At 39.2% G+C, this 72089-nt stretch overlaps 1 protein-coding gene across 1 annotated transcript; it reads left to right on the forward strand.

Moving 5' to 3' along the window:
• The first annotated feature begins 807 nt into the window (after positions 1-807).
• Positions 808-30355, forward strand: PI15 (peptidase inhibitor 15). The gene is made up of 6 exons (XM_081117411.1): positions 808-971; positions 1539-1847; positions 20973-21091; positions 22078-22210; positions 22338-22453; positions 24452-30355. Exons 2-6 carry the CDS (start codon positions 1575-1577, stop codon positions 24585-24587), a joined length of 777 nt encoding a protein of 258 aa, XP_080973537.1. The 5' UTR covers positions 808-971; positions 1539-1574; the 3' UTR covers positions 24588-30355.
• The last annotated feature ends 41734 nt before the right edge of the window (positions 30356-72089 follow it).

A 72089-nucleotide genomic window follows, 5' to 3' on the forward strand; every position in this document is an offset into this window, starting at 1 on the left:
AGAAGGGGAGCCACTCTCGGCTTAAAATTTCAACTATATGCTCCCAAACCTGAAACAGATGTTATCTTGGCTGCGGTCATTTGCCAGGGGCTTGTCTATTTGCATTACATACAAGGCAGGTAAAAGGCAGGTAATTTGCTGCCTGTCTTTGTAGAGAAAGAAAAAGAGAGAGAGAGAGAGAGAGAGAGAGAGAGAGAGAGAGAGAGAGAGAGAGAGAGAGAGTGAGAGAGAGGGAGAGAATATAAATATAGAAATTAGAGGCATAAAGCCACGTGGAAACAGAGAACAACCGCTTGAGCATCTATTATCCTAATACCATATGCTGTCGTTTGGCTCCTACTGATTTGCCTGGCATCCCTCTTAAATCATATTTGTGGCCACCCAGATTAACTATGTGAGCTGATCTGATTTAATATCAGCTTGCTCTTTTCAGCTCCCCTGTTACTTACTGTCTTAAAAAAATGCACTCCTTGTTACTCAGTCATCTGTGTTTTTAAGAACTCACATTCTTTTTTTTTCTTTTCTTTCTTTCTTCTTTTTATATGGGAACCAGGAACTAGAAACTATTAAATGGGGGAAATTAACCACTCACAGTAAAGGTGGAAGCCCAGAGAAAAAGGGGTTTGTCTTTTATGGTTTGTACTTTGTAAGCTGTGGGTGTGACTCAATTTCCTCACCACCCACATAAAAAAGGTTGCCACCCAATCACTGTTTTTTCTGTCCCAAACCCCTCCCCTTTGATTTTGGCTAGGAGAGACCCTAAGAAAGACTGCCCTTTCTGGACGTTGCCGACTGTGACATATAAAAGCTGTTAGCTGCTCCTGTAGCCAGCAGCATTCAAACCTTGCAGACTTTTGCTCTCTCAGAGTTTGTAATAAGACACACTCCTCTTACAAGAGTTCATACTACAACCTAGCAAAGAACTTTAAATTTTTGGAAGAACAAAATATTCATTTTGGCATTGTGCAGAGGTAAGCTATTTAGCTCAACAAGTTTATTTTGCATGCATTGATTTTAAAGTAGCTCACATTTTTTTTTTTTCCTTTTAGAAATCAGATTGGATGGTTATGGTTCTTTCGTGTGTTTCTCTCACTTGGTGTCCATATGTGTCTGGGAGACATTATCAGCACATTCTCTGCTGTTACCTGTGATGCAATTTTTCCTTTTCACTCTCAAGACGAATTTTAATTCCTAAAAATTTCCCTCTGAAAATACATATGCAGCAATGCACCCTGTGGTTTAGGCATTTGGGACAAATGGTTCACATTCATTTTAGGTTAGTGGTCATGCTGTTAACTTTTCTCTAGCTGTAGGAAATGCCTCTTAGGAATCTGCCTCATAACACCAAGCAAAACGCAAAGAGAGTGCTATATACAGGTTGTCTCCTAGGCTTTAAGTTCAACATGTGTTTGGATTTTTTTGGAGAAAATCAAATCAAGCAATGCTCCGAAACAATAACTTGTAAATCCATACTCTCTGGCCCATGGCCCCCCCCCTCCCCGTTTCACAGACCCTAATTCTACCTTTCTGATTTAAAGCAGAGAGAACTCGGTGGCCTGTCCTCCACCCTCAAAATGACAGCAACCTCTGCCGTCAGCAGCGCGCTCCTGTTCTCCCTTCTCTGCGAAGCCAGTGCTGTTGTCTTACTCAATTCCACTGACTCATCCTCGCCAACCAATAATTTCACTGATATTGAAGCCGCTCTGAAAGCTCAGCTCGACTCTGCGGACATCCCCAAAGCCCGGCGGAAGCGCTACATTTCGCAAAATGACATGATCGCCATTCTTGACTATCACAACCAGGTTCGGGGCAAAGTGTTCCCACCGGCAGCAAACATGGAATATATGGTAAGAGGACTTCTTCTGAAAGTTCTGAGTGAGAATGCTTCATGTAAATTGTACTTTAGAGGAACCTAAAGAGTGTTTATACGTTATGAGATACGGGGCATTGTTTACACAGAAAAAGGTCTGTGTGCCTGGTAATCTGAAGCACTGTTCCCTTGTAGAACTAAAGGGCAGGGGGCCTACTTATCTTTTGTGAGTTCCATCACCATCGGTGAATCGGGTCTTATATAAGAAACATAGGTAAAAAAGCGAGGTATGTTGACTGGTCATATTCAGAAGGTCCATTATTTAAGGAAAAATTCACATGGAAGATTTGGGGGGGTCTTTGTTTAGCTAATAGTCATATTTATCAGTTAACACAGTTCTTGAAAATCATTTTTTCAAACTGTACGTTGCGTGTGCATGATTTATTCTCTGGGGAGGTGTCTTTTGCCTTTCTTGGACACAGCTCTTTCTGAGGCTCGTCTACTCGCATTCTCAGGGAACATGCTGACTCTTCCCTCCCAGTGATTTAGTGCTGTGCCGCTCAGATAGCAGGGAGGCCAGTGTGCCCTTACTTGCGTGCTGTTCCAGCTTGCTAGGGACACATTCTTTGGTCTCTTAAAATAGGCTCTCTGTGTTTAAATCGTTTTACTTAGAAAGTTTTTTTTTTAAAAAGATGGTATTCGTAGTATAGATGTCTTTTTAAAGTTTATTTTTGGTTTTGAATTTATGCAAGGTTATGGTTTAAATTCCAGTACCTTCCAAGAGCACAGCTTGGAGCCTATTTAAGGCAATGAAGACCACCAAGATGGTATTTCTAAGATGGGGTGGGGGATGGCGGCACCACTAACAGCTTTTCATAAGCACTGACCTACAATTTGGGGATTTCTATCAGATTATAAATTCATCTCTTTTATTCAAGTAAGCTTTTTAAGTTTGACTAATTGCAGCTATCAGTGTCACAGGGAAAACAAAGGCTGTGGAATGTAGGAGAGTCGTAGTCCATAGGAATGCAATTTAGACTCTATAAAAATGCATGTTCCTTGGATTTGTAAGGAAAGCAGAAGAGAAGATCTAATCAGTCTTAATGTATAAGGGGAAATATAGCTTCGTGATTAAGGATATGAGCTCTGGAATCTAAGCGTGTGGGTTGGAACCCCAGTCCTGGATATAAGCTCAGTGAATTCACTACCTCATTTACTTTCATCACCTCTAACATGAGGATAAAGGGAGTACCTGCCACCCAGCGTTGTTATGAGGAATGGAGGAGCTGAGCGGTGGGGCAGTTAGAACAGAGCCTATTGCAAAATAGATGTTTAATACACATTAGCTTTTATGGGTTTCCTTGAACTTCTTGTGAAAGGTGACCAGCAAAAACCTACTCAAGATCTAAATGTAGTAACAGTTATGCACATGGAAAGAAGAGAAACAAATATGTTTTCAAAATTACCCTAAGTTATGGAGTAATATGCATACGATTCTGTGTGAGCTCAAAAACGAGTCACGTCCTGACTGCGGGTTTAGGGAGGGGCCACGTCGCCATGCAGACTAAGGTGAGACTCAAGACAACTGAACTGGCTTTAGAGACAAGCTCGTCTGGGTTGAAATCCTAACTCTGCTGCTTACTTTATTGTCTTGTGAAAGTTCCTTAAGCGGCTGAGACTCAATTTCCTGATCTGTAAAATGGGAATGATAATTTACATAAGAACCCATTGGTATATAATGCAATTCACTGTTTTAATGATGTGGAGGGAAGAGGGACCATCATGAATAAAGGCATAGGTGGGGTACAACACAGTAGAAATAGATTGAAGAAAGTCACATTTCTCTAGTTATATCTTTCCCCACTGATTAAGAATTAATTCATTCCACATGTTATTTATTTAATTGCCTCTATGTGCCAAGGACTTGGTTAATTGTTTCCACAGATGACCTCATTTGATAGCTCACATTTTCCCAGTGAGGTTAAGATTGTGATCTTCATTTTACACTTGAAATCACTGAGACCCAGAGAAGTTCATGCATAGGCCAAGGTGGTAAGGATCATTATCTATATGGAACAGGATCACTGGGATTAGCATTTAGGTCAAAGCCCATGCTTGGACTGGGAGCATGTATTCACTTAGATCTAGCAAATGTTCCACTGGAGGAAACCCTGGAGATGCCAGGATATCTTTGTTTCCTTATTTAAATTGCCAGCAGAAATCCTATAGCATTCATATTCTATTTGTCATTCCCTTCTTATTTGTTTTTCAAATACAGGAGCTATTACATACAATTTATTTTTTAAGAACCAGGTACAGTGCTGGTTAGGTGGTAGATGTTGTATAAACCCTCCTTAACTCAGCAGAGTTAATGAGAAATAGTAGTTAGGACAGTTAAGTCTTATAAAGTAACATATGACTGTCTCAAATTATCCTGGAAACACTGCATATAGCCCTGGCCGATGTGGCTCAGTTGGTTGAGTGTCATCCTGTGCACCAAGAGGTTGTTGGTTTGATTCCCAGTCAGGGCACATGCCCAGGTTGCTGGCTTGATCCCCAGTAGGGGTGTGCAGGAGGCGGCCAATTGGAGTGGATCACTGTTCTGCTCTTGAATCTATGTTTCTCTCTCTCTCTTCCTCTCTCTCTATAAATCAATAAAATATACATTAAAAACAAGCACCATAGCCTATATGTCTATCATATTGCTCTCATCAAAATCAAATTGGATTTACAGTTATTTGTACATTTCTTGAAAACTTCCTCATTTGAAGCTTTCAGGGTGCTGAGTCTATATTTAGTCATCTTTGTATCTCTATTTTTAAGTAGCATTAATTTTGCTATGATAGTCAGCCTTCCATATCTATGGGTTCTCCAACTGTGGATTCAACCAACAGCACATCAAATATATTTGAAAAAATCTGTTATGTTGTTGACATGTACTATGTAGTCAGACCTACAATGTATAGACTTTTTTTCCTGTAATTATCCCTTAAACAATACAGTATAACTATCTACATAGAACTTACATTGTATGAGGTATAATATGCAGTCCAGAGATGATTTAAAATATAAGGGAAGGTGTGCCCAGCCCAGCCGGTGTGGCTCAGCAGTTGAGCATCGACCAGGATCCAGGAGATCACGGTTCGATTCCCGGTCAGGGCACATGCCCGGGTTTTGGGCTGGATCCCCAGTCGGGAGAGTGCAGGAGGCAGCCGATCAATGATTCTCTCATCATTGATGTTTCTCTCTCTCTCTCCCCCTCTTCCTACCTTTCTCTGAAATCAATAAAGATATATTTTTAAAAATAAAAAAATATATATATTTATAGGGGGTTGTGTAGGTTATATGCAAATACTAGACCATTTAACGTAAAGAACTTGAGCATCCATGGATTTTGGTATCTGCAAGGGTCTTGGAACCAATCCCATACAGATACCAAGAGACAACTGTATTATTTATGTTTTAATATAAATTTTATCATCATTTATAATAATATTTTACCCCATGCACCCAAAATAAAAGTTTTGCATACATTCAAAAAAAGTAATACTATAGATAGAGCTTAAGATATGCAAGTCAAACTTCTTTCCTCTTGGCTTCTGTTCTCCACTTAGTTTATTGAGAGATTTCCAGAGCTCCTTGGACACCAGCTGCTTTTCATTCTTCCTAAGGGCAGCTTAAACCATGACTCTAAACCACAAACCACGCTAGTTTCTTAGAGTAAGAATTATCCCCCAAAGAATGAAATTGCAAGACTCACACATGGAGTAAAATTTGTAGGATATTCTTTGAGTCCAAGTCAATTGAATAAATTAAATTTAGAAAATTTGAAGTCCCTCCTTGAAAATATGGGAGCCAAAGATAACAGAAATCTTTGTCTTTAAAATGTAAACAAAACAGTAGAAAAGAAAACAAAGAAAAAAAACACCTCGCTACATAATTCAGTATAATACACTGCTGCATAAGATGATGTAATAAAAGAGGTCCAGATAAATACCATGGAGAAGTTAAAGAAAGAAGTGATAATCTCTAGTTGGCAAAATCACAAAGGCTCCGTGTAGGAGTGGCATTGAGTCCATGGTCAGGAAGGGGCAGGCTTGGTTGCTAGGGTATGTAAAGCAAGGCTTGAACAAAACTGCCAGGAGAGAAAAAGCATAGTCCATCAACCAGATTTTGGGGGAGTTTGAGAGAAGTTTGAGGATCACTTAATACAAAAGTGTTCCAGAGACTGTGGAGGTTTGGAACAGAGTCAGAGGTGCATTTGAGGAAGATGATCCTGACAATTGATGGAGTTCGATGGGCAGTGGCAGGAGAGGTGGCAACCACTGAGTCAGTGATGCCATTTCTTTAGGCACAGATAGGGAGGAGCCCGGCACCTACAACATCTGCACACAGGGACAGGTGGGAGCAACCAACTGGAGTGTAGTGTGTGAAACAGCAGCCGTCACGTCTAGTATAGAAGGTGGAAAGGCAGGTGAGGGGCTGCATAAGATAAGGGTAGATATGAACTGAACAACTTAAAACTGAAAATAAAAGGTGTAATGTGTTTTCAAGAAGCCAAAATAGCTATATTGACAGTATGGCCTATTTCATTTGTTTGGTGCCTGCAGATGCTATTGGCAGAGCTAAAGGAACACGGTTTCCTATGCTTTTCTGGAAAAGAGAAAAATACTAGTTACCGAATCACAGCAGGTAGTAACATAACAGAAAGCATGGCTGAGTGAACGAATGGAGAATAGATTACTCCACCCTCGGAAATAGCCAATAAACTATTTGCCTACAATAATTTATAACTTGGAAATAATGAAAAAATTCTGATTTCATTTATTTGGGCCTCATGTAGAGGAGAATGTAGGTAATGTAAATTGTGTGTGGGTTTTTTCTTCATTTAATAGTTGACTAAACACTTGTGATGTTCTTAATATTTTGAAAGAATAAAAAATAAAACAAAATATTGTCCCAGATGGCACATTTCCTCTCACTTGGGAAGGATAACTCAATTTTCTTGTTATGAACATGAGAAATTTGATGTGTCTAACCTAAATCTTTTCAGTGAATGCTTTTGTGGCCACTAGAAGGCCTCCTGAGAGCGGCTGCCAGCAGCAGGGAGCTGAGAGATCGCTGACAGGAGGCATCTATCCAGCTCTCAGAACTCCGAATTCCTGCTCTGCATGGGGAACCTTTCAAGTGTCTTGGCTTCGAATGGACACTGGGCACGTTCTGCAGGAATTTTCTCTCAAGGTGCATGTTGCTTAGTATCACTTGGTGTTGTATACGAATGTTCAGCTCTCCATGTATGGAGCCAGCTGAAGGAAGGTTAAGAACACTTGGCTTGAGACCACTTGAATACAGGCTCCAAGAAGTGCAAGTGTAAGCACATGGCCAGGATGCGATTCAGGAGGTCACCATGAGGTGAAAGACAGAAAAGCTGACTCACACAGAGGCCACATATATGGTGACCCTATTTCCCAATATTCAACACTGCTTTATAATTTTATTTTTTTTAGTGGCAAATTATACTTGACCAAATCCAACAGTGCAGGGAAAGAATTTTATTGGATTCCTGCTGAGTATTGGTAGAAGGCAGTATCATTCCCGTTCCTCAGACAACACTCAGGAAACATCCCTGGGGCAACTGAATGGAGCACTTCTGGGCAGAGCGCAAAGAGCTCGTGGCTGCGGTGCTCCCGGGGGCAACGATCATTCAGCACTCAGTCACTCATCCGCGATGTCTGTCGGGTGCCTGGCACTCTGCTGAGCGCACTGAATGGGGAGCCAAGAGACGCCTTTCCTCAGCAGGACCCTGAGCAGACGAGTGAGCGGGCAAAGCAAGGAGCTGAGTGCTAGTGGCTGCTTCAGGTCATGCAGGGTGTACCTGGATTTGGGAGGAGAGGCTGGGAAGGCCTCTAGAAGAGACCGATTTTGAATATTAAGTATGAAAAATAAGTGAAAGTTACACAGGAGGGAGTTAAGGAAAGAGGGAACGTGCTGCGGGCGTGAGAGCGAGCCCCGAGGCGGCGCGGTGCCGAGGGCAGGGTGAACGTCTGTGCCGCTCCGACGGTGTGTTAAGGAAGAAGTGACGTTTGATGAGCTTGCGGAAGGCACGCGGAAGCCTGTTTGCGTTTTCCCCCCAGGATCAAAGTTAGATAATTAATTGACGATTTTAAGCAGGGAAGTTATATCATTAATTTGCATTTCAGAAAAATCATCTGGCTCCAGCGTGGGGCAGGGAGAGAGTATAGGCCGGGAGCACAGTTCAGAGGTGGTTATTTCCTTCGTCGGTCTGGGTGAGCGACAGTTGAAGCCTCAATAAAGTTTAAGGCCATAGGGACATGACAAAGTAAATTTAGGGATCAAATCAATAGGAGTAGGTGATTTACATGACGAAGCCATCAAGGCTGCCTCCATCTGTGACTAGGACAACTGGGCTTTCCTGAGTTGAAGAGCGCAAAGTAAAGAGGGGTGTCAGGGAGTCTATAGGTGGCTGCAGGTGTGCCACCCAGGTACACACCCACCGACAGGTTGAAAAAAGTAGCTAGCGTGTAGGAGGGGACATTCAGCTACTATGAGGATTTTCAAAGGGTGTGCCGTGGCACACCGGTGTGCCGCAAGAATTTTTAAAACATGCAGTACCTGACTATTTAGTCAGAGGCCCTGACCTCTTTTCCCTTAGATTGTCAAATAAAACAATGACAACAGCCAACACAGCAATAAGCTGTCCAGTGTGAATGAATCACAATTATACCTATTTTTTTGTCAGATCGGAAAAAATATAATATATTCTCTGGTATGCTGCAGAATTTTAGTAATTGGTTTATGCGTGGCATGAGATGAAACAGGTTGAAAATCGCTGTTGTGCTACAAAGAACTCTGGACGGGCATATCTTTGCTAATCAAAACGCACCCCTTTCCGTAAGGGGTAGGGGGGTATCATGGAGACAGCATGGATGGGTGTTTTTATGTTGGGGAATCAACTCAAGAATTTTTGCAAGAAAGCTGCATGTAATTTTTTTTTTTTTTTTTTAAGAATAAGTGCTGAGGCTTAAATGAACACAAATTCAAATCTGTTTCAGGGGCCTACATCGTACCAGGCCCATCGAGTCTTTCTGACACATTAAGAATCAAGTCTTTCTGGAAACTAATCAAAAAATTTCAGAAAAATAGAAGTTGACTGGTCTGGCTGGTCTGGTGTCCTGAGTTTAGAATATCTGAAAACCATTCAATAGTCAGTCAGTGGCTATTGAGATGTTTAATTGTCTATGAGAATTTCTTAGGAATGGTGGGGAGGGGCAAAGAGAAGAAAGACTAAATAGCTTAAACTGGTCAAGAAAGAAAATGTTTGGCACAAAATATATCCTAGAGTGAGGTTTGGAGGGATGGGGTTTCAATGTTTCCAGTCTGTGCTACCCCTACTGTCTAAAATCAGGTATTAAGCATTTTTTTGACACAAATATGAAAGAATGCCTAAAAGGCTGTGTTTTCAGACTAAACTTTTCATGACTTAAAATTTCACACCACATACTCCAAACGGAAACAGTCCAGAAATGTTATTTAAGGACACATTTTTTTTCTCCTAAAAAATGCATCAAATTCTTATTTCATAATTTCATAATTTCATTAAATATGAACAGTCTACCAATCATGTCTCTGCATTCCAGGGAGATCAAGTTTTCGGCAGCCTGTAGGTAGGTGGAAAGGCATTTGATTTCTTCTGACAAGTGGGCAATGGCAAGATAGGGGTTTGCATGTGTATCACAGGAGAGCTTAACAATCAAGAAATCAGTTTTTGGTTATTGTGACACTGGGTTTGGGGGGAAAAATTAACCACACGTGAAAACATCTCCCTGGCTTGTCATTCCAGTACTGATGGGTGTTATATTTCCCCAGAGAGGAGGACTATTGCTAGAACCCATCACCAAATGGTCTTAAAATTTAAAGATACAACATAGGTGAAAGAGGGATTTAAGTTGGGGAATTAAAAAGTTTTAAAACTTCTAAAGTGTTCGGTAAGTTTTATCTTCCACTGTCTGATGTTATTTTCCCCTGGAAGCAGGCTCCTTGTTATCTATACACAATTCTGCTTTTGATTATTCCGTCGCCTTAGGGTTTGCCTGGCCTCCCCTTATCTGATTGCGTGCTTAGTTGAGATTAAAGCTTGATGTCTCTTAAACTTCCAGCTGCCAGATAATGTGATCAAAGGGCACCTCACTACTTCCCATTTTAGGCGGCTTTCGCGTTCAGCGACACCACTACCACCCAGGGCCTGAGTCCCTAGCACTAAGTATCTATCACTGCATATGCCCTTGTGCTGCTGGAGCTGGGCTCAGCGCTCTCAGTCACTGACTCACCAGACCTTCACCACAATCTTGAGAGATGGCGATGGTTCTCATTGAGAGATAGGAGACCTGAAGCTTGGAGACCATAAGTAAGTTGGCCAAGATCAGAAAGCAAGTAAATCAAAATGGTAAGAACACAGTTCTGTCTGACCACAAAGTCCATGCTTGGAAAGACTACAATACGTGCTCCCCTTCATGTGTTCATCTCCTGCTCTAGGAAATTTCCCTACATGCATTGCATCTGAGGACATCACTGAATACTAGAAAGTATTTCTTCATGTGGAATCGAACCTTGCTCCCTGCACTCTTTCTTGGACACCATATGGGGAAAGTCTGCATTATAATAGTCCTTCAGGTCTTTGAAGGGTGTGAGCACCGATGTCTTAGACCCCTGACCCTAGTCGCCCAGCTCTTTCTTAGCCTCCAGCCTTTTTGTGTACACGCCACTTCTAGCATCCAGAGAGCTATCAGGGAAGACTGCACAAAGAGATTTGCTCTCTGAAAATCCTGGAAAAGGTAGGAGTTGTGTCATTAAGGAATTGGAGAATCGAGGTACTCCCTCACCCCATACTCCTGGGAAGCAGTGTGGCTCTGGTCAAAGACAACCTGGTTGTCTTCCCTGGGTTCCAGCACGTGTGTGTTATTCTGACAGTGAGGCGCTTGGAATTGATGTGACATGACCAGCGCAGAGCAAATGTGATAACACATTTGTCTCCATTTGTTCTGCTTCTGTGGATACATCCTAAAGGGAGGGTGGCAGATTTGGTGGCTAAAGTCTCCTGCTGATTCATATCAGTCTCATGAAGTAAGTCATGTGTAGGCAAATGTGTGTTTTAAATACAACTTGAGGTTATAATGAGAAGAGATTGCCTTACTTTAAAAATTTTTAAATCTCTTTTTTCAAGTTTTTTAGACTTTCAGGAAGTGATACAGTTCTTCCACAAGTTGCTTTTGACACCTCAGTTTACAAAGCCATTTAGTGTTCCATGATGTCTAAATGGGCACTATGAATACCATCTGTTATGTCTGCATTTGTATCCATGCAGCACAGACTACATGTTCCCTTCACTGGAACTATCATTCTCAGAATGAGTGAGTGACATCTGCACAGCAGCACACCGGACTGTTTTCAACCCCTCTCACCCACAATTCCATCTTTCATGTATACACAGCAAACATCCTCACAGAGTTTGGTCCTCAGAATGTGTGAAAGTGAGATACTTCCTTGAAGAAATGTTATTTTTATTTTTATCAAACCTGAATCAATAACAGATCAGAGCTGAAAGGAAGGATACTAATGTAGTGCTTATAAAATGAAAATTAACAGACATCAACCCCCTTCTTCCAAAGCTCCTCACGTGGTGTGTGAGTGGGTGCGGAGAGGGGAGAGTAGGAGTGGTTGAGGAGAGAGGAGGCCCAAAGTTCTCTGTGATCAGAATGACACACACCAAATAGAGCTTTAGACAACGTGTTAACCAGAAGAGCACAGAGCCACTTTGTAGTACACATTCCAGGTCCCCAACTCTGGTCCAGAGGTAGGCTAGGCATGTCTTCTCAAAAGCTTCCCCTGGAGATCCTGGTATAATTTCCCAACAAAACTGAGCTGAGAAAGGTATTTTGTTGCTCAAATATCCACTTATTTATCAAGAGACTATATACTGAAATGACTAGGCTAAACCAAAAGAAGAATCACACCAGTGATAATTTCTATATTATTACAGAATTTCACTGAATATTCACTCAGCACCTGTCTCCAGAAAACACCACGTGGGCATTAAGAGTGAGCTACAGATGTCAGCAACATGGGACAATGCTTACATGGGAATGTACTTGATTGACTAAGGACACTTCAAAAGAAACAAACTTTCAGTAGCACATGATTCTTTCAGAGCTACTTATGTAATGCATTGCATACATTATCCTGGGGTGGGCAAAAGTAGGTTTACAGTTGTGAGTACGTGAAACAGTTTATTCTTGTATTATTATTTATTAAAATTGTATTATTTATTTGTATTATAATTGTAAGCCTCCTATATAATAATGAATTTATGTAACTTATTATAATTTTCAAATATTTACTTATTTTTTGGTAGTGTTTTTTGTTCCCTGTCTCTTCCCTAAATTGTAAGGCAGGGTCCATGCTAGTCCTGCTGACAGTGGAATTCACAGTACCCAGTGCCTCCCAATAAATATTCACTTACTGGCTGCCGAGATGAATGAGCTACCTAGGACCCTATTGGTTAGTATGGAAACTTGCATTTCTTGCACTTTCTATTGTTGAGAACAAAGCAGCCATCCGCATGTGGTAAGTTTATTGTAAGGAGGTTTGAGACAAACGTCGTCCAGGGGGACTATTCCCTGCTATGTCCATGGATATTAAGTGGGAAGAAGACACACCTGTGCAGGTGGAATGGTGGCAATGACACCCTACATCAAAGTTCATAAACTGCAGGCCCACCAACCACTCTAATTAGTAGGTATGTTTAATTTGCTCTGCATAGTATTGAACTGTACAGAATTTTACATTTTTAAAAGTTCACTGCCCATGTATAAAGGCTGATACATTCCACGTGTATATCCGGATTTCTAGATTATCCTGAAAATGGTAAGGTCTGGAGACACTGGGCCCACTTCCTACTTGTCAGCAGTCGCTTAGAGAGGAGAAGCCTCTTTGGGTGGGGCAAGTTCTCTCATTTCTGAGTCTCTCTGTCTCTCTCTCCCTATAAGTGTCCAGAGGTCAAGCTGCTTTGTCATCTTATACCAAATACTACTGTAGTCATCTTCATTACTAGACCATCCCCCCAGCGCAATCATTTAGTTTGATTATATTTATGGAATTTTGGCATTTTCAAAGCACTTGGCTGAAGCACGGTTTCACAGTTAGCCACGCATAGATTTAAAGCACTGAACGTTTTCCATTTTTTCCTAATCACCAATCTTATTTAAATACTCTTCTCTCAAATTCTGAATTCTTTTTGCTTCTATCCATGCCTTCATTGTACACATGAAGCACTCCCTCAGTTAGCAGTCTCTTTCTGTGCTCCAGATAACAGATGATGGTGGCTTTGACCAGGTGTGGCAATAGTGGTGATGATAAGTGCTTATCTTCTGGGTATACAGTAGTTTGAAGGTAAGATCGACAGGATTTGCTGGTGGAGCAGATAAAGGAAGCACAAAGATGACCACTAGATTTTTAGCCTGAGTAATGCAACAGCAGCCTGTAAACTTCTTACATAAAAGGTCAGACAAGTAAATATGTTCCACTGAGCAGGCCTTGTGGTTTATGTTGCAACTACTTAACTCTGCCTTCCTGGCATGGAGCTGCCCTAGATCTATATAAACAGCCAATGGGACAGGTTGGTGACCCCTGAACTAGAAGAAAAACAGCCATGCCATTCACTGATAGGAGGAAGACTGCAGGACTTGCAAGTTATATGGGTGGGGAGTGGGGCAGGGTCGTGAATATGTGGAGCTCAACTTTGGATACGTTAGGTAGAGGTTTAAAGCAGCTAGGTAGATAATGTAGTTTGGAATTCAACCAGAGGTTTAGAGATATAATTTAGAGTAATAATACCACCAGCATATAAATGGTATGTCAATCCATGAGATTGGTGGGGATTATGTAGGCAGTGACTACAAATGAAATAGGAGAGAAAGAGAGAGGGGGAGAGAGAGAGAGGTGGATAGGGCCTGAGCCCTGGGCCCCCTCCAGCACGTAGAGGTCGAAGGGATGAGGGGGAACCAGCAAACACGGAGAAGCAGCAACCAGAGGTCAACAAGCAAGTATGGGGTCCTGAGGCCAAGGAATGGGGTGCGTCCAGGAGGAGCATGTGACCAGATGTGCCAGAAGCTGCCAGTAGACCAAGGAAGTTGGCAACCAGGAATGGCCACAGATTAAGCTGTTGGGTAGACTGGAGGTGGGGTGGGGAACTCTAGGGGGGATCAAAAAAAAGAAAAACTGGCAATTCTCAATTAAGACAACTCTCAAGGAATTTTATTGTTATAGGAAGGAGAAGAATGGTGCAATAGTTGGAAGATGGAAATGGGTCGAGAAAGGATTTTTGGGGGATGTTTTTAAGAAATGTGTGCTGTTGGCAAAGATCCCTTAAAAAAAAGTGCACTTCACATCATGTCCTTAGAGAAATTTACCTTTCTCACCTACATGCAAGGTGGCACTCATGTCACCTGAGGGAAGTCTTCATTATCTGCTTTTAAACATTTAAAAAATGCTTCGGACCCCGTTTTGATATTTTATGACAGAATTTGGTTCCGTATTTTATAGTTATTTTTGTGGCTTAAGGGAATTATTTTAATCAAGTTCCTTTAGTTCTCTACTTCTCTTATAAAGTAGAATCAGTTTAAAATCATTTAATTGATCTAATGAACACCAGAAATTTCCTTTTCTCTTCCTCTGCCCTGCCTCACCCCGCCCAACCCCATCCCTGTCCCGCCTTCCTTCCCAGCACGCCTTTCTGCTCCTGTCTGGTTAACCCTGAGTTTTGTTTACTGGGCTCTGAGTTTTCTTTATTGGCATCTCACATGCATTTCCACCTAACGGGAAGAAACCCACCAACTTAAAATCAGAACCGCAATCGTGCCCATGATTTAAAGATGTTTTTAAAATGTTTTAAAAAGCTTTTGGCTGCCCTCAAGGGGAAATAATTTTGTCATCATTTAATTTCTTTTTAATGGTTCTTTCTCACTTCTGTAAGTCAATACTCCTTTCCCAATCTGACAAACCCAGGAAGAGATCAAACAGTCCTAGCTAAAGTATTTGTAAAGAACTCCAAAACTTGTTGGTCTAAATTGACTTTGCTTTCATCTTAATATACAAGGAATGACCACACGAATGTCCAGGAAAACAGTGTCTGTAGCACATGCCATACTGTCTGCAATACCATTACGATCATAACCAGTTTAGAGATACATCTCCAAAGACTCAAAGTGCAGTGTTTTTATTTAATATTTCATGTCTTTGAAGATGGATTCCAACTGCATAATGCAGTTTTCAAGAGGTGTTTTTTGCTTTTAAAAGTAATATTCCTGGTTCTTTCTTAATTTAGCTTCCATTTCCTAATCTTTGGTTCTATTCATAAATTTAGCAAGTTTTGACAATCACATTTCTTTAATGTTTGTTACTAATAAATTTAATAAATTTAATTTCTTGAAATAGCATTTACAGTTTTAATATATTTGATTTTTAAAGTCTTTGAATTGATTTATTGAAAATAATAATTTCCATATACTTAATGTCTTACAAGTATAAGAAGTACCATGACTCTAAGTTTTAAATTTTGCAATACTGTTTAAACAATTTGACATTTTCTAATTTTCAACTTAAAATTACAAAAATAAATCATTATTTATTGATATCTTTATATTGAAATTACAAAGCTAACCTGTTGCTTTAATAGACCACATTCTCTTAACCATAAAAAATCTTAATAATATCAGATATGCACGGTTTCCTTATCCAGACATACCTTTTTAATATCTTCAATCTAATTCTTTCAAATACTTTTTTGTTTTGTTTTGTGTTTTAAATATATCTTTTTTGATTTCAAAGAGAGGAAAGGAGAGGGAGAGAGAGAGAAACATCAATGATGAGAGAATCATTGATCGAGCCCGCAACCCGGGCATGTGCCTTGACCGGGAATCGAACCCCCATCGCCTGGATCCTAGGTTGACGCTCAACCGCTGAGCCACACCCAGCCGGGCTAATTCTTTCAAACACTTCTACATTTACTTCTTATATTTGGAATTAAAAGATGTTATCCACTTAAAAAAAAAAAAAGGAGTCTGTCACTTCAAACAATGTTGGGGATATATTCCCAAGTAGTTTTAGGTTGCCATCCAGTTAGACTGCATTTCTCGTTGTCCAGAGATCCTGACGGGGATTTAAGAAGAGATTCAGATGGCACTGTGCTCCCTGAATCTGGCTTCCACTCTGTTGTGGATACCAAGCTTACAGAAACCGCCTAGAAAACAACCTCATCCCTGGCCAGAGCGTATCATTCCCCAATTCTTCTGTCTACTTGTGAACGTCAACAACCTCCTTCATGTTGCACATTTCTTTCCCTCAATAATTTTGTATTTATTTGGCTCAAGCTCTAAAGACCTCTGAACTTGATGAGAATCTGCATTCTTGCCATATGCCTCCTATCTCTTGGAGCCACGAGTCTTTTAGATGTTTAAATGACATCAGTTTGAATTCTGGGTATCTCTCAGGGCTTAGTCCAAGTATGTGGTTGCCATAGACAAGGTGCTGACTTTATAAGCAGAATAGCTCATGGTGAACATTTGAGCCCAAAGCTAAATCAGTTTATGAGCTGAGCAACTAAATGGGCCTTAACAACAAAGAATGGAAGAAAACCACTTGGGTCAGTGGGACACAACTACAAGCCTGTGCATGCTCTTTCATTGCCATAAGCTACCTTTATTTTGTGATTTATCTAATTTAACCATAATATATAACTTCTAGTGGGTCCATTAAATGTCTTTTAGTATCCATGCATATTCTTAATTTTTGCTTCATTTTCAGGAGGCAAGATTAGATACTAAATTATCTTTGAAAGTATCTTATCTATTTAGAGGGAATGCAGAATGTTGAATCTGGTTGATTAAAAGCTAAGTATCAGGTGTTCAGTTTTTCCAACAACAGAGAATGATATATTGCATATTTATAGGCATTCCAGAATGTTAGTGCACGTGGTGCCCTTCTTGGTTCTGTTGCATCCAGAAATACAGCAATTTACATCTTCGTTCCTTGAACTTTTATAAGGTGTTAAAATTCTTTCATGTGGTTGCACTGGCAACATTCATTGCGATTTAGAGCTTCTGATTACAAAAGAATAGATCATATTGGGCCACTCCCTATAGCTCCCAATTTTTTTGTTGTTGAAATCTCTTATTGTTATTGAATAAAGTAATCATTCCTTGCTATTTTCAAACCTCAAAGACCTCTCATCAAATTAATACATTAAATACCACTGGAGATTAAGAAGATAAATAATTTACCCACTTTCTCACGGTTGTTGTAAACAATGAAGAAAGAGACAGCAAATGCAGATCTCAATTTTGCCAATAGGTGTGATTGATATAATCCCCAGATTTCAGCACTCCCTGCTCAAGCTGGATATTCCCCTCTGCACAGGATAGGTGTGAGCCCTGCTCTGGGACAGAGGGGCAAGAGAGGGTACAGGACCTTCTGACTTACCCTGTAGTGGGCATCAAAGGGACAGCTGATCATCTCCCTCAGAGGGAGGCAAAGGGACCTGCTGTCTGTGTGGGACGTAGCCAGTGCCCATCAGGCTTCCAGTATCTTCCCTCAGGGACATGGAGAAAGGCAGAAATCCCTCCATCAGCTCCCTGAAAGTAAATACCACAGAGAAAGACAATGGTTATTCCTCCACCCCCACAACTACTGTCTCCAGAATTTTAATTGCGACTTTTGTACATAGAAACACCTAAAAAATGTAGGTATCAGTAATAACACATTGTCTTCCTATCAAAATCCCCAATCACGGTTAACAAAAAAAATGCTCATGTAAGATACTGTTCAGGCATCAATGTTTTGTCTAATTTTTTGACATATACAATATTTTGTTTATAAATATGTGAATGAGTATAAAGATAAGATTATATGTGCTCAATTACTTCTCAAATTCTTAACTGCCTTAAATGTTTTTAATAATTTTGAAAAGAAGTCTTACTCTCTTCATGGTATGGAAAGGGCTGGAACTGAGCAAGTCATAGACCAATAGAACACAGATCTTCCTGGCTCTACGCTGGGGTACTCGGGAATATTAAATCATGAGAAACTGCAGATGAACAGTACCCTAGAGATGATCTCATCCAACCTTACTTCACAGCTGAGTTAAGTGGGAGACAGAGAGAATAACTAACATGCCTTCAGTCAGAGATGATCTTAGCAGCGGAATCAGGGTTAGAACACAAGTTTTGTTCTTAGGTCAATGTTATTTGCGCCATGCTATGCTCATATTTCAGGACAAGACTCTAAATGTTTTAAGCAGATATTGATCTGAGTGCACACTATATTTCAACACGTAAATAGTACTTAGATGTATTTTTTCTCAAGTGACTACAATTAGTGAAGACCCCTCCGGGGGACAAAATGGGTTGATGCTATTCTATCTGGAATTCCTTTGTGAATTAATGGTGTTGTTTTGTATTTCCATGAACTGTAACCCATGTGTCATAAATCCATATTTTATTCAAAAACTTCAGAAGGGTAAATAATAGATAAATTCACTATCAGCCAAAAAATGCTTTTAGAGGTTCACTTCAGTCCTAAGATTCTATGATTTTCATTATAAATTTATTTTATATTGTGACTTGATATATTGTATATTGATATACTTTGCCTAATGTTTACAAACAAAACAAAGGAGAACTTTGAAACAATAGCCCATAAAATTTCTGTCAAATAATTATTTTACTGAGCTAAGTAATTAACAATGAAACAAAGTAGTACAAAATCTTTTTCATAATTGTAAAAGAACACGGTATCAATTCAGAGGAAAAACAAATACATAGACTGACACCAGCTCATAAAATATTATAGAATGTATGTCACCCATTTTTGATACTCTATTTAACATTGATCATTTATTTATCAAAACAGTATTATGTAATATTTTGCTACATTAAATTTAAACCACCAAATGGGCAAATTATATTCTGGATAAGTAAAAGTGTGTCTTGCTACAGCTCCTGGAGCAATTTCTCTTTGTACCGGGGACAAGGAGACGTGGCACTGTCACCTGAGAATTACTCCAGGTCCTTTCTAAATAATTCTAATTTTATATACATTTTGTAAGTTTATTTTAATGTAATTATAGGTCAATGTATGTGTGATGACTCTGCTTTTCTAATTTAAAACAACTTCTGAGTAACTAGCAAATCTCTTTGGAGGGGCAGCTGCCATGGCCTTCTATAGTGGAAATGTCCCCTAAAGGGCTTATCTATTATTTTGTTTCTTCCTATTTTATTTCAAAGTTGCTAAATTAATTTCCTTTCACTTAAATACAGCGTTATATTAAATAAGTCTATGTGTCCCACTACTCTTGAGGAAAACCATGCCTTTTCAGTGTTATGGTCAAGCAGTCCCATGAGTTTGCTTGAAAGCGTATAACCAATAGTGAACTAATGGCTATTAACGCTCGTGTAGGGGAGCCTTGCTTAGCTCCACACAGCTTGGTGGGAGAGAAGGTCACCGAAAGGGTGGTAGGACAGGGAAGGCTATGAAAAGCAGGGCAATGATGGTTAGTGGAAGGACATCTGCACATGCCTCATGTATGGAGCTTCACATGAGTCTGAGTAATTATAAAACCATCACTTCCTTTTTCACATAAGGGCTTACCTTCTAACATATACTACTATCCACTGTCTAATCACAATTTGAACAAATTTTTTCAGACAGAATAATATATCAGTACTTAAATAATTTATAAAATAATGTCATGATACTGAACTAAAAATTAAAATCATTTTTGCAATAGATAAATACTTCACTAAATTATATTTTCACTAGGGAGAAATTTTGAAAGCATTTTTTCTATATTTATGTACAATAAATAGTCTCTACTCTGTGTTTTGTGCCTTGTAACTTGCTAGAAAATAGATGATCATTTTAGTGTTGCTTTATTGTCGGCAGGTCCACACATGCTCAGAGCTGATTTCCCTACACAGCTTTGGAGATGCGAATGTCAGTCCACATGGTAACTAATAGAAATGTATATTAAATCTAAGGCTCATTTAAATTTTATCCCAGAAAATTTTTAATTATGGAGAAGTCATTATACACCAATAACACCCTTGTCAACTTATACAACTTCTTTTTGAAGAACAATTACTATTTTTCTTAATTTATTTAATTGAATCATAATGTAGCCATCAAGTTACTTTTTATCACAGTTTGTTTCCAGTTCATACCAACAAAATGTAATTCTCATATTATTATTATTACTACCAAAGAGTCAAATGATATAAAATGTGAAAGCTCCATGGGATTTATTACATTGTAATACAGTTTGGCCTCTGAAAGTTGCAGTATAATATTAGACATTATTAATTTTGATAAACAGATCAGAATATGTTGATTATATTACTTTTTAAGATATACTATTACAATGGCTCCTTGTTGCTGTGAAGATGACCTCTAGGGAAATCAACTGACTTTGGTGGACTCAGATTTCAGTGGTCAGTATGAGGTGTTCCCAGGTTACACTCAGGTATGGTGTATTTGTTAACCAGCCCTTTACTAAAACTAACACCTGGACTTCAGACCTAGGAGGACTAGAAAAACAAGAAAGTTTTTTGTGGTATAATCATATTACATTATAGAACTTTGAATATCTATGGCCTGGCCCTGGCCAGTGTTGTTCAGTGGTTAGAGCATCAGCCTGCACAGTGGAGGGTCGAGGGTTTGATTCTTGGTCAACGGCACACACCTGGGTTGCAGGTTCAATCCCTGGCCCTGGTCGGGGCCCATGTGGGAGGCAACCAATCCATGTGTCTTTCACATCAATCTCTCTCTCTGTATCTCTCTATCTCCCCTCCCTCCCTCCCTTCCACTTTCTCTAAAAAGCAATGGAAAAAATACCCTTGGGTGAGAATTAACCAACCAAACAAACAAATAAAAATATCAATGGCTTGAATTTGCTTTGTTTTATTTTAGTGAAAACAGTCTGAGGAACCAGGATTGAAAGGACTTCAGGAAACAGTGGCACCTTTTCTTTCCTCTTACTATTTTTTTTCCTTACCAGAAAACCTGGCAAAGCTGAAGGCTTCTTTCCCCTTCACAGGTTTGGGATGAAAACCTTGCAAAATCTGCCGAGGCTTGGGCAGCTACCTGCATTTGGGAGCACGGACCTTCTTACTTACTGAGATTTTTGGGCCAAAATCTATCTGTGCGAACTGGAAGGTAGGAACAGTTTCCCTGACACCATTTACCCACACATCCTCACTACTCATGGACTCCAAGGGAGAGTGACACCAATTTCAAGTCATATCAGCAACTAGTGACTTACTATGTGCATGTACCAGGCACAGGTGCTTGACCTCTGACTCTTTAGATATCTTCAAGGAGTCATTAATTGGTCAAAAGGGCCTAATAAGGCCAGTTTCCCCTTTCACCCTTGAAGCACCCTCCCTTAGCCTGTATTCTTCATGTATGTCCCAGGATCTTTGAAAGGATCAGCATGTGCGGATGTATCCCATCTCTTCTACCTCAACAAAATCCCCTGACTGTGGCAGAAGCCATTCTTGTGTATCTACAACTTTCCCATGATTTCATATATTTGTTATAAAAATTATATATACTTACATATGTGTATACACATACACACATATATATGCAAGTAAATGCAACCATGGGAAAGCTGTTCCCAGCGGTGGGATAATTTCCCCACCACTGTGGAATGTCATCATCCAACATTCCAAAGACCCAGTCTCCTCATCTAGGGGAGGAAAACCAGGTGTTTTATTATTAAAATTAAAGTGATACAAGTTTAAGGGAAAAAACACACTGAGTTCTAGTATTGCAACTACTTTTCATATATCAATTCTTAATTCTGTATAAGATTCTGATGGAAGAAATTTTTGACATAGATATAACAAGAGAATGGTGGTGATTCCTGAAATATCTGCATGTCTGTTTCTGAAACAATCAGACACATACTTATACACATATAGGATCACTTGCTCCAGTCCTGGGCATTTTTATGTTGGTCCTACTTGAAGAAATAGAAGATTCTAAGAGGTGGTGATGGTCATTGTGAGGGATGGGCATGCTCCCAATTCATCACAAGTAATCTGCCAAACGAACGATTAACTTACAATTTCACATGAGCCCACTGTGTATTACCACTGCTGTGCTCTTAAGTTCTCGTTGTTTTCCTTGACACCTAGATACCGCTCCATTCTCCAGTTGGTCAAGCCATGGTATGATGAAGTCAAAGACTATGCTTTTCCATATCCCCAGGACTGCAACCCCAGATGTCCCATGAGATGTTTTGGCCCCATGTGTACACATTATACACAGGTGATTATTTCAACTGTCTTGTTAACGTTTGATTCAAACTTTTAAAAAGTGGTCTTCACTATTTTGGTGAACAAAACAGTTTTCTCAGCTCTGACTTCAGTAATGGTATGTTGGTCTATTTTTGCAGATGGTCTGGGCCACCTCCAATCGGATAGGATGTGCGATTCATACCTGCCAGAACATGAACGTGTGGGGAGCTGTGTGGCGACGTGCAGTGTACTTGGTGTGCAACTATGCCCCAAAGTAAGTCCCAGGTGGCACGCTACTTCCCCGAACCTTTCGTGATATTCAATGTCTTCAGTCTGATAGGTATTTTAATGTGAGTAGGACTTAAACACAATGGCCTCTGATCCTGAATCATCCTTGATTCTCGTATACCTGAAAACTGATGAACTGAAACGTTTCTTTTCACAAGGAAGGAGATTCTGGGCTAAAATTGGTGGCAAAACAATCTGAGTATGGAGATTCACTAAATTCTCCTCGGCATCTTTCCTTTGTCATGGTGATTGTAAAATAAACTCTGTGCTTCCAGGCTTTTGATAGCTAGCTACATAAAAGGGCATCAGAACACAATGTTCTAGGGAATTTATCAGCTCCACAGTACTCCCATCTCTCAGGGCTGAAATGTCAACTTACCTTTTCATTAGGAAACAGAACAAGCCTTTCTTCCATCTTTGTTTTAAGAGCAACATTTAAAATTATAGTTTATTAATTCCATAGATGGTTAAGGAGGCATTCAATATCAGAAGGGGAAATTTATAAGCTATGACTTCTTTTCCCACTGAGGCATTGCCATGATTGAAATTTCAGTATTAAAAATGATTCAGGCATTTCATCCTATGGCATACATAAAAGTATTGTGAGAATGGATTGAAGATTCTAAAATATGGCCATATTTATGAACATTTTTTACAATAGATAAGCATGTGTTAACATTTGATAAAATGCCTTCTTGATAACAATAGCTCTTTAGATGATAAAAGATTGCAGAATTTACTCATGAGTCTGTTCCCATTTGGAGTAAATACCAAAATGTGCAAAGGATTTATGACACTCTTGGTGTTTTCCAAAGTAAGTCCCAAACAAAGATTTTCTCAGCATTGCCAGGATGGGGAGGGAATGAGAAACTGTTTCACAAACAACTGCATTACTCATTTCTATGGTAGTATGCCAGTGCTTTTGCAAAGTTAGAAAAAGTAAAATTTCCCTGATGACCCCTCTTCACAATGATTAGGACAATGAGATGTGGATCTGAGGATGTGTCTGCATTATGAAAGGCATTAAGCTGTGCATTTGATATTTTCAGTCTCCCCCCCTTATTTTTTCCTGTTAAGCTTTTACCCTTCTTTCTAACATAAACAGGCTAAGTAGTCCCCCAATGATGAAAGATGTTCTTATTTCATTCATTTAACTTCTCTGTTTTTGGCCAATGACTAGAATTTCTAGAACTATCGATGAAAGATTTGATTGTTTTATGGGTCCAAGAGATTAAGATATTGTGTTTATATGCTATATCTTTTGTAATAAAACCCATTATTTAGAAACCTAGGCAATGAAGAAAGTTTTAAAATCCTGACTGATACGTGAATGTGATTCTTCCAATGGCAGTGTGATGTTATCTCAAGCCTAACCGTTTTTCAGGGGAAAAAGTGGGAGGGGTAGAGACAGGCTGGAACATTTCATCATGAAATGAGCAGGAAGTTGTCGTAAGCACCAGCGGTTATAATGTATACGTATACGGGGTGTCCCCCAAAATGTGTACACACTTTAATAGCTGATTTTGAAAATGAAATGTATTTTAATAAACACTGCCCTTATAATTATTCAAAGTACATGTACACATTCTTTTGGATACCCTATATACATTTTTATTATCTTTAGAATATTATTAGTATGAGTTTTTTCTTTTTTTAAATTTATTTTTGACAGATGTGGTGACTAGAATGAGCATTAAGCCTGGTGTCAGATGACTATGTCACCATTCATTATAGCATGTCACTTCTTATCTGAAAATTAAGATAATATTAACTCAGAGAGGAAATGTTTTAAGGGTAAGATATATAAAATAAGTTACTGTATAAATAAGAAATGGATATACCTTCCAGTACCTTGTGAGAATGACAAACTTCTCTGAAAGATCACATGTCAATACAGGTGCTCACGTGTTTAAGAAGAATCAACATTTTTTTTTAAATGAGCAAGGAACATTAATGCTACCTTTCTTTTCCTTTTTCTCACTAGGGGCAACTGGATTGGAGAAGCACCGTATAAAGTAGGGGTACCATGTTCAGCGTGTCCTCCGAGTTACGGGGGATCTTGTACTGACAACCTTTGTTTTCCGGGAGTAACGTCAAACTACCTGTACTGGTTTAAATAAGCTTATCTGTTCCTCCAGGAAGTAGAATGGTTTCTGGGAATCATAGGTCTATATATATATTGAGTTTTGCACATATTATATATTTTTTATAATAATCTAGTTTTCCTTTTATTATTCATTGTATAAATTAGTGTTTGTCTAGTATGTTTGTTTAAACTTTTGAGGTCATCAGACCATCCATTTCTATTTTCTGACCTCTAAGCCTAAATTAAAATATTGTATATGTAGTACTGACATTGTTGATGCATCCAATTCTAAAACTTAATTTCCAAAAGAATCATGTTATTTTCCTAAGGAAGAAAAAATGTATTTGATCAGTAAGGTATGTGTGTGTGTGTGTGTATATATATATATATATATACACACACACACACAAACATAATAGATGATGTAACACATAGATAATAATATGATTCAGTAGTTAACTTGAGGGAAATTAAAAATATTCTGTTCAAAATATATGTGAGGTAGTGGGACATGTCCAGCACCCACCTCCATAATACCCACAAAGTAAGTTTGCAAAGTAGTCCTCAGTGATATCTGGATATAATAATTTAATTAAGCAATCACAGATTTCATTCTGGAGTAATTTTATCTTATTTGGGTTCACAAAAGGTTATGCTCCAACTTACTATGTAAAGTTCAAATCCTGCCTTCTCTTAATCTCGCTGGTTATGTTCTGATAATGCAAAGATAATGAGCTGTGGTTCCTGCCTTCAAGAGCTCACAAAAATATTCGGGAAGAAATACAGCCCAACGATTTTGCTGTAAAATTATTATTTTTTAACAAATTGGTTTTCATGTTGCTCAGAGGAAGGGAACACAATGACTGGGTCCACCTGGAGGTGGAATGGTGAAAAGCCACACTGAGTAATATGTAAGGCTTCTGATTAGCTTGAAATTTTAGCTACAGTGCTCAGAGTCAAGGAAGAATTAAAAACTGCCCAGACATTACTGGGTTAGAGTAGATAGCTGTGATGCTGGAAGGCCGAAAGCCAGGCCCTAAGAAAATTGGAGAGGCCCCAGAGAAGTAAGATTTAGGAGACAGATATGAAGGTCACAGAAATAGGGTTATTGCACAAAAATACCAGGTGCAGAGCTTCAGAAGGGCCTATCCTAAGGGTCTAGTATATGTTGAGGCCTGTCAGAGGCAGGTAAAGGATGCCAGAAAGAAACACCTAGGTGCCAAGGACACCTCCATCACTTCATTGCCAGTATTTGGTGAGAAGTAATCTAATCGTCGTGGGTCTTTGTCTCTCATATGAAAGACCCTGAGTGCACAACACGGACAGGAATGATTTGTTAAATAGCCCTCTTCAGACAACTTTCTAAGGATTAATTGCCAAATTTTATGTCTATGTCTGTGTAGAAGATACATTTCCTTTCTCAATTAAGGTTGATTGTGGAAATCAAAATTCCCATGAAAAATTTACTCATGTGATTTTGGAAATGCAACATTTCCTCCTTCAGGAAATCGCTTTCAGAGGGATCTCCATTATCTGGGTCAAGACACTTAACGTGATACACTGTGTGTGTGTGTGTGTGTGTGTGTGTGTGTGTGTGTGTGAGAAAGAGAGAGAGAGAGAGACAGAGAGAGACAGAGAAAGACAGAGAGAGAGAGAGAGGTGGTGCTTGGGTTATGTAGTATTTCCATAGGATTACAGAATATGTACACATAGTTAGTTCCAGAAAGCAAATAACAGAAGGAAGCTACTTATTTAAAATTCCCAGCACATTTGCAGTTTCTTAGGGTGGATGCATTGAAAGACGACAGATAGTTAATGAAATCCATTCAAGCGGGGGAGAAACCCCCCATCTGGAGTTGAGGTGTACATGATGACAGACAATTGGCCTGATTCCTTTTACACACTGGATATGGTGACCAAATGTTTTGATATTATACTACTCTGCCTCTGTGGGCACATATGCAGACTTTGGGGAGTCCTAAATGAAGAGCAGAAATAATTATATGATTCAGGGCCCAATCCAAATTTTATCTAACATGCAGTAAGCACTTGAAGAGAAATCTCATCAGTAGGATATTTGCTTGATTTATGTAGAAAGTGTTTCCATCCTTGGTTTTGCTGTACCAGGGCTACAAAAGTAGAAAAGTACTATTCAACCAGAGATGACTCTTCTTAGTCCCAGTTCTGTTTCTGGTTTACTCGTGTGGCTTGGTGTCTCAGTTCTAAAAACAAAGAATGATATTTGTTGCATATTTCACAGAGATTCTTATGAAGGTAAAATTACCATATTAATAGATTTTGTGAAGATTAAATTATCATTCATGTGAAACTTTTATTTAAGATAAAATTAAGGTTTTTATGAGCTTTTCCTTGGCAGAAACTCTAATTCTTTGCATTTACCTCAGCTTCTTATATGGTGGCTGTAATGTAATAAATGTTTATATGAATGGATGTTTAGAATTAACTAAAAACTCTAAAACTGCAACAATTCAGAGGCATCTCACCTTTCCATGTTTTTTTAAGACAAAAATGTCTTCAATACAAAGCTTTGAGTGCATCAAAAATCCAGATGAATCATCAGACATATCAGAGTAAGACGAGAGTCTACACACTTAGAGCTTACTCAACGGTTCATTCCAAATCACAACTAGAACTAAGTTTATTTCTAATTCAACAACTCAGCTGAAATATAACGGGTATATTTGTTAGTCTATTTGTACTTTTTAAAGTTAGTAATATAATGTGGCCATGTGAAATGTTTTATTTCCCAGGCTAAAGCAAATGACAGCTTGTTAGTAGCATGTCATACTTTTACCGCATGCAACGATGGTGCTAGGATAACTTTCTCACTGTAATTCCCAGAGGCAGAACGGGTCTGGGAATAAGCTATTTCATAAGAGCAGCTTTAAATAGTCAGTACTGAGGTTTTCATTTCAAAAGGTTTCATTCAAGAGACAGGAATTGACATATATATTCTACAGCATGGATCCTCTCTATGGTAAATTTTTTACATTCCACACTTTTTTTTCAGTAGAAAAGTTACAAAAAAATCTACCCCAATGTAGATTTTTTTTGGCTTTCGTGTCATTGAAAGACTGGGAAAATTACAATTTTTGCTGTTCAGTTGATGGATTTCTTTATAGAATTGCATTTGAGGTGCACAGGCACAGTCTTAATGTTCCTGGTTGTGATAGATAAACTTGCTTTTAAAATGTGGCAGAAACAATTATTATCGTTTTTGCCTCTGTCAGTAGCCTCAGTATCATCACTTCTTTGGGTCATCAGAGCGTCCCTACCAACTTTATTTGGCAGTGAGGTCACGCTCACTTGAAACCATGGAAACATTCATTTGAAAGCTCCAGGCAGCTTTAGCACCGTTGATCAAAAGCTAGGGCAAGTCCAACCAATACAATTTACTCAGAATATCTGAACTGAAACAATATATATATTTTCTCATTAATACATTTTTACGTTAAGCCAACTTATAACATCTACATAAGCAAATCTCATACACATTTAGGCCAGCTGAAATGTTTTGTGTTCATACTCTGTTTATTATATGAATGTATCAGCTGAACAGATAATTTGAACATTTCCATGGAGGAAAAATAATGCTCAGCCTGGGGCCTATGTTCTCTGCCTTGTATAACAACATTCCCCAGGTCATGCAGTATCATAGGATACAAATCTTGACATGGATGAAAGCCTTTATCTACCGAAGTGTTTAAGGAAAGTAAAGTTAGATTTCTATCAGTCTAACATCATCTTTGATTATATATAATTTTTTCTATTGTAATTACATGTATGGGGGAAGACATTTAAACACATGCAAAATGATTTTTAAAATTTATGTCATGGCGTAACTTTGACTTATGAGAGGCCAATCAAAAACTTAGAAAGTTTAAGAATTAACTGGCTAATGGTGCTGAAAATGCATTACAACCACCAAAATTGCTACAATTTTGAGGTTTCCTTGCAATTAAAGTTTTTATTAAGTGTGAACTATCATCTATTTTGGTGCTAAATACATGGTGCTAAATGAATTGTTAGTGTTCAAAGCTTTAGTAACGCTCTTTTTAGTAATTATTAAAAGTGTTAACCATCCAATTCCAATTTGGAAATAATAATAACATCCTGTTAAATTAATCTTAACCAGAAACAGCCAGTGACCTCTAATTTTAATCTAACAGTCCAAAATTATTTTGGTGTTGCAGAATGTAAATATATGTTTTAGAAGTTATTAAGTTTCTTTTAAGGCATTTCTTAGCTTGGCAACGTCCAAATTCAAATATTGCCTGAAAAGGTAACAGAACACCTACACCAACCATACTGCGGGCACTGGCGCCCTCTGGTGGTTGTAAAAATAAATACTTGAAGGCTAGTTGGCCTGAAACAAAAGCCCTTTCTTCTGTGCAATAAAAATTTAAGTTGAATGATTTTAGAATTCTCAAATGCTGCCTAAATCTGACAGCATTTAAAAATGCTTGACTCTTTTGGCATACTTTTCTAAGAGGATAAGAGAGATAATATTTCTTGGTATCCACTTTCCTAAATAATAATGTTTTTTGTGATTTTCCCGTTCTGAGGTGCTTATTAGAGTGAGGTGGTGTTGTTTTTTCCTTTTTAACTAGGCATTACTAAAATACTTTTTTATTTGATTTGCATTCTAAATACAATTAGAATTAAAATTAACACAGAGAATTATAAGTGTGTTTCACTTTCAGAAGCAACAATTTATTTTTATTTTGCAGAATGCGTAAGATAAAAAGGAGGTAGGTTAAAATAATTAATTCCATATAGAAAAGGATTATTTCCCCACCTTTACTTGTCAGCCTATAATGTGACAATGTTCTTTGATCACACTATTGAGCTAATAATGAAATTTTAATATTCCATTCAAAGTCCTTTTAGCCTAACAAATGTACATAAAGTTTAGAATCACATCACCTGTAACTAAAAAGGCCATATTCTTCAGTAAACTTTCAGGTGAGCTATGCAATTGACTGATGCGATCATCTGTTCTAAAAGAGATATTTCTTAAACTATGTTAGCATAACCGAATGAAATATGCTTTGAAGCAGTTTTCTAAATTAGCATTTTCAAACTTGTTTTAAAGCAACAGAGCCCTTTCCAGGATCTCAATTACATACAAAGCTCTGATATACAGTACACAAAAAATAGACCTGCTTATCCCCCACACCTTCCCTAGTGCCTGGGAAGTTTCTTCTGAGAGCCCCAGGATTCCAGTTAGAAAAACATTGATCTAAACTATCCAGTTCCCCCATTGTCTCTAAAATAATCAGCTAATTAAAGAAGAAAAATGTGAGGCTCTAAATTATTTCAATGGTTCTTTTAAATACCTACATCGCTTTGCATGTGTTAGAAGTCTCTTAGTTTGATGGAGAATTAAATGCTGACTTTAACTGGTGCTTGTTATAGATTACATCATCTTGTGTTACTTGACAAACAGAATTTTGGTACCATAATATTTTGAGAATTAGAGGTAATTGTGATGCACGTGTGAAAATAATGTGTTTTTAAAGTATCTAAATGTTTCAAACGTGTACATAAACCTACAATATACTGTATCATTTTAGATATTTTTTATTATAAAGGTTAATTTGGATGAGTTTTATTCATTACCTAACACTGGCCATGCACGGTGCCTTCAGTGATGTGATATAATGTCATGAATGTGTACATACATGTAAGCTGTGTAAACCTCTGTCCTTATAAACTTAACACATATAGCTTTGGGAGCTCAGTTATATTATTTTTCTTTCAATAAAAGACTACAATTAATTGTTTGGCTTTCTAATTTATTTTCTTGATCTCAACAGAGTTTTAAAAGAGATTCAGAACTAGAGGGCATGATAATTTTGATAAGAAATTATCTATTTTTCTAAAGCAACAACAATCATTTTTTTAACGCATCACTGAGATACACCTAATCGTCTCTTTTAATTTTTTTCCCTTTTCTTTCTTCCCTTCCCTGCTTTCTTCCTTCTTTTTACTATTTAAATCCAAAATAAATATCGAGAAGTTCTGGCTGAGGAAATGGCACCAGCTGAACATAGATACTTTCCTGCTTCCCACACAGACGGCCGCAGGAGGAACCTTCGCTTTGGGGGGCCAGAGGCACCATCTCCGGCCACCAGTTGGCCCAAGGCTGTGATTCCCAGGGTGGCTCTGCCTGGCAGCAGGGTCACTCCTGTCTGGGGCTATGACAGATCCCACCCAGTTCGCCAAGGACAGAATCTAATCTGCAAACATCTCATATTTCACACAAATGCGAGAAAGCGTCACCAATACAAGGCTTTTCAGAGGGTGGCCCCAGGAGGCCTGTGGCTCTCAGCTTCTCTTCCTCTTGCTAGGCCCGCCCTTCCCACTTCACTTTCTCTTCCCACCCCTCCTGTTTCCCACCCACCTGTTTGGGAAGTTCCATCCATCTCAGCTCCATTCATTGTGTGTGTGTGTGTGTGTGTGTGTGCGCGCACGCACAGCTGATTCTAGCCTCAGACAAGGCCGATGGACACGATGAAGTCCTACACTCCTAGCCTTGCACGCCTCTGACGGTGCAGACGTGGGGGCATGGGGGTGCCTGGTCCCATTCCTTCTCCCCCCCCCCCCCCCCCCCAGCGACAGCTATGGGAGACAAGCTCATGAGAAGCCAGCACCCCTGACAAGGTAAACACGGGCTTTCCCAGAAACAGTGCGCTATGCTCTTGGAAGCAAAGCCCATTCCCTCCGTGGGTGACTCTGACCCAGTTCCTTCTGAGACAGTGACCTGGGCATTGTGGTGCCAGGGGCACCGGCTCCTTCCTGAGTCATGCTTACACTGCTGAGCCAACACTCGCCTGCCCCGTCCCAGCCAACCAGAGACATGTCGCCAGCCCGGGCTGAATCTCTCTGGCCCCAATTCCCATCCTTGGTGAAAGAGAGCAAGGTCCTGGCATGTGGCCTTCACCTGTCACATCAAGAATGTACATATGCATTACCCTTCGACTTAGCAATTCCTCTTCCACAAGTCCACGCCAGGGGTGCTCCGGCTGTTTATGAAATGACATGTATCAGTGTTAATAATTGTTGCATCATCCGTGCTGGTAAAAGGCCAGAAACAACTCGATGGGTCATCAGAAGGGGACTGACTGAATGCTGTGTCCACGTAAGGTTATGCTACGCAACTGAAAAGCGAAGTGAGGAAACTCTAAATAAACTCGTAGGGAGGGGTCTCCAGGATGATACGAGGTGAGAAAGCATGGAGCACAGGGGTATAACCAGAATGCTACCCTTGTGAGAAAGGTTAGGGGGAATAATGCATAAATATACACATTTGTAATACAAATGTGTTTTTATTTGTCAAAAAAAGTGGAATAATAAATTTTAAAAGAATAAAAACGATTACTTCTAGGAGTAAGAAGGAAACAGGATGGAGGGGACAAAAATATTTCCAGTGACTGTGAAGCAGTATTTTGAGTGTAGGTCCTTACGGAAATATATTGTAAAGACAGAGCTGTAAAAAAATTTAACTTTCCTCAGCAGTCTGTCATTAGTATTATTAGTGAGGGGAGGGGGAGTGCAATAATGCAAGGGAGAAACTAGGCTATTCTTTTTTAGACAGGCGTTTTCAGTGTAAGCAAAAAGGGGTACAATTTCCAAAAAAAGTTAAGTAATAATGAAATACTAAATATTAAAACTTAAATAAAATGATAAATCATACTCTATAACAACTATATGAAACTATGATTATATTAGTAAGTTTTCAGATAAATTATAAATCCTCCATGTATTTTTAATATTTTTCCTATTTATTAATAAACAGACTCAAAGCAGTAAGAGGCAATCCTTCTGTGTTATCTTTACAACTAGGAAGAGGAATTTTTTGAGCAGTGTTTCTCAGTAGGAGTGATGTTGACATTTGGGTCGGAAAATATGCTATTGTGAGGGACTGTCTCATGTCTTAAAAGGCATTTATCATCCCTGGCCCCTCAGAACACTAAATAATGCCTACAGGACTTTGTCCAGGTTCTACAGAATGGTGACAACCAAGCTTAGCAGTAAAGTTTGCTAAACACCCGATTGAGAACCACTGATAGAGACCTTCATGAGGAAACAGTCAAATCAAACCAGTGTGGTTAATGCATTAAAGTCCACTATGGCTGCCCATTCCTACATTTCATTGCAATTATGTTCATAGTCACTCATTTTTTTCACAATATTTTTTGAGTCCCAACTATGTGCCAGACTCTCTTCCAGGTTTGAGTGGCACGCAGTGAACAAAACAGATAGAAATGCATGCCTCGTGGGACATTCCCGAGGGCAGGAGATGGACAATAACAAATACAAAGACATGGAATGTCTCAGAGGGTAGTAAATGCTGCAGAGGAAAATTAAGGTGGGATGAGGGATAGGAAATGCAGGGAGGGGAACATTTCAGCCGAGACGTGAAGGGTTTTAGGGAGACAGCCACGTGGGGCCTATACCTCTGCGCATTCAGATGGTTTCCACTTACGATGGTTCAACTTAATGTTTTTCAACTTTCCGACGGTGCCAAAGCAACGTGCATTCAGCGAAAACCGTACTTAGAATTTTGAACGCTGGTCTCTCCCTGGCTAGGCTATGTGGTAGGTTCCTCTCTCCTGAGCTGGGCAGCAACAGGGAGCCACAGCTCCCCATCAGCCCCGAGATACGGAGGGTCAGCCGCCAGCACTCGCAGTGGATGTGTTGCCAGAAGCACTTTTGGGGTATTGCGTCCTGAGCACATTTAAGGTAGGCTGGGCTAAGCGCTGAGGCTCAGTAGGTTAGATGTGTTAAGCACACCTTCGACTTAATGGCATTTTCAATTTATGATGGATTTATCAGCGGTGACCCCACGGTAAGTTGAGGAGTATCTAGATGTACCATGTGGATCTCTGGGGGAGAAGTTTCCAGGCTGAGGAAGAAGGGAGGACCAGGCACTGTGTCCACAGACTTGCAGCAGAGCTAGGGAAGAAGGCAGGGGAGGAATGAGGTCAGGGGCGTCAAAAGTGCCATGACCTGACATTTCAGGAGGATCACCCTGGCCACTCTGTTCAAATAGTGTAGAGAAGCCAGGAGGCCGCCTTCTCTGGGAAGACGGTGTTATGTCCATAATCCTTTATTTTGTATTTTCACTCTTCTCTTGAGCCCAGGAAAGCACAATAGTCACAGTCTTATCTGCTTTTTAGCCCCTCATTACTCAGATTCATAAATGTGCCACCTCTATTCACTGACTTCCGATCCTGGTTACCCACTTAGTCCTTGGTGTCTTTCAATTCTTTCTTTATCCCACAAAATATTCATCGAGCACATTTTACATGTTAAATACTATTCGAGATAAAAGTCAGACGTGCTACAGACGAGCAGCTCACATTGCAGTGGTGGTGGGGATGCAATAAAGAAACCAATACATGCACCGTAAATGCCCAGTGGATATAATTGGTACAAAGAACAATAAATCAGGGGAAGGAAGTAGGGGATGAAGGGAGTGAGGGCACTGCAGATGGTGGTGGTCAAGGAGGGTCTCGCCAAGGGGGTGAAATTTGTGCAAATACCTGAATGTTTGTTCTTTATCAATGAAAGTGACTGAGAAGGTGTCTCTGATCTATTTATTAAAAATAGCTAGCACTTCTGACAATCTTCGATCTCCCTGTTGCACCCAAGGCAATAATTCACTCCCTTCTTCCTGAAATTCTTCCCCTTGAGTTCTGTGTTCTCCTTGATCTCTATTATCTCTGGGACTTTTGAGTGGTTCCAGGGAGATATAATACGTTCTTAACTACGATTGAGAAAGTGAATTTACTGCACAACTCATTGCTAAATCAGTTTTTCTGAGGCCCACTATGAGATGTAACTCCCCCCTTCAAATAGTTCCTTTTGCTTCTTGCCCTACAGAATAAATGCAAACAGTCTTTCCACACATTTAATTTTCCCTACACTGAGGTGAGACCTTGTATTTTAGTTTTTTCTTGCTTCATGCACCTTTTCTATAGATGAACAAAACTAATTAATGTCACTCATACATCATTTAACATCTCTGTCTAGTCTCATATGGTCCACATTGCCCGGATATGTGTTACAAATTTGTGTGTGTGTTTGTGTGTGTATGTAGTGTATGTATTTGTGTGTGTGTGTCCTCTATGACACAAGTCCTTCTCACATGGCATTAATTTCACCTCCTTTGGGATTTTTTGGTTTCCCCATTTAAAAGCTTGTTCCCTTTCCTCTGAACTATATCTCTACTACTGCATTTACCTCCTTGCTTCCCTTATTACATATTCATAAAATTCTAAAAATATTTTTTCTATACTACACGTCTGTTCTAGGGTCATCTTTGTATCACAAAGTATTAGCACAGGATAGCCATGCACTAGTGGAATAATTGATGCTTTTTTGCAAGACAGTGGTCAAGCTGTCACGTTGTGTCTGCTGTAGTCACACATGCGCAGGTACACGAGTGACCAACAGATGCCACTCTTATAACTATCGGTAGTAGTATCACTCTATTGAAAATTTATAAGAACTTAGAAGAGTTATATCATAGGAACATTAATACTTCTTTTGCATTACTTATATTTAATATAGAAGCAATGGTCAATGGGTGTTAACAAAATCTACATGGAGAATATGTGAATGATTTTAAATTTCCCAACAAGTGGACAGGCAAATGGATAGAGCTTTTCTTGACTATATTTGAGAATAAAATTAAAGAGAAACACCAACTAATTAAAAGTTTTAGCCCAACCGGTGAGGCTTAGTGGTTGAGTGTCAGCCCAGGAACCAAGAGGTCACAGCTCCATACCCGGTCAGGGCACAGGCCTGGGTTGTGGGCTCGATCCCCAGCAGGGGGCCTGCAGGAGGCAGCCCATCAATGATGGTTCTCTCTCATTGGTGTTTTTATCTATCTCTTTCCCTTTCTCTCTCTCTAAATATCAATAAAAACATTTTTAAAAAAGTTTTAGTAATTGATATAGGGTTGTAAATATTTTTAAATGGTTCAGTGCTACACCTTAAGTTTCATTAAAAGTATTTTCATGGGAGAAACAAGATGGCAGAGCAGGTAACAGCTGCACCCGCTGCCTCCAGCAAACAAATCAAAATTAAAACTAAAATACAGAGCCACCATCACTCAGAGACTCCTGAGATCCGGCTGAACGGAAGCCCCACAACCAGGGACCTGAAGAAGCACCGAGACGGTAGGAGGGGCGGAGACGCGGGCGGGTCAGGGCTGGATCCCAGAGACTCAGCCCTGGGCCCACACCCGGTGCCGCGAGGTAAACCCGGGAGGACATCTCAGCTGCGGAGGTTTCCCGAGGAGCGAGGGGTCCCAGCCCCACAGCAGGCCCCCAGCCCAGGGCTCCAGGGCCGGGAAGAGACGTCCCCACAACTCCGGGCTGTGACCAGCGGGGACTGTCCCTGAGGGTCGTGGAGGCCGCGGGAGCCCCAGCAGCTCCTCTAAAGGGCCCGGCACAGACTCACTCGGACGCTCCCTCTGAGCCCAGCGCCGGGCAGCGGCCGGAAAGGACCCGGGACACTCGGGGAGGAACTGACCTGCCTGAGATCCGGGCGAGAGGCGGAGGGGCGGCTTCCTCCCAGGCAGAAGGGCTGGCGGAGGCCATAGCTCCTGCGGCGAGTCCTCCCCGCACACAGCTGGCAGGCGGGCACCATATTTGAATCGCCAGCACCTGACTCGCACCTTTGGCCCCGCCCCGTGATTCCCGGAGGCCCCGCCCCTCCCCACCTGCAGCTCATCCAGGCCATTTCCAGGGGCTTTTCTATGCAAGTGGCCTCTCGAGCCTCAGGCTTAGGATTTTCCTAAAATCTCTCAAACAAGCAGCAGCTGCCCCATACAGCTTGATAAGTGGCCCCAGCCTGGCACTAGCGGCAGCTGCACTGGCTCATAGCTGGGCCTCTCCTGGACACCTCCAAGCCCAGCACAAGTAGCAGCCAACTACGGTTTGCTGTGTAGCTCATGCTGGGTGGCCCTGGGCAAGGCACTGGCAGAGGCTGACTTTGCACCTCCCGGGAGGCCCCAGAGACAGTGCACCTGGTGGTCAGACTCGACCACACTGGATTACAACCCTACCACATCCATGAGTGACACTCAAGGGGCACACTTGGTGAACACCAAAGCCGCACTGAAGTAAATCCTGCTCCATAGGGGTGTCTCCAGCACAACAGCTCTTTGGCTATAGTTGCAACTGGTCCTCACAGCCGATTGGCCTAGGGGTCAATTCCTCCCAGTGACACCAACAGCAACCAAGGCTCAGCTACAACAGGACAGCGCACACAGCCCACACAGGGGAGCCCCTAGAAGGGCCAGTTCAGGTGACTAGGGAGGCTGAGCCCCTGGGCCCTACAGGATGCCTACTACACAAAGCCACTCTACAAATTCCAGGAGACATAGCAGCTCTACCTAATACATAGAAACAAAGACCAGGAAGCAGCCAAAATGCAGAGGCAAAGAAACATGTCACAAAGGAAAGAACAGAAGAAATCTCCATAAAGGAACTAAATGAAATAGAACCAAGCAAGGTAACAGATAGAGTTTAGAATTTTGGTTTTAAGGATGCTCAAGGCTATTAGTAAGACTATTACGAAAACAAGTGAGACCACTGATGACCTAATAAAATACCTATCAGAAATAAAGTCTACATGAACTGAAATGAAGAATAATTTGCAGGGAATCAACAGTAGAGTAGAGGACACTAAGAATCAAATCAGCAATTTGGAACATGAGGAAACAAAAAACACCCAACCAGAAGAGCAAAAAGAAAAAAGAATCCAGAAATATGAAGATAGCATAAGGAGCCTCTGGGACAACTTCAAGAGGGCCAACATTCATATTATTGGGATGCCAGAAGGGGAAGAAAGAGACCAAGAAATTGAAAACCTATTTGAAAAAATAATGACAGAAAACTTCCCCTACCTGGGGAAAGAAATAGACTTACAAGTCCAGGAAGCATAGAGAGTCCTAAACAAGAGGAACCCAAAGAGGCCCACAGCAAGACACATCGTAATTAAAATGCCAAAGGCTAAAGACAAAGAGAGAATCTTAAAAGCAGCAAGAGAAAAGCAGTTAGTTACCTACAAGGGAGCTCCCATATGACTGTCAGCTGATTTCTCAATAGAAACCTTGCAGGCCAGAAGGGAGTGGCAAGAAATATTCAAAGTGATGAAAAACATGGAACTACAACCAAGATTGCTCTACCCAGCAAAGCTATCATTTAGAATTGAAGGTCAGATAAAGAGCTTCTCAGACAAGGAAAAGCTAAAGGAGTTCATTACCACCAGACCAGTATTACGTGAAATGTTGAAGGGTCTTCTTTAAGACGAAGCTAATGAACAAAAGAATCTGACAAACTAAATGGATCCAGAGACACTGACGCATGCAACAGATGATCATATTTTAGAGAGAAGAGGGAAGGGGGGTGGAGGGTGGGAGAAGATTAACCAAAGAAGCTATATGCATATATGCATAACCCATGGACACAGACAATGACGGGGTGAAGGCCTGGGGAGGGGGTGGGAGTAAGGTGGAGGGGGTCAATTGGGGGGGGGGAAAATGGGACACCTATAGTGCTTTCCACAAAAAAGATAAATTTTAAAAAAAGTATTTTCAAAGCTAATTGATGATAGGTAATTCCTACTTAATAAAAAATTAGAAACCAATGATAATCTAAGAGTTAAACCCCTTGCTAGATTAATTTAATTTTTCTTTCAAAATATAACTTTATAATGTAAATAATTATTTATTAATCACCTCTAGTAATTAAATACTATTCAGGGCATTTTGAGGCACCTAATCAATATTCTAGGATTTTTTATTTTTAAACAAGCAAAATACATAAACAAAACTAATCAGTTAAAAGCATATAGTGGCATAATCATTTTTCATGTTTAACATACATACACATTTGTACATATTGAAGGAAAAGGGTCCATATTACTTGTATTCTGCTCATTTTACTAGTGAAGATAGTTATAATGTAGTATGAAATGTGCTAACATGCAGAGAGGACATCTGGGGGAGACCCAGAGATTGTTAGTGGGTGTGGGCTCTTAAAAGGCTTTCTGAAGAGGATATCTGAACTAAATCCCCTCCCTCTATACCCTTCCCATGATCCACGATTATCATCCAAGTTATACATTCTTCTAATTTACTGAGATTTCCCCCAAAGTGATGTAAGACTTTTGTCAATAGGCTTAAAAGCTCTACAACCCCAGTCATAACATATAAAAAGAAAACCACACCAAAGCACATCACAATCAAATTGCTAAAAGTAAAAAACACTGAAACATCTTAAAAACAACTGGAAATAAAGGCCCATGGTCATTAATGGAACAAGAGGACTGATGGGTGATTTTCAATAGAAACCCTGGAAGATGGAATGCATGGGGAAAAAGTTTTTACTGTATCAAAAGGAGAAAGTCCCCACAACTGTAGAAACCATCCTACAAAAATTAAGATAAAGTAAACATAATTGCAGATTTTTATAAAAAGCTGAGAAAATTGTTGCCCGAATATTCAGATACAAAAAAGTGATCCTAGCAGAAGTAATGGAACTATAGGAATGAAGAACATTGGTAAATGTGGGAGTTAAGTACACATAAGTATTAGCTGTTTAATATTAATGTCTTGTGGAGTTTATAATGCATATACAATAATATATACGGCAACAATAATGCAAGTGGGGTAAATGGAGTTAAATTGATGTAAGATTTTTGCATTGATCAAAAAATGGAATCTGTATTAACTTAAGAAATAACTTAAGAAATCATATTATAATATCTAGAGCCATCATTAATGGAATGATAAACAAATATAAAAACAAAATAGGAAAATGGAAAGAAACTGATTGATTTGAAGAAGTCAATAAAGAAGGAATTAAAAAACAAAAATAGATTAAATGAAAAATAAATGGCTGGATGTTAGTTTTAAAATCCAACTACATCAGTAATTACATTAAGACTCATTTTATCTTGATTCCACCAGAAGGTACAAAAATTATAGATGTTATGCCTCAAATAACATAGCCTCAATACCGAGAGATGACTGAACTGAAAGAAAAAACAGACAATTCAACAATCACGGCAGGGTGGGGGGTAACACATTTCTAAGTACATAATAAAATCAGAAGATATGACGATATGATCAACATCTTATTTAAGACATACAGAAGACCATCCAACAACTGCAGAATAATGTTCTGTATGTGTGTTAGTGGACTACATTAGGCCATTTATGGGGCCAGAAAGCAAGACTTAGCAAATTTCAGAAGACTGAAATTATACAGAATATGTTTATTTTTTAACTCAACAGAATTAAGCTAGAAAAAATAAGATAAATATAAACAGAACAATCCCAAATGATTGGAAATTAAGTATTTCATCAATGGGTCAAATATGAAATTACATGGAAATTATATAATGTTTTTAACTGAATGATAACAAAAAATGACACAGATGCTTGGTAATACAACGAAACCAGTGCTTAACTATAAAGTTATAACTTTAAATACAAAGAACAGAAAAGAACAAAACTTAAAAATTAATTACTTAAGCTTCTATCACAAGAAGCTAACAAAGAAACAGCAAGGTAAAGTCAAAGATTATAGAAGAAAAATTATATATAAGAGCAAAAATCCATGAGAGAAATATGTTTCATGAATGTGTTTGATAGAAAACAGACACATCAAAAAGATTTTTCTTTGAAATGATTAAGGAAAATGATGCTCACTTAACAAACCTAGAACCCACTAGGTTTCTTTTGTAATTTTTAATTTGTTTTATGTGGCCAGCAAAACCTTGAGTACCTCAGCTTGAGAAGGGCATTCCAAGAAAGAAAAATTACTGGCCAATACCTCTCAAGAAAGACAATATTAAAATCCCAAATAAAATATCCAGCTATAATCCAATAATATATGTAAAAATAGTATATTGTGCATATTATGACCAAGATGTATTTATTTTAGCAACTTAAAGTTGATTTGCCATTCAAAAATAAATAAATCCATCTAATTTTCATCATTATCAGAATGAAGAAGAAAATTCATAAATACTAGCATAGAAAAAGGAAGATTATTTGATAAAAATCAGCACACGGTTATTTAAAAAACCTCACTGTTTTGGAAAATAAGTGAACTTTCTAAATCTGATAAAGGCTATTGACAAATGTCACTGCTACCACCATTTTTAATCTGGTTGAATATTGAACCATTTCCTACTGATATTAAGAATAAAACAATGATGTACACTATCCTCACTTCTGTTCAACACTGAGTTGTAGCCAGTGTATTATGGCAAAGGGGAAAAAAAAGATACAAAGAAAAGAAAAGAACAAACCTGTCATTATTAATGCAAGACATTATGGCATATATAGAAAATCCAAAATAATTTACAAATAAATAGAAATAATAAGTAAATTTAACAAGATCAGTAGATATACAAATGCCATTTTGAATTTCTTATTATCATCATCAAAAACTAAATGAAATTTTAGAAATTCATAGCTATTGTTATTACAGGTAATATAACATGCAGGTGATTTGTAGAAGTGAAAGTATTTGGAGTAAAGAAAACCAAGAAACCATGTTTGTGTGAATTCTCCATATGTTTCGATTTCACTCAAAATTATAGCAGGAGAAATGATTTAGCTCAAGGTCCAACCATTTGACACTAAATCATCAAACATTCTGGTTTATACTTTATGATTTTATTCTTTCCCCGAAGTTAAGAGTTTTCTTCTGTACAATTTAATTTCTGATGTACTCATATTCTTTGTAGAATAAAACAATTAAAAATTTGACTTTCCTTCTCCTAAATCAAAATAAATTTTTCATTTTTACAATTTTAATTTTATACAATATTCACAAAACTACCAGAGTTTGCCCACATTCACAATTGGGATATTGGTAGATAATTTTGCTATTTAATATTCTTTCTTTTAGAAATCACATCAAATTTCTAATAGTCTTGTCAAACAGATTTTTCTCCCACAAATTTAAAAAAGAATGTATATTCCAATAAATTTGAGCTTTCATGGATAGAGGGTTGAGAAAAAAATCCAATATATAATATTTCCATATGATAAAAAAGTGCATTCACATTTATGTACAGTTAAAAATCTTTAGTATTTAGCATATATAACACCAAAACCCAGAAGATTTTAGTTGCCTTGAATACCTTTTTGAATGAATAGAAATCATTTCTCAATCCACGATTCTAGATGCTGAAATTAACCAGATTCCGATATGAATATAAAAACAGAAATAATATGTAATTTAGGTACAATGCAATAAAATTTAGGTGACTTTAGATTTTTGACTACTTGCCATATTGTTATTCCAAAAGACTGACTGGATGTCTGGAGTTGGACAAAGGGTGGACTGAGAGTTGGAGAACATTAAATACAAGTCAAAAAATATGCAAGGTAATTTTTTATAATAATAACACAAAATAACAAAGCTCATGATAGCTCCTGCTCTGCCAAATAGGTTAACATTTTCTCTAGGACACCTTTTATTGGTTTCATCAGTAGGTAGAAGTTTTCTGCTGGTTATCTAAGATCCACAGTTACTTAAAGAAAGAGGTGAATTTGAGGCTTGCTGTAGAGGAGCTACATTTTATATTGATGCATACTCCAAACAAACACTTTGATAGAGCAACGGATTTGAGAAATGATGTAAGGAAAGACACAAGACACCATTATGGCTATGATTTCATGTTATAAAACATTATTGCACTACACTTCCAGGCTTTCACAAGGATCACCAAGAAAAAAATTCCAAGAGGTTTCCATGAAAGATTAAGAAGACTAGAGAAAAACTGAAATTCCTGCTAAAAAACTATGTAACCAAGAGATTGTACCCACTGGAGCAAAGAGGAGCCTATAAAACTGGAACAATACTAAGCGCCTAGATCAGTGGGGGGAGTAAGTAGAAAGGCCACCTTTCTAGTTCTGATCTGCAGTATCTGCTTTTCCCCCCTTGCAGGTGCCAAGTGGGAAACAACAGAGGCTTGGCATGAGGGGCTATGAATGAAACATATCCACGCTGCTATGTGTCCTTCCTACGTGAGCCAACCTGTTCCTTAGCAAGACCATGGCAACGCCTGGAAGAGATCCTTTGGCCTGGAGCTCAGACGCTAAGTTGGGAAACCACCCCGCCCATGTACAGTTCTGTTCCTTGTCTTATATATAACGTGATCGTTCTTCTGGAAGCCAAAGGAGCTGAACTTTTTTTTTTTTTACCACCAAAATGGTTTTCTTTGTCAACGACAACATAACACTGTGATTGTATCAATACTTTGGTTTTTTTGACTATTACTTAAGTATGCATGAAATGCATACTTAATACACTTCTTAAATGTAAACATATTAGTCATCTGCACACATAACTCCTCAACATATTTCTCTTGCTTTGTTTCATACATAAATAACTTAATCAACAAAGTTCTAAATAATTAAAACTGCTAACTCTAATGGCCTAAAAGTATATACAAATTTTGGAACTTGACAAAAGTGCTATGATTTTGTAGATAACCACATGCAGTGTTTGCAGTATTTCTCAGCAAATAAATGACTCGTCATCACTGGTTCTTATTGTTTCCCGACCAGTTCTCCCAATAACAGAGCTGCCAGTGCGCTTGGTGAAGATGCCATGGGTTCAAAATTCAAAATGGTCAAAAGACCAGATTTTTAAAACAGTACAGAAGGTTGCCATTTAAGTATCACTAAGCCTTACTAAAATCACTTCAGTTTGTCTGAAGAACAAAACTGAATCACAAACGTATGAGCTGACAGGCACTTGAAATAGTTATCTTTATTTATTTATTTATTTATTTTTTGAAATAGTTATCTTTAACTTCCCTAATGCTTTTGCTGCCATCAGTGAACCTGAGGTTTAGAGAAACAGCTCCTAGAAACAACTGCCGGGCAGGCCCCATTATCCACGGCGATGGCAGCAATTCTAACCCATAAAAGAATTTCCAATGTCTGAAATGAAAATGCGGGGGGAGGAAGATTATTTTCCATTCAGTCATTATTATCTTCCCTGGATTAAAAGTTTCCATTTCAGCAGATTCCTCAGCTCTGTTTCTTTTTAATACTTCGTTCAGAGGTTGCCTTTTTTCACCCACTAGCTTTGCTTCCCAGAACAAATAAACATTTCCGCTAACCTCGGCCGGCACTGTGGGGCTCCTGAGCAGGGCTCCTAAGCTTGTGCACGGTCATTTTTCCAAAGGTAGAAAACCGGCCTCTGGCCTGCGGGAACCTGGGGTGGGCGATAGTTTATGCTGTCTTTGACCTACATGTGAAACATCCCTGCCTTCAGAATATTAACTCTTCGAGGACTTATCAAGCAAGGGGCTCCCCCTCAGGCTCCCCTGCAGACAGGCCCAGGGCCCCCCTGATAATACATAGCCCCCCTTCCCCACTCCCCTCCACAGGGGCTGGAAAACTGGACAGCTTCTGCCCCTCAAGTTCCCCTGGCTCCTCATGTTCCTCCAGGAGCGATTTACTCGATTGAAGCAGGGGCTGGCAAAGTGTCCCAGCGCCTAGAGGATCTGCGCTGCGGCTAAGTCTAAGCCTGAGGCCGAGGCCCGCTCGGGCGGGAGTGGAGCGCTGTTGCCTGGTCCGTTTTCCCTCTTGCTGCTGTTCATGCAGCTTCTGAGGAGCGTGAGGTGCCCCACGCTCTACAGACAGCCCCCTGGTCCCCTTATGTGATTCTGCGTCCACACATGACTATCTTGGGACGTGTCAGTGGAGCTTTCTGCAGTCTCAGCTCGCAGCAGCACAAAAAAATAGCTGGTTTGGGTGTCGTGGGTCCAGAAGAGTCCGGGAAGGGCTCGGGCGGGTCAGCCACTCTCGATTTCCCATGAGAATCTGCCAGAAAGGTCATCTTCTTGAACACTTTGCCCTTTGCCCTACCTAGGTTCCAACACCTTAAGGGGGGGGCAAAAGGAGGTTTACAGTTGTTCATATGGAAAATAATACGATCATGAATAAATAACAGTACAAAAACAAACTCTGTGTCTCCTGTACTCACAACTGTAAACCTACTTTTGCCCACGCCTGTGTGTCAGGACAAGCTGACGGAAGAATGGCCTGGAGATTTCTAGAAAGTGAGTTGGGGATGAGTTAATAGAAAGGTATTATGAGTCACTGGGGCATCCTCTCCTTCTCGCAACCTGAACGCCCTGGTGCTGCTTGGTTCTTGTGCTGCTCTGCTCTCTCAGGATCTGGGCTTAGATCAGCTCAGGAATATCGAATCGGCAGAAGCACATGCTGTGTGCAACGATCGTGATGGTTTATTTTTTATTTTCCTTAATTCTTTCTTTTAATTATGATAGCAACAAATTCTCAAGTCAGTATTAGAGTGGAAAAAACAAAAAGGTGAACATTGACTTATTTTCATTTGCATTATAAAAATTTTTAATTTTCACCCAAGCGTGCTAAAATGCTAGATGCTCTAACAGAAGAAAGGAAAGGTTGCCATCAAGGAAGTATGGAACAGAAAACCATAGAGGACTGCAAACAGTGCCTGAAGCGTATAAATCTCTCAAGAAGTGTTAGGTATTCCATAGGGTCTTTGTTGCTGAAGAAAAGATAGTGATTTCTCGGCACGCCCTGAGCTAAAAACAGCAGAGAAAATTGCCTCTGAGCTTTCCATCCTCAGTCCGGATATGCTCTTCGCTTCCTCCTGCAGATTTCTTTGCCAGACTTTTGGAGGAATTGCCTTTCATTGTTTAGAAATCCACTGGAATAGTACCTCGTTGAAGAGACCTTCCCTGGCCATGCTTTCTAAAGTTCCTTCTAGTTTCTATCTTTGCTTTTGTTCATTTGTTTCCTCATAGCACAATTTATTACTATTTTATTAATTGGATAGTTAACTTTTTGTCTGTTTCCTCCATTGGGTAGCAAATTTAGTAAGAATGGAGATCAAGTTTTAGAAAGAAAAATGGATAGATAGACATTGATAAATATTGAAGGAATGGTGAAATACTGCAAGACCATCCAAAATTTAAAAAAAAAAAATCCATGTACACTTGCTTCTTTGAGAAACATTGGAGAAATGCAGATATTCAGAAAATCCACAAAATAATGTTTTCCTGCTTTCCCCAAATACCCCTATATTGATTCAATATTTTATAGTCTTGTTGATCTTTTTGAAATCCAAACTCAAGTTTTGTTTTTCTTGAGCTTGAATTGAAACTTCACATCATATTGCAGTGTTACCTAAGCCACTGTCAAAAATATGATCAATTAGCAAATTAACTGCCACCCCTAACCCAGGAAGACATGGAACTGATGGAGCCAGACCATAAGCAATGCAAGTTCTTCCCTAAGTGTGCAAGTGCATCTCAACTTCTTCATACTCTCGTCCTTGAGTCAGTTACTTGCTTATAACAAAAGAGAAAAGCTAGAGAGGATGATTTGATATCTTACATTCCACCAAGACGAAGGAGTCACTGCGTATTCCCAAACCCTATATAACTTCGAGTCAATTCAACGTAGTGAATATTCATTAAGTGCCTGGTAACAAGCATAAAGCAGTTAGCTGTCGAGGAAACAGGTAAGATGCAGTCTCTCTCTGCAGTGCAAGGATAGAGTCCAACAGGGTAGCTAAACACACTAAGAAGATCATTAAAACGCCCACCAAAATGTATTAGGATAATTCTATTGCTATTCAAAAGCTGAGAAGCAACATTAAAAATATTACTTAGTTATCATTTATTGCATACTTTACAGAGAGTCATTTGACACTTTTCATTTTTTTGTTTGTTTTTACTTAAATTATTTCATTAAACATTATATCTTGCTCTTGAAAAATACTTTTGCCAGGTGTACTTCGTGGCTCGGGATAAAGGACAGCACAGGCATAGAACCGTTCGAATCCATGGTGCATTTGTGCAAGAGCAAGTAGCTGGATGTGAGAGAAGCGCGGGTTCTGTGAGAGACAGGCTGCATCCAGGCCACCAGGGACACTTTATAAGCAGGGCTCAAAGAACTTTTATTGGCTAAAATGCATGTGTTAAGACTGTACAACAACTTTTTAAATAACACATGTTAGTATTATTATAATATACTGTTGGTAATACCTAGGAGTGTGACTACTGAGTTGTATGACGGGATATGTTTAGATATGTAAGACACTGCCCAAATGTCTTCCAAAGGGCCTCCTTTATTTTATAATAGTCACTTATTATTTAAATGCCATTTATCCACTCACTTACTGATGGGCACTTGGGCTGCTTTCTAATCTTGGCTATTGTAAATAATGCTGCAATGAACACAGGGGAGCATGTACTCTTTTGAATTAGCGTTTCGGGTTTCTTCAGATAGATTCCCAGAAGTGCAATGACTGGGTCTTAAGGCAGTTCCATTTGTAATTTTTTGAGGTCACTCCGTACCGCTTTCCACAGCGGCTGCCCCAGTCCGCATTCCCGCCAGCAGTGCACTAGGGTCCCCTTTCCCCACACCCTCCCAGCACTTGTTTGTTGATTTATTGATGGCAGCCATGCTGACAGGTGTGAAGCGATATTTCATTGTGGTTTTAATTTGCATTTTTCTGATTAGTGATGTTGAGCATCTTTTCATACATCTATTGGCCATCTGTATGTCCTTTGGAGAAATAAGTGTCTAATCAAATGGTCATTTGCCCATTTCTTAATTGGATTGTCTTCCTGGTGTTGAGTTGTATAAGTTCTTTATACATTTTGGATATTAACCCCTTATCAGATGCATCTGTGAATATGTTCTCCCACTTAGTGGGTTGTCTTTTCATTTTGTTGAAGGGAGGGAGGGAGGAAAACGATGGAAGAAAGGAGGGGGAAGGAGGGAGGGAGGAGGGTGTGTACCATGTGGCTCTAAGGAGTGGGGCTGTGGCAAGACTATGGACATTGGCAGCAGATGCCCTGGGAACAGAGGCCACTGAGCAAGCAGGGGTTACAAGCTGAAGCCAGCAAGGACGTGAGAAGACCACAGAATGGACGCACTTCCCTCGATGCAGGACAATTTACAGCCACCCCACCTCACTCTCTGCCTCTTCACAAGACATCCTGAACCAAGAATCGCGATCACTGCCTTCTGGTAACGGGGAAGGAGCGGAAGCAGGAGAAATCCTTGAGGAGTCCAAGCAGTGACCAAGACCTGACTGGTGCAGGAGAGCTAACTGGGTCTAGTGGAGTTACATCAGAGCAGCAAGGGTACATCTTCGGTTACAACTGGAACTGAAGTTGTATGACTTCAGTTATGGAGAAATAAAGAAAAATATTTTTAGCACGTCTGACTTTCTGACTGTGTAAGGTGTATGTCACACCCACCCTCTGGGTGTGTGGCCTGCTTTGGAGAAACGGGGATTGTGTTGATTCTTTCAGGTATCTGCAAAAGCAGAATGATCTCTGATCTCGTCCACGTGTCCCAGTCTCTGTGATACGGGTCACCTGCCTCGCAGTTGTCTTTGTTGGAAAGCTTGGAATCACCATAGGATATGTCTCTCATTCTCCGCATCCAACGGCTCATGAAGCATTACTGATTTTATCTCAGGAATGTTTCCTGAATTGGATCTCTCTCTATTTCCACTGCCCCTGTGACCCTCATCATGAACAGTGATTTATTATTCCGCATCCCAGAATTCTTTCTCTTCCCCAGTTTGGTTCCAGGTATCTTTCTGAAAAATAAATTCAATGTTCTCTCTTTTCTGTTTAAAACCCACACTAGCTCCTTACTGACCCCAATGCAGAGTTCCAACAACTCACCATGACCTTCAAGGCTGTCACCGCCTGTCTGCCCAGCAACACGCTCTGATCCCAGCACAGGGAATGTCTCATTGTTTGTTGCCAACAAATTGTATTTCCTGTCTGTTCCATGTAGTTAAAAGTTAGGTAAAGTGGCTGTACATTGAAGTTTTATAGAATTTAAATTAAATATTTTAATCAAATTTTTTATCAAAATTTTTATTTTGATACAGGCATTTGACTGAAAAAGCAGAAATTATTAAAAGGCTTATATAAAAACAAACTAAAAACCTATGCTGTACACCTGAAACTAATATAATATTGAATGCCAATTGTAACAGAAAACTAAAAAACAAGCAAACAGCATCCCCATAATCTTTCTCCCCAGACGGAACCACTCATAGCTTTCTTTTCTATTACTGCTACTTACCTCCGATTTTATGTAACACTATGCAGGGCACTTTGTGTTATGAACCCACTGCCCCTTTCCTGCATCACTGCAAAATAATTATATCACATATCCTTTGTTCAATGAAGATCCAAAACATTATTATTATAATGTGAATGTTAAACTGAACACCAGAAAATAAATTATTATATGTGATTTGTTATAAAACGACTTTGCTATTTTATTGGTTTGATTTTTAATATACCAAAAATTAACTTCAAAAATGTTCCGAGACATCCGGCAATGCCCAGCAATACGTTTTTCAAACAGCCACAGTCATTTGCTCAGCTGGCCTCCTCCCCCGCCTCCGCCCCACCCCATTCCTTCCCCGCTCTCCCTCTTCTGGGTCCTTCCCTCACTCAGGCCGACCTTCTCAAGGTACAATCTGCTTTCCCTGCTTAGCCCCAAAGGAAATCACGTTGAACAATCATTCACATACATTTCTAGTTCATTTTCCCTTTGCCATCACTAATCCCTTGCCCCATGCCTAGCACTCTGTATTTTTCTACAGAAACTCTATTGTCACACATCTCTAAGGGTCTCCCAACAACCCAAATCAAAAAGACTTTCTCAGCATCTCAGAAGCACTTCCCATTGCCGTCTGCACTTCCTTCCCCAGACCCTCGCCTCGATTTTAACTGACCCCGCGATGTCCAAACCCCAGGCTGAGGTGTCCTCTACAGACACGCCGAGCCTGTGATGGGGACACTCTCCTTGTTCTCTCTCTTGCTGTCCTTTGCGATCTTAACCGCCCTTGAAATTCTTACCCACATAGGTTGGTCTCTTTTCCGTCTTTAATATTTGCTCAAGCTCCTTTACGTTTGTTTTCTGCATCTAGTATATCTTAATTCCTCACTGCCATTTGTTAAAATCCCGCTCGGCCTGTGAGCCGATCGTGCTGGCTACTTCAATTCAGAACTTTCTTCATGTCCACGACGCCCTCCTCCCACGCACCACAGCCTTTGGCCATGTCTCACTTCGCTGGCTCCGCTTTATATTGTAATCACTTGTAAACTCATCCCTTTGCCTCAAAAAATATTACAAGCTTCAGACAGTCACAGTGATGACCTACCCAGTTAGCAATTCCATATACATTGAATTGAGCCCAATCTACTAAAAACAAAGTTACAAACAAATAAACAAACAAAAACAGAAAAATACAGAAAGTTTCTAAATTGCCAAACTGTCCCTCTCTGGCTCACAAAGATCAGTGAAGCTAAATAATGTGACAATCCCTTAACCTCATGATTCAAACAAAATTAAGAAGTTGCAGAATAGGTGTTTATATTGCCTAGGTTCAGAGAAATTCTCCAGGAAAGGGCCTCTGTAGGCTGAGACAGGTTGGGGTTTTTTATTTTCCTTTCCTTTGAAGGAGTGACCACCTCCCACTTACTGTTTGGGACAATAAAGAAACTATGTTTGATTTAGCTTGAATGAAGTGTTTCATTCAGCCATGGCCAGAGAACATGACTGATGAAAACAAGCTGGGTCATCAAGATTTGGTTATGGTTATAGCCTGCCGGTGTTGCTCAGTGGTTGAGCATCAACCCATGAACCGGTCAGGGCACATGTCTGGGTTTCTGGCTCGATCCTCAGTAGGGGGCATGCAGGAGGCCGCCTATGGATGTTTCTCTCTCATCCATGTTTCTATCTCTCTCTTTCTTCTCCCTCTCCCTTCCTCTCTCTAAAAAATCAATAAAGACATTTTTAAAAGATTTAGTTACAGCAGGCATCCTGTTTCACAATGAATACACATTATTTCCTTTAATCTTTAGAATCCTGGAAGGTAAGATTTTAAGAGAGACACTTTACTCATATGGTCTCTCTGTTGTTACTATTATTGCATTTTAAATGATTTAGTTGTCTGATTACAAAGATTTAAATTGCACAACACTCTACTTCTAACCAGGACCAAATAGAAAATCTGAGAAGTAGGGCTAGCAAGAGCTTGAGTGTATGGCACTCAAAGTCCATAGATCTATTTTCAGCACAAGATTATAAAATTTCAAGCATTTGAGGATCTGGGAAACTTAGTGGAAATTCTTAGAGGGAAAAAGAGGGAGCCTTAGAAGAGAGAAATACTAAGTGTTCTAATAGTCCTATAAAATGAGAAAGTAATGGGGTCAATTCAGGATCCTTGAAAAGTTGTGCCCAATCCCCTACTCCACTACCTCCCCGCCCATCGTCTCAAACCAACGACGTGGCGACAAGGAGGAGCTGGCCTAAGAGGCCCAGATGCTACTGCGAACACAGATTGAAAGGTTTGACTTCACCCATGGGTAGAATTAATATTCCATGACTTCCATCCGGAGCACCACTTCGCAAAGTATTCTCCACTGAGGAAAAATATGTTCCACAGTGAAATGATCCTGGCAAATGCTCTGCACTTTATCCCCACCTTGGATGTAAACTCTGTACATGGAAACCCTGAGAAACTCTGCAGCTTAACTGCAAATAATTCCCCTAACTTAGTTCACCGTGGAATCCTTTTTTTCATGTAAACAATTTTTGGGGGGTTCTGATAATTGGCGACACACTGGATAAAAAATACGTTTCCAACAAGCCAAACAGGACAGCAAGAAGTATAGCAGAAGAGAGGGACCAGGGAGTAAGAGAGACCACGGAGAACAGTGACAGCAAAGCTGCCTGCAAGTTGTATAAAGAGTGATTTGAAACTTGGGAAAGAGAACTAGGGACCATTCAATGGAAATATCTTTTATCTCCAAGGTTGCTGAGGAAGCTGAATGGAGAAGACAATCAACCCTGAAGCCAGAGTGTAAAATCGATGTGTTCGTGTCCATAAAGTAATCCCACAGTAGCTTCTAAGAGGGTCTGTGCACAGCATCTCCTGAAGCCATTTCAGCTTGGGGTCTCGTTAGCCTGGAGCCTGAACCAAGTCAAGCCAATGACTGAAAGTGCTTGTCTAGTGTCAGCCAGAAGACTGAGGCGACTTTTAAATGATTTTAGCACAGCTATTCTGTGCTTTGTAAGCCAGTGTTTGTTTGTTTGTTTTTAAAATATTCTCTTTATTTCAATTTGTTTCCATCACTGTTTCACTAGTAAAATCTTTTGAAAACTGCCAGTCTACCTGGCAATAAGAGGGATACTTTATTTTATTTATTTATTTAATTTTATTTTTAAAATATGTCTTTATTGATTTCAGAGAGAGGAAAGGAGAGGGAGAGAGAGGGAGAGAAACCTCAATGATGAGAGAGTCATTGATCGGCTGCCTCCTGCACGCCCCCCACTGGGGATCGAGCCCGCAACCCGGGCATGTGCCCTCACCGGGAATCAAACCCCCATCTCCTGGATCCTAAGTCGATGCTCAACCACTGAGCCAAGCCCGGCCGGGCAAGAGGGATACTTTTTTTTAAATAAAATGACTCTAGAAATACTCAAGCGTGTGGTGGTGTGAGCAGCGGACTTAGCAATTTGACTCCCCCCAAAACTGGCAGAGCCCTATAATAGTCTTAAGGTCAGCCCTGTGGACCTGAATTGTTGGGAAGAGTTGTCTTCCTCCCACAGGGGCTGGCTCCCTTTATGTTTCTGCCTAGTTGGTGGCCAATCCTCACTCACGCCCTCAGTTAAAAGTATGCAGCCATAAAACATTATTTCACACATGCTGTGGAACTAAGAGTTTCTTGCTACATTCCTACATGTTATATCCTAAAGATACAATTTCTTAACATGGAATGTGTATTTTTAGTGCTAATCACACCTTTAGGTACCACATGTATTTAAATAAGACTAAAATAGAGGAACATATTTATTTCTCTGTCAATAGACGTCACTGAGTTGTTGTGTGTTTTTTAAAGTTCATACTTTTTGGGGAAAGAACCAAAAAATGGAACTCCTTTTTAAGTATAATAAGGCTCTTGGAAAATTTATCCAATATAAGAAGAAAGCAAAAAAATAAATAAATAACCCACACAACCTCCAATTTAAAACATACTAGTTTGATTTCCAATATAGAATTTGTGTTCATATCTTTATTTAGCAACATTACGGTTGTTTTTTTCCATTTGCTGTCCTCATAATTTTGTAGTTAACCTTGTTTTCTGAAAAGAAGTTCTGCCAAAATATGCTGAGCGAGTTGTTTGTTTCTAAACCCCAAGAAATCAAAAGGAGCAGGTTGACTTTATTATTATGACATTTTAATTACGAGCACACTTATGTATGTTTCCTTTTGCTCTTTGATTCACTTTATGATCCTGGAGTTTAAATTTGTGAGCTTGGGAGATCGTAATCATTTAACTAAAGAGTAATGCTAACCCATGTTTATATATAAATAAAGTTATATAAATAAAAGTTATCCCCTACTCTTCAAAGTAATATTAACACTTTAGATTTATGTAGTGTCAGGACTTTCATATATAAAATTTCATCTGATTACTGAACAGCTTGTAATTCTCCCAGGTCAAATATTGCTCTTCCCCAGGCTTCTTGCCCCCTTTGGTTTGTTTGCTTGTTTGTTTGTATTTTCTAAATAAGAAAACTGAAGCTTACAGATAGAAAATGATCTCTCCAGAGTCATACAAATATAGGTGGTTGCTCCAGATCTAAAACTAAAAATTTCATCCCTCCTCACATAACACTAGCCTCCCTCTCAGTGAAAAAACAGTTTAAGTCAGACTTAAAAAGAATGAAATGAAAAACGTAACTGCTCCTTCCTAAGCTGGCTATTAACTCCAAGAAACTTTTTAATGGGTGGCAGAAAGGAAATGAGTTGCCTGTATTATAGGGTGAGAAAGAGGTGAGATGGAGTCGTGGAACTGTGGTGCCATTTCTTCCTCAAAAAATCACTTCCATGGGAGTCTACTGAGTGACCACTATGCACCCGGCTACATGCCACACACTCAGGATAAAAAGGTAATATGACACAAGCCCTGGTCTCGAGAAGGCCCTGCTCTGCATAAATACAATCCACACAGGATAAGTACCCATGATCACATGTGATAAATTCTTTAGGCTCGACAAAGTTCAATGGGACAATGGCAGGAAAGGTCTGGTTTTGTGAGGTATTATGGTTTGAATGTTTGTGTTCTCCCAATATTCATGTTGAAATCCTAACTCCCAATGCCATGGTATTAGGAGGCGGGGCCTTTGGGAGGTGATTAGGTCATAAGGGTGGAGCGCTCATGAATGGGATTGGCGCCCTTATAAAAGAAACCCTACGGAGTGGGAGTGGAGTGTTCTCTCTCTCTGTTTCTCTCTCTATTTCTCCTTTCTTGTTTTCTCTCTCCCCACCTTGTGAGGACATAACCAGGAAGAGAATCCTCTCCAGGAACTGAATCAGCCAGCACCTTGATCTTGGACTTCCCAGTCTCCAGAACTGTGAGAAATAAGTGTTGTTTAGGCCACCCTTTCTAGGGTCTCTGTTATAGTAGCTCAAAAAGACTAAGACATGGGGCCTGAGCTAACACAATTTAATATGTGTGTGGGAGAGGGGGAATGGGGAGGAAAAGATTACAAAAAGTATAAATATAAAATTACGTACAGGTCTTGGAAGGGGCATGTACAAGGGAGAGTCCCTGAAGTTTAAGCTTCTGTAGTGTCCCAGTGGCCTTGATAATAGAAGAGGGAGAAGATTTTGAGCAGTCACCATAGAGGGGAGGAGCTTACCAAGGAAAATACCTGGTGGCAATAACAGCTTAGAGGCCATCAAGGACAGCAGCTGAGCATCCCAAGGAGAGGAAAGAAGACAAATTGACCTCTTAGAGAAAAGGCCTCAGTGACACCGTCAGCCTCTCATGTGGTGCTTCCCTGCCTTGGAAATTATTTTGTTTAAATAAAATGGATAAACTGAAGCAACTACAACCATTTTTCCAGTTAAAAAAATAACATGTCACCATATTATAAAACATATTTTTAAAGGTGATGTTCCCAAAATATTTTGTCTTTAAAATGTGACTTTATTCATCAGTTTATTTTGTTCATTAGATTCCACATATAAGTGAGATCATGTGATACTTGTCTTTCTCTGACTGGCTTATTTCACTTAGCATAATACTTTCCAGGTACATCCCTGCTGTCTCAAAGGGTAAGAGATCTTTCTTTTTTACAGCTGCATAGTATTCCATTGTGTAAATGTACCACTGTTTTTTTATCCATCTCTGATGGGCACTTGGGCTATTGTAAACTGTGCTGCTATGAACATCGGGGTGCATATATTCTTTCTGATTGGTGTTTCAGGCTTCTTAGGATATAGTCCTAGAAGTGGGATCACTAGGTGAAATGGCAGTTCCATTTCTAATTTTTTGAGGAAACTCCACACTGTTTTCCACAGTGGCCGCACCAGTCTGCATTCCCACCAACAGTGCACTGGGGCTCCCCTTTCTCTACATCTTCAACCAGCACTTGTTGAAGCATGCAACTGACTGACATATATGGGGGCGGGGGAGTGGAGATTAACCAAAGAATTTATATGCATATATGCATAACCCATGGACACAGGCAATATTGCAGTGAAAGTCTGGGATGGGGTGGGGGTGTGTGGGGGGGATAATGTGGGTAAAAGAAGACATATGTAATATTTTTAATAATAAATAAATTTAAAAAATAAAAATGGTTAAATTTGGAAAGAAATAAAGTTGCATTTTATACATTAAAAAATGTGAATTTAAAATAAGCGTGGATGGAAATGGTGTGAATGTCCTGTTGTGCGAAACAAAGTCTTGTTACAAAAATATGATGAATGCAGCACAAGTAGGTAAAGATGTACCAGGTAAGCAAGCCACTCCGACCTCTGCCATTCACTCAAAGTCAGGGCGGGTAGGACAGAGGAGACGGCATTCCCTAATGGTACTACTAGTTAAGAACTCATTTACTTATTCAACAAACAGTCACTGAATGTTTACTAGGTGATTGGCACAGTTCTAAGTATTAGAGACACAATCTTGCAGAAAACAGTAAAGAACAAAACCCTTGATTTCATGGAACTTAGGTTATGGAGAGAAAACTGTCAAAAAAGCAAATAAATCAGTAAAACATATAGTTTGCTGGATAGGAGGAGCGTTAATAAATTAATGAATAAAGCAGGGATACAGAAGAGAGTGTGCCGGGCAGGTGAGTGTTGGTATTATTTAAAGGGTGCAACTCAGGGGACCCCCCACCTTAGCACAAAATTGAGCAGAGTGGGTAAGAAGGAGCCATCCCAGGAGAGGGAAGAACTAGTGACCGCAGGCGGGACAGGGTTACAAATTCTGTGGTAAGAATGTATTAATAACAGGACTTCAATGCATTTAATTTGCTATATGAGTGTAGAGACATAGGCATATTAGAATACAGAATACAGCAAATAATAAGTGGGTATAACAGACTTTTCTTGTATTATTATTGAGGTAACGGTTGACAAAACTGTAAGATGCTTGAAGTGTACATTGTAATGATCTGACGCAGGTGTACACTGTGAAAGGATCCCCCATGGGGTTAACACAGCCGTCTAATGATCTGAAATAGTTCAAGTCCAAATGGGTAAATTTCTTTCATAAATCAAATTTGCAAACAACCAGTGTAAACTCTCCCATGTTCCTTCAGGTGTCTGATCTCCCCAAATTCTAGGTTGCTGTTGATCTTTCACCAGCTTTCTGTCACCCTCGAGGTTCCTTTCTCAGCTGGGTCTCATTGCACCCCATTAACTGGACCCTTTTTGTTCCCCCATGGCCAGATGTGGTTCCCAATTGCCCCTTATGTTCCATTTCCACATACAACATCCATGGTAGAAAATTTCATGTGCAAGAGCATTTATTAAGTTCGGGTGCAATAATATTACGTCGCATCATTTCACAGTTTTTCAGAAGTGTTCATCACTGAAATAGCTCAAACCTGGTGTTTTTCCACAGATCTCCATGGCCACCCATCTGGTCATCTAAACACTGTGTTCTTGGTCCCACATCCATCTCCTTTCTTCTGTGCTCTCCTTTACTCCAAAACTTCCACTTACATTCTTTGTGCAGAGAAGTTCAGCTTTCTCTTTTTTTCCTCTCTGCACATTAGCCCTTGAGTTTCTAACATTCTTGCATCTATAGATAGAAACTCATCTGGAGAGAAGTTATCCACTCCCTTTTTTATTCTCAGTTTTCAACTTAAAAGTATCACTTTTCTCCCTGTACACTTACTATGACTCTTTAAAACAAGGATTATCATCATCATTATTATTATTTTACAGAGGAGAAATCTCAGGCTTAAAGAAGTATTCTTCCCAGGGCCACATGGTGGGTTCTAAGTTTACCTCTTCCCAAGATCTATGCCCCATGCACCACGGAGCAAAGCCATGGCCAAGTACGACAGGTGCCTTCCTGATGCGATTCTGAAAAGCACGTGCTGTCTTATGTGCCTCTGGAATATTTTGAGCAGGTCATGGGTGGCATACGGAAACTGGACTCACTTTTGCATGAAGGGTCCCATGTATGCAATAACAGGGTTTTTTTGGTATTTTTAAACTTATACAGGAGCCCTTAAAGTGAAAAAGTTGCAGTGGTTCAGTGATATAACCCAAGGCTGTAGAGTCAGAAATCCTGAAAATAGTGTGCACATTAACTTTTCCAAACTTGACCCCTATATATTAAAATTAGTGTGTGGAAGTTGAGATAAAGCTTGAGAAGTTATACTTAGATGTAAGTTTAAGGAATACTGTATTATATGGAAATTGAAGACCTTGATATGTTCATTATTCCGAATAGCACCATGAACTTTCACTGTGGTTTTTAAGCTTTTGAAGTCATTTTAAGGTTTGACATCATGACATACAAGCTGACACCTCCAAAATCCCTCCCAGAATGAATTTACTAATCTCGTCTGTAATTGCTTATCCTTTATATTCTAATCAAATGAGAACTATTTTTTCACAAGTTAAATATTCTATTTTAGTAAATATTTCAGTACAAGAAAAAGCTTCTGCGAATGGCTAACAAATGAAGAAGGTTTTAATGCATTTTATGTGACATGTGGGAGTGTTGACAATAGGTAATTATTTAAACATGAAGTTAATTCAAACCTGAAAATGAGCAGTGATTTCCAGTCCTTCTCAGATCCTTAGGGAAGGGAAGTCTTGTGGGTTATCTTGTGCCGTAATTAAGCAAAGGCCTCCTTGGAGGTGAATGATAAATCTCAAACCTGAAATGCATTTTCTCTAAGTCAGGGACAGTGCTACCACTTTTGCTACAGTCTCTTTGTCAGAAGCAAGTCACTTGGCCACTGTGCACTCACAGGGGGAGGATTAAGCTCTGGGATCATCTGGGACCATCTTAACCAACGTCTGGCCGCGACAGAGACAATGAAAGACAGAATCTGCTTCCTGACAATTATAAGAGGGAAGGCATTTTATACTCCTTCTACTCTTTGGCAATACTTAATTAAGGTTACATTTTCAAGTAAAATAATAACACACTGTAAAAGTAGCAAATAGATCCTGGCACATCAGTAATGTCCAATAATTGTTGGTTGGTTGGTGGTCTTGATACGTTATAATTCTGAGATATGGGGGTTAGCTGGTAGGCCTGCTCTAAATGCCATTTACCTCCTTTCATACTGTTTCATTATCAGATGGCTCTTGTGGTTGCTATTGCATTGTATCCTGCTAAAACTCAACTTGCAAATTTGAGAAGTTCTCTCTTTCTGTCTTATTTTCCTTAGTCTATCTGAGCAATTTTCAACCTTTTTCTTCTCATGGCACACATGAACTAATTACTAAAATTCTGCAACACACTGATCTGACACACACACACACAAAAGTATAATTTTGATTAACTCACACCGGATGGCTATTGTTGTGCTGGTTGTTGACATTTTTTTATTTGACAATCTAAGAGAAAAGAAGTTGGTGCCCCTGACTAAACAGTCAGGTGCTGCATGTTTTAAAGTTTCTTGTGGCACAGCAGGTGAAAAGCTGGTCTATATCATTGTTGTTTTTTAAATCCCTTTCCTATTTCACAGGACTATTAAAAGTGAGGATGAAATAGTATATGTGGAAATTACATTAAGTTCAAGAGAGTGAGACACTATATAAACACAAAACTCCTCTAGAATATCATAAAAGGTACAATAAAGGTAATACGTACTTGAAATCATTTTAGAAGTGTGAGATAGTAAACCTCAGATGCACACTTAGGTCTCTATTCTGATGTTGCTTACCTATGTATAGTTTAGTAAACAGAAGCGTGACCTTTAAAAATGATATTTGAGAAGAGAAATACAAATTAACCACTGTGTGGTCATCAGAAAACAGTGTGCAGCCAGGAGCTGACACCCACACACTTACCACCACCACAGGGTACAAACAGGGCTGAAGCTCTTTGTGCTCTGCCTTTGGTCACTCTGGGGACAAATTCTATTAACAGCTTTGCCTTAGGCATGATGTTGGGTTGCAAGAACTGATGCTGACTTGTCCCTAGTAAGCGGTTTTACTATGTCAACATTCTAATTAGCATCCCCATGGAAGGTGCCTGTTATTGTTGGCTTATTTGCCTCTGTAATCCTGACAAACCATTCGATTGAAGAGTACTGTTGGTGTAGTGGACGGCAGCCTGTGGCTTTCTTTGAAAGGGTATATTAAAGCTGGATCCAGATTACAAATGTTTAACCTGGCAAATAACACTATGACCTCTAAAACAAATATTGTGTCATTAATATAGCAGTGTCCACAGATGGGATTGGCAACCTAAAATGTGCTGTCTGTAAACATTTTCAAATTATATTTGAGGTCCTTAATTAACCCTATTAGGCTCACAGGTTGAGACAACCGCCCAATCATTATAAAAGTACAATTGAATAAAGATAGAGATACCATTATTTTTAACATACATTATAAAATCTATGGAAACTGTGGTTTTAAATCAGGTTTAATGTTATTTGAGAAATTACATTTTTTCACCCTGAGGTCAAAATTTTAACATTTCTGAACAAAATAGAATTAAGAATGATTAAATCTATCATTGCATCATATAGTAAATTTAGAGTTGGAAGTTACCTAGAGCTCACCTATGCCAACCCCAGTGGCTAAGTTACCCCATGTACAAGTTGAAATGAAAACTTACAATTGCATTTTTATGCTCAACAAATTATATAAATATATATAACATATATTATATAATATATAATATAATATATATATTATATATAACATGTATATTATGCATAATATATAACATATATATTATATATTATATAACACATATAATATATATAATATATATATGAAAATTTTACATCATGGACTTTTAAATCAATGGGTTAGAATTTTCTTTCCAGCAATAAATGTAAGCTGATGGTTGGTATTTTAACCTTGTGTTATTTAAAACTTTACTGAAGAAATAAGTTAACTATTCTTATGAAAACTAGGGATGGTGCTAAAAGTTTGAATCCCTTAGAGACAAATACATGTATTGGTTTTACATTGCTCTTTGCATATGAGATTGATGCCCTGGGAATAATAATGATTTCTCCAGGGTTCGAAGTGTTTTTCTCACCAGGGTAAAGATCGTTAAGGATGCCCTCTGGCTTCTGGTGGTGGTTGTTCGTTTGTATAACCTGCATTATTTCCTGCTCTGACTTTTTATCTCTGGGACTGTCCAAGTTGGCCTGCTCTGTGCTGAGTCAGTTGGTCTGCAGCTGTGGTTACCTGGCTGACTGCAGCTATGACCCACAAAGTGAGTTGTGCTTCAGTGTTTCTTTAAACAGTGTTTCTTCTCTCTACCCACCTTCCTTCTGTCTGATGATCTAGGTTATTCATGATGCAGCAGCTCCCTGAATCTCTCCTGCCATCCATTATTCATAATGTCTATGTCAACAGAATATCATTGCACTGGGCTTTGCTTCAACAACGTATAAGGTATCACAGTTTAAATTTCCCTCACCATTCATTCATTCATTCATCATCCGGCCATTCAAAAAAGAAATGTTAGTGAGGACCTATGCATTCTTGATCAAAGCACTACCAGTTTTAAACAGGAGAGGAAAATGAACCATGGTTCGGGGTGGAGGACATGGAGTTCTGTCTGTCTGGTTCACTGACATGTCCCAACTGCCTGGGGAAATTTATGGATCACAGTGGAGGCTCAATAAACAAAATAACAAATTAACAAAATATTTGTGTGTGTGTGTGTGTGTGTGTGTGTTTCCTTTCAGAAACTTCTTTCCATTTGTTCTGACAACTTGTCTAATTCACCAAATGGGGCTGAAGTGAATGCACAGGATGGGTGACTGGGACAGGGACAAAACCATCATCACTCTCATTTTTCTCATTTTTATTGATGCAGATATCGGTGCACTTCTCCCTAAATATTTCAGCATTCATGTCATTAGCTAGCACTCCATATTTGTTTAAAAATATGTACAATTTACATATAATTTATGGGAGTTTTTAATTGGCAATGGACGAGCAGCTTATCACCGAAAGCACTCAAGTAAGAATTCAAGAATCGGCAAATGTTTATATTTCTGCCATTTATGGAATTTTGCCTGTATCCAAAATGTTTTAGGTTTTTCATATACAGATCAATTCACTTTAAACACTCCTTTGTTTGGAGATGAAGGTATGTGGCCTTTTGAGTAAAATATTTTCCTCTACTATCATCTGAGACTAAGCCTATTGAAATGATTAAATATTCTATTTAGGAAATATATCTGTGTACTTCCATTCTTGCAATCTGTAATAATCATAAATTCATTTGCCATGGTGGACTAAGGCCAAAATAATAAAATTACAAAAATAAAAAATAAATAGCAAAGGATCTTCTAGGTCAAGATTGAGCTGAAATGTGTTACTTAAGTATTCAAATATTTAAGTTCTCAATAATTTACGCAGACTTGCCAATATTAGTACATAGATTTTTATTTTGGGTGAAGATGTTGGGGGAGGAGCAGCAAGAAACATGAACAGTGGAAAGGACCAAAATATTGAGAAACCACCTTGGAAAACACTGAATTAGCTACTCACATTACTAGCACACTTCAGCAGCCCTCCTCCGACACTTGGAGAGGCAGCGAGCAATCTGGATCTCTGTTCAGAGACAGACTACAAAATATTATTTACTTTCTTCCTGTACCTGTTTCACATTATGATACATTCTGAGACTAGAGAATTTATTCTTAATTGAAGACATATTGTAGCTAATATTCACCATTAATTTTCCCCAGCACTTTATAAAAAAAATCAAACAAGTTGAACAACTTTTACAGTGAGCATTTAACCGTAGCCTAGATGTAGTCATTAATATTTTATACACTTGCTTTATCACATAGCCACCCCTCCATCCATCATTATTCTGTCTCATTTTTCTCATTTTATTGATGCAGATATCAGTTCACTTCACTAAATACTTCAGCATCCATGTCATAGCTGGAATTCAATATTTGTTTAACATTATGTAGAATTTACATGTAAAATACATAAATATTATGAGAAAGTTTGCTAAGTTTTGACAAATAAATATACCTGGGTAAACCTATTCCTATCTAGATGTAGAGAACATTTCTGATAGTGCCCACTGCAGACCAAAGACAGCATGTCAGTCCTCAGATGGGAACCCGCGGATGCAGACAGCTGATGGTACGCACTGTCTGTACCACTTTGTCCAAGGGATCTGAGCATACTGAGATTCTGGTATGTTCAGGGAGGGGGGTCCTGGAACCATCCCCTGCAGGTATCAAGAGACCACTGACGTTTTGGGGGAGTCAAAAGTTATATGCAGATTTTTGACAGGGGGACAGTCAGTGGCCCTAATCTATGTTGTTCAAGGGTCATCTGTGCTCATTGATGTATCTATATCTATATTAATCTAGACAGAAGCTTGTACTATGTCTCTAACTTGAATCCATTGCCACATGAGTCATTCTAGCCTTCCGCCTTGCTTATCTATAATGTCCTGTTCCAACAGTGAGTAATCTGCCCCCCCCCAATCTGCAAGTTATTTCCTCAGTTTTTAAATTCCAGTACCCATGTAGAGCACTATCAGAATTGTTAAGCTATACCCCCATGGCCAACAGATCTGTGAACTGGAGTACTTATGTGCTCTGAGTGCTTACATGCAGTTCACTTTTCCTTTACATTTACAGAGCCCACTCATTTCCAAAGCTATTTACGTTGTCAACTTTCCTCTGATCCCTTCAATAGGATTATTTCATACACAAGTAATACAGTTAGGCTCTCAGTCTACATTCCTTTCTGGGATCCTTTTTCTGAATATCTTTAAGTTATTTTCTTAAATCTGTGTACATCACAGCTCATTCGCTGGGCTGTAGAGTTCTGTGGGTTTTGACACAGGCATATTGTCTTAAATCCACCATGACAGTATCGTACAGAATAGCTTCACCGCCCTAAAAAATCCTGTTTGCTTTACACATCTAACTTTTCCCTTCTTTCTCCAAATCCTAGCCATCTTTGATCTTTTTACTATCTCAATCGTTGTTTTTTCCAGAATATCACATAAATGGATTCGTACAGCATATAGCCTTTCAGATGGCTTTCTTTCATTTAATAATATGCAACTTAAGGTTCCCCAATGTCTTTTCATCACTTGGAAGCTTATTTTGTATATTGCTGTAAACTGTTTCATTATATTAATGGTCACAATATGTTTATCCATTTACTTGTTCAAAGACATCTTGGTGGCTTCAAGTTTTCTGGTGATTTTGAATAGAGCTGCTCTAACTACTCACGTGCAGGTTTCTGGGTGGGCATAAGTTTCAGTTGTGTAAATACCTTCAAGTGTAATTTCTAGTTCATATAAGAGTATGTTTTAGTCGTAAGAAACTATTGAACCGTCTTCCAAAATGGCTGTGACGTCTGCATTTCTACTCACAACGAATGAGAGTTCCTGCTGTTCCATATCTTTGCCAGCATTTGATATTGTCAGGGTCTTTGGGTTTTAGCCATTCTGGGCCAACATATATCTACACAAAAATTTGTACACAGATGTTCATTAAAGCTTTATTTATACTACCCAAAAAAGTGGAAATAACTTAAATGTCCTGAAACCAATGAGTAGTTAAATAAAACGTGGTACATCTATACCATGGAATGCTATCCGGGCATGAAAAGGAATGGAGCACGGACACACTCTGTGACACTGATGAAGCTTGAAAACATTATGCTAAGTGAAAAAAGCCAGACACAAACGGCAACGGACTGTATCATTCCACACAAATGAAACGTCCAAAATGGGCGAATCTGTAGAGACAGAAGGTGTATTAGTGGCTGTCAGGGAATAGACAAGACGACTGTTACCAGCTAAGAGTTTCTTTGGGGGGTGATGAAAATGTTCTGGGATTAATAGTGGCAGTGGCTGCACAACCTTGTGAAAGTTAACACCACTGGATTGCACACTTTAAAGTGGGGAGTTTTATGTTGTGTGAATTCTATCTCAACTTTTAAATGCAAAAAGAATAAAAATATAAATCAGGGAAATACAAATTGTAATCACAATGCATACCAGTGCACTTCCACCAGAGTGGTTAGATGAAAGAATTGACTGATAACATTCGCTGGCAATGATGCGCATTTCTGGGAACTCCCATACATAGCTGGTGGGAGGGTAAATTATTTTATATGCTAGGAAAACTCTCTCAGTATTTACTATCGATTGATCTACCTATCTATTTTTACATGTATATTATCACATATTATTAGATATAGTAATGTCCATCACAATGTACGCAAGATATTTATGGAGAATGTATAAAACTTTACGTAAGAACATAAAAGTAAAACTGTAAGAGGAGATTAAGTATTATGAAGGTACCAATGCTTTCTAGTTCAATCCCATAAAAATACCAATATGATTTTTCATGTAAATTTAAAGACTGATTTTAAAAGTCATATAAAAAATGGACTTGATTAAAAATTGCCAGTTAAATTTTGAAGAAGGGTAAGAAGGAGGCACTTTTTTCTTTCTTTTACCAAATAGTAGGACTTTAAAAGCAGTGGTGATTAAAACTGGTATTTGTGAAAGAAGGGGCAAAAAACCAATGGAATAGAAAAGAGTTAACAAGAAGATTCACATATATATGTCAAAGATGATTTGTAAAGCAGTGGAGGAAGAGTCAATGTATCAATTTCTAGACATATTCTGTAAGTATAAAAAACAAAATTTTAGAATGTTTAGAAAAAGTACAGAGTAATTTGTTTCTAACCTTGAAATAGACCTCAAAAGCACAAATCATAAAGCAAAAGGTTGATAAATTGATTTCTCCAAAATGCAAAAACACCTGTACAATAAAGACAGCACTAATTAAGTTTAAAACATGACAGGTAGAGATAAAATATTTGCTGTATTTTTAAGTAGTCAAAGAATTACCATTTTAGTATACGTAACAAATTCCTAAACCTCTTTCAGGAAGAGGCAGCCCTCAAGAGAACAATGCCGAAAGTCACGTATACATGTGTGCTCAACCTTACTAATGAATTTTTAAAAATAAGGAATCGAAAGTTTGGCAATGCCAAATGTTGGTATTCTTGTGAGGAAAGGTCCCTACTGCTGATGGGTATGTAAAGTGCTAAAAGTCTTTGGAAGTTAATTTTTTCAGCTATAGAAATGTTGAGTGCCCTAGAACAAAGCTATTCCACTTCTCGGTCTATCGTGGAAAATTCATGCCCATGCTCAGAAGACATGTGCAAGAACGGCTGTTCTCCTTCCTGCAAGAATGAAAATCGGGATAGAATATAAACATCTATCCCGGGAAGAAGGAACGAGTGTATTGTATTCCTGAGATGGGAAACAATACAGCAGTTAAAATGAGTGACCTGGAGCTACAGGTGTTGGCACGCAGAGATGTTAAAATATAGGCAAGGTGGGGAGCCGGTTGCTTAAAGATGTGTGCGGTGCAGTCCTACTTACAGAATATTTTATATAATGAAACAATTTTTTAGCTGCATCGATAAGTGAAAAATCATGGATTTGAGGGTTCTCTGTTAGAATGTGGTTGCTCCTGAGGAATGAAGGAGTGGACTAGAGCTGGTGAAACGAAGAAGAGAACTTCCTAAAAGTGTTGGGTAAATTTTTTTCGATAAAAAAGGAAGAAATGGATTCTTGCCTTTAAAAAAAGCAGTTTTAATTGCCCAGTGAAGCGGTGCTTTCCTATTTTCACTGGAACAGAGTAAACAGTGAAATCGGAGGCAAAAGCACATTTTGCTGCTAATAAGAAATCTCACAAGGCAAACCAAGGTCATGTCTTTCAATAATTTGAGCAACACAAGCAGAAGAATAGCCCAGCTGTGGCTGAGGTGCAAAAAGCAGCTGGCAGCTGGCAGAAAGGGGCAGACTGAAAAACACCTCCATGAGGGATGGATATACCGGGGAAGGGACAAGGGAAGGCCGAAGCGGGGATTTGTAAAAATACGTAGAGTTAGAATATGCCTTCCTTGTATTGAAAAAAGAAAGTTCATTTTATTTAGACAATAAGTCCCATAACCCCATACCTATTTGTCAGAACAGGCCCGTAGGCATCTGGTTCTAATTATTCCTGTCTGCTGAACTTTCTTGTTTCTCTTACTGAAGGTGTCACAGGAGATGAACCACATGCCTACCACCACATTGCTCTTCTTGATCCGCTCCCCTGTCACTGAAGCCCCCTTACAGACCCCATCAGTTGCATGATTATAATAAACATAGTTATATGAAGGCAGATGAAAAGCCACCAAAAGCCAAAGGATGCCTGTTGGTAGTAGGGGGGAGAAACAACAGAATTTCCTCTCTCTCCTCCTCTCCTTCTTTCTGTCATTGTCATCATTAGCACAGTTCCTTCCCGTGAAATTCTGAAAAACTGAAAGCTGATTTCCTAGGACTTCAAGCATCGCTATGAGAAGGTGAGAGCTCTGATTTAAGACAATGGGTTACTAAATGAAGATGAAAAATAAATGTTATGAGTCATATACACCCTCCTGGTGTTTCAAGTGGAAATGGGAACTCATACATTCCTGCCCAAGAAACTAACACTGGCATAAAAGATGTTTTTACACCTATGCCCTTGCATAAGTGTCCTTCTGTAATTTGCAGATTATAAAGTCTTTGTAAGGGTCTAAAGAACTCAGTGAATTCATACATGTTTGTAGTCTGTCACATCTGTAGCCAACTCCTGCCGATTGTTTGGGATGATCTTCCTTTGGCTGGTGTCAGCCAGTCGATCATGCTATCCTCTAATTTCATTCTCAACTCTCCTTTCAAAGGGCCTTGGCCAAGACCCCGGCAGCCTGCTAAGGATCCCTACAACCCTACTGTGTTAACTGAGCATGCTAACTAGATTAAATTTACCACTGTAAAATCATCTTTGTGCAATGTGCCCACACAGCTTAATTTTTGGCAATCTCCATTCACATTTTCTGCCTCAATGACTTCATCCCATATGAACAGCATTAAATAACATCTATATTCTAACAGGATCAAAAGTTGTATGTATCTCCATCTTAGAGCTCTCTCCTGAACTCCTGACTTATTTATCCAACGGCCTCCACTTGGATGTGACATCTGAACTTTATTATTTCTGAAGCTGACCTCCTAAGGCCTGTTTTCTGCAATTTCTTGCTACCACATCCCCAGCTTCTACCCTGCATTTACAGTCCTTTTTAATAAGCAGTCAGAGACCTTTTAGTATTTAAGTCATATCATGTTACTTCTTTCAAACTGTTGTAAAGTCTCCCCATTTTACTCAGGGAATAAGCAGTCTTGCCCTCATGATCTGGGCTCTCTTTATTTCTCTCTTTCACCTCCTACTTTTCCCCCGATGGTGCTTTAGGTATATTCCCTCCTAGGGCCTTTCCTCTCATTATTCCCAATACCTGCCTGGAATCCTGTGTCCACAAATATCCATTGGATTAATCCTTTATTTCCTTAAATTCTTTGCTCAAATCTCATTTCCCTAAGGAGGTCCATTTTAGTTGCCTACAACTTGCTTCAGTTTTCATCTCTACCCAAAATACTATATAATCCACTGATTAATTATTTATTATCTGTGTCATTTCTCCTAGGACATGATATTGTTGAAAGAAGTTAACTTGATCTTTTCCATTCACTGATATATCTCTAGGTGCCTAGAACAGAACCTGGCGTATGGTAGACATTCGATTACTCTTTCATGAATAATTCTATCTTGGTGCTCTCATTAAAGTAAATATTTCTATGCAAATGCCATGGGTCATTTAGCTCTACCATTGTTCAAACATCCTGCCACCTGTCCCTTTATCCCTCTATCCAACTAGTAGATGTTTATCAATGGAGGATCATCACAAATGAATGTACGACTAAGTTCAGGCTCTGCAAAGAGGGAGGGTATCTGGAGAATTACTAGTTATTAACTAGTACAGGAAGCTACCTTACCTACGCATACATGTGGATATAATTTGAGAAGTTCTTGGATTGGGTCTGTGACCAAAATTATCTCCTTTTTCATTTCATAATTTCAAGTACTATACTGACTAGTCTTTTTATTTCTATATAAAGACATTTATTATGGGTTTACTTGCCACATGCTATGTCATCTATTGGAAATAAATTTATATATTTATATAAAGTCATTTCCTGGAAATGTGTATATATATGTATAGAGAGAGATATATAGATATATAGATGTATTTGCCACTTTTTAAGGAAGCTGTTATCTAGCCACATCATCTAATGAAGGAAGGGAGAAAATCAACAGGAGCACCTGTGACATGGCAGGTGCTTTAGTGAATTATTTACTTCTCAGCACAAATCATGGAGATTTGATTTATTTTACCTATTTTTCAAGAGGGGATGTGATGTACAGAAAAACCAGCTAGTTAATCTAACAGTGCTGTGATCTTAAGTCAAAAACCCTGCCTCTGGGACCAGGACTCCACTGCCTTCTCCCCAGTCCTGACTCCACTGCCTTCTCCCCGCTACGCCCCTAATTCTTCTGGCACTCCCACTAGAACGATGTCGCAGTGGAAAGAAATAGATGGTTACTCTGCTCTTTAGTCATCTCATGTCAACTATACTAACAAGAAAACCTTTCATGAAATGTTAAATCTGTTAACTTTGGGACTCTTGGGCTTCCCATTATAATTGATAACTCACCCTCTAAGGGAATTCACACTGAAATGAGTATTAGCTCACACATGATTAGAAAACATACCAGGGAATATGATAAGAGAGTATCATAATATATAAGATGGAAATGGCTTTCCTTCACATTTTGAGATACAATTCTAAATAAATACCAGCAAGTCCTGAACTGAGACAAAAGAAACAAAGCCAAGTAAAATTCATGATGATAACAGAAATGTAGAATGATAGTTTCAAGGAGAAAATCGGACTCTTTTATTATTAACTAATAGCTCACAGTTTTCCTAGAAATAATTCTTAAATGGCGCTCTTCAAAAATTAAGTCGTAAGAAGGTAAATGAAAGAGCTAATTATCTTATCAGTTTCCAGAAATTTCCTCAGTCATATCTGAATGGCAGTAAATAAAAAGTAAAAGACCTACCTCGCTTGTTAAACTTGAAGACATTTCAAAAGACCTATTAAGTACCACAGTCTTTGTCTAAATAAATCTTCCATACATTTTTCTCTGAGTCCTGCCCACTATCTTGTAAGGTTTGCACAACTGTCCTGTCCAGTCATTCAAATCAATGTAGAGCTTCCTTGAAACACTTCCTGTTTTTGTTTTTTAATGTAAACATAAACCTAAAAATTAATAAGACAATTTTTCTAATATTTAGAATCATTTCCTGATAAAATCAAGATACTTTTGAGTATCCAGATTATCCAAGAATTTATCAAACACCACTTACTCAGATGATCCTAAAAACTTAAGTCAAGCAGTTTTTTAAATGAATTTAGAAACATAGTTTTAAACATGCTAAGATTGGAGTGACCTTTCTCACTGAAAAGCTGATCTGTCAAAAGTTCAACATTAAATTACCATACAGCCCAGTAGGGAGGTACCTGACTTTAGGTATCAAAAACCCAAGAGAAATGAGACATGTTCACACAAAGATGTGCATATAAATACCCATAGCAGCATAATTCATAGTCACCCAAAATTGGAAACAACCCACATGCCGATCAACTGATGTATGGATAAATGAAATTTCGTATATATATATATCGTATCATCTCTAATAGCTTTTCAGTTGACTTTCAGTCTTTTTATATGATGTCATCAGTAAATAATTATAATTTTTTATACCTTTTACCAGTATTTTTAGCTTTTTGTAACTAGATGAGATGGTTTTATTAGCTAACATTTCTGGAGTGATGGTTTTAAAAAGTGATAGAAGGCAGCCTTGACTTGTTTCTTATAACGGCTGAGACTGCTCCGCATTTACTGAGCCCAATTTCCGTATCTCCTGCTGTACACAGTTAGACAGTATTTTCCATTCTCCTTGACAGTCACGTGGGACCATATAATTGGACTGGATATGGGCAGAAGTAACAGACATCACTCCCAAACCTGTTCCCTAAAATCTTCCAAGCTCTTTTCCTACTCTTCCTCTTTTCCCATCTGAGTCCAGAGGCCGAGAGTACAGATTCCTCAGTGGATGGTGTGGCCCAAGAAAGGAGGAGCCCGATTCCTGAATCAATAGCTAGAGGACAGCTGCCCGGGAGACTGCCAGACTGCCAATTCTCATACGAAAGTCGCATAAACAGCTTTTACTGGGAAAGCCACTGCAGTTTGGAGGCTGCTTGTTTCAGTAATGGCCTTACCCTGATTATTGCACTTATTTTTTTTAAGTTTAGTACACTCTGGTCCACTTTTAATATGTTTTTATTGATCTCAGAGAGAGAGAGGGAGAGATGGAAACATCAGTGATGAGCCAGTCATTGATCGGCTGCCTCCTGCACGCCCCCTACTGGGGATCGAGCCCAAAACCCAGGCATGTGCCCTGACTGGGTATTGAACCGTGACCTCCCGGTTCATGGGGCAACGCTCAACCTCTGAGCCATGCTGGCCAGGCTATTTCACTTATTTCAATGGGAATGATGCTAATCTGAACTCCCAAACAATTTTGGCTGGCTGTTAGTCTGAAATGGATAGAATGTTCAAAACCATTCTCTGGTTCCTATTATACTAATAACATTATAAGTCTAAAATCAGTCTGAAGATTTATGAAATGACTTTTGAATTGTATCAATTATCATATAATTCTGTCTTTTTTTGGTAATGAATTATATCCATAGGTTACCCAATGTTCAATCTCACTGGGTTCTTAGAATAAAACTCTCCTGACCATACTGAACGATTTCATGTTAGTATACTGCTAAATTCAATTTGCTGAATTTCGTTTTTATTTGGAGTCTCAAGCATTGTCCTTAGGTTGTCCCAGCCGGGTTGTCTGATTTCCCCACTCCCATTCGCCTCAGGTGGCTTCTAGTGCACTGACTCCGGCTGGGATCACAGCGGTGAAAGAGAGCGGTTCCACGAGTGCTGCTGATTTACGGTGTGTCCCCTTTCCAACTGTTCTCATTACTATTCCTCAGCCTGGTAGTAGCAAGTGTGCCTTTTACTGACAAAATTGAGTGTGCCAAGACTCACTTTCCTTCCAGCCTCTGATTAAAGGAAGGCCACCTTCTGTGGTTATGTAGGGGAGGCACTTCTCAACCTAACAGGTCAAAGTGTTCTTGCTGCTTTCTTGGCAAAGACAAAATGAGAGAGAGAGACGCACCACACATACCTGTAAGTTAACGTCCACTGTAATACATGGTTCGGCCGTGGCAAGGCAGCGCTTGGTTCCTGTCTGTCTGAAAAGACGTTCAACATATGTCCTGCTGTAAATTTCTTGCCTCATCTGTCAGAAAAGCAAAGCTTTACTCCAGTGACTGCCTATGAATTTTGGGGGTCTAATTCTATATTTCAAATCTCTTAACTTTTCCCTAAATGCACGTTGTCAAAACAATTCCCTCAAGCGATGATTAATTGAGAAAAGGGCAACACACGGGCTTCAGAAATATGTGTGCTTTGACGAGCCATGACGAGACAATGAGGTGTGAGAGCATGTGACCTTGACTTGAAGCCGAGTGTCTGCACAGTGCGTAAAAGACACTGCCACCCGCCTTTATACTAATCAGGAGTGCACAGGAAACCGTCCACCTTCTTCGTTCATACTCAGTGACAGGTAAGTATATCTAAGCGCAGGGTTGGGTAGTTCACTTGAAAATTAAAACTGTGTAACAGCTTTCTTGAGGTACTGATGTATAGAGAGTTCTAAAAATTATAATTTTTGTTGTTGCTCGAAGGGTGTGCTTCCTTACTTTCTGGCAAAACAAAATGTTCCAAGTTCATTTTACGTTTGCCATGTCACAGCCTTTGATATGACACTTCTCCAAGAAGCCCTGATTCTTTTTATTGGATTATGTTACTTAGAAAACAAGATCTATAATT

This window comes from Miniopterus schreibersii, assembly GCF_964146895.1.
Source record: "Miniopterus schreibersii genome assembly, chromosome: 17".
Classification (NCBI taxonomy): Eukaryota; Metazoa; Chordata; class Mammalia; order Chiroptera; family Miniopteridae; genus Miniopterus; species Miniopterus schreibersii.

Bases quoted from the DNA above. Each gene is read 5' to 3' on its own strand.
- PI15 (XM_081117411.1), top strand. From the start codon at position 1,575: ATGACAGCAACCTCTGCCGTCAGCAGCGCGCTCCTGTTCTCCCTTCTC. The intron at 1,848-20,972 runs GTAAGAGGACTT...TCCCCTTCACAG, and splicing joins CAGCAAACATGGAATATATG to GTTTGGGATGAAAACCTTGC. The intron at 22,211-22,337 runs GTGATTATTTCA...CTATTTTTGCAG, and splicing joins TGTGTACACATTATACACAG to ATGGTCTGGGCCACCTCCAA.